Source organism: Daktulosphaira vitifoliae, unplaced genomic scaffold (genome assembly GCF_025091365.1).
Source record: "Daktulosphaira vitifoliae isolate Bord-2020 unplaced genomic scaffold, ASM2509136v1 Scaffold_1, whole genome shotgun sequence".
Classification (NCBI taxonomy): domain Eukaryota; kingdom Metazoa; phylum Arthropoda; class Insecta; order Hemiptera; family Phylloxeridae; genus Daktulosphaira; species Daktulosphaira vitifoliae.
Window position 1 is genome coordinate 11002700 of NW_026099572.1, and position 60797 is coordinate 11063496.

The following is a 60797-nucleotide window of genomic DNA, read 5'->3' on the forward strand; positions in this document are numbered from 1 at the left end:
ATAGTATGTAGTAGGCTGTTTATAAAAGTAGTAGGGATGCTTTGTCGGTTTACCGAACAGCGTATCCTGGAATCGTATAATCTCGATTCAACAAGTCTGAACATGTTAAAACCTGTCTGAACGCATTCAAATCCCTGTTCATCCTGTTTTAACCATGTCTGCTTGTGATTACAACTGTTTGTAACATATCTACCGGTAACAATTAGACTATTAATTGCTATTGGGTTTAAATTAGTTAATAACTTCACCGTGGTGTATGCATGGCGCTAAAATCGTTACAAGATTTTCTATATAAACAGACGTTGCTTTAACGTGTTGGTAATGTGTTAAGTCGATATTTGTATGCTTTAAGAATAACCAGCCATTCTTAAAGCGTTCGATTCTGTTGTCGACACGTTGGCCCTCGGGCATTATGCTATATTACCACCGGAAGACCTATAGTTTTTAAGTTATTATCTTTGTAAGAAAAATATCGTCAAGAATTGAAAATATTTTTTGTAAATATACATGTATATAAGTAGTTTTGAAACATTGTTTTTTAATGTAACATAATGTAGTAAGAAATTGTATTTTTTCTAAAAAAATATATGCATATACGTGTACACATCTGTAAATATATATATTTATATACTACAACGTTTTTTTCTCTTCTGCACAGTACAATAGTTGTATTTGTAAGATGCCATAGTATTTAAACTATAGTTACATAATGAGATGTCACATTTTGATGGTAAGGTATTATCCATCAAAACTCTAAGAATACCCTACGGTATTTTACATGCATATGATATTATACAGCTAGGTTTTTCACTCTGTCTCAGTATATAATAATAACAGCACTATTTTGTCAATTCAAAATACGTTTATTTTAAACAATTTTTTTTATATAAATTATATACATGTTTTAGACACTTGTCGTTTTACGACGGATAGCTATTACTAACAACTACTGTTGGTATTTCTTGGTTGTTTGTATTTGATGGTGTGATTGTTTCCGACTGTATATCATCGGCCAGCGACCCAAAAAATGTCGAGCATACGTTTTCTCCGTTAGAAGACTGAAAAAATGATATATATTCATTAAATACGTTCTAAACAATAAGAAAAAAAAAATGTAATTCACTATTACTTTAGTATATTCTTCCAGCATCGTCCACCGTTGTTCCAACTGCTGGCTTGCAAATCGTTTTATTTGGCTTATGTAGCTCAGATCGATATTGAGTAAACTTTTTCTAATCGTATAATCCGAAACCGTATTGATCAACATACATTTGTTTTCCACATTTACTTCATACTGTGATTTCATATATTAAGCCATCTGGTCCAACTGTTGTAGAACCAATGGTTGAATTACAGTCATTTTTTGATTGATAGTCTCGAAGATACAACATTCCAAAGCGCTGAGTTTGAAAATGTCTGATCGGGTGAGTAACATTCGGCATTTATCTTGTGCTTGTGGTTCAAAGACTAGCGAAGACTCTCCTTGAAACGTAGTCTTTGAGAGTGTGACGTATTCATCCTTGAGTAAAATAATCCTTTGTCTTGATACCGGGTCGAGAATTAGGGACAAAATATTATCCATCAACGTATAAATCCGTTGTAGGAAATCTATCGTTATAAGTATGTGACGGGTAAACGAATAGTTACGTTAAATCGCTAAAGGGTTGGTGAGGGGGTGTGGCGGGGGGTTCTAGAATCCCCTTTTTTACCCTTCTTACGCCGTTGTTTAATATTTTAATTGATAACATAATATTACATCTTCTCAAACTAGCCGCGACCCCGTGTTGTTGTCGGTATATTTTAAGACTATATTGAATATAATTATTTATGAGTTCAGAATTTACTTATTTATATTAAATTAACGTTACAAATTTTAAGGCAAATCTCGACGACCTTTATACAAAGTATCCAAAAAGGTAAGTAATTTCATATTAACTCAATTATTAAGAATTAATAATTTCAGTAAAGAATGGTAAAGCACTAGATTTATTTAAAAACCATTTAATTTAAATATTAATAACTAGTTAGTACTTGGTCATATACTTCGACAGGATGTCAGAGAGAAGGCGTCCGCAACTCCATGAACGCCTCAGTATTCCCACTAAAACACATACCAGTTAATCTCACGCTTTGACTAGGTATCAGATAGGATGCCCACTACAAGAATACCTAAACGTTAAATACCTCTGTAAAAGGAACTTAATTCATTTCTTATTATACATACTTGTCTTTACTGTTCTAAACTCTCGGACTATACAACCACGATATCACCTAGTCGATTTTAACTTTATTTTTATATTAATACAAATGTATAAATAAAACAGCATATTTTATTATTTGTCTGTCAATACTTACTTAAAATAAGAATGAATATTATTATTTTTATTTCACCAATAAATATAAAAACCCAGCACAGGGAGGTCGCGGCACAGTGGTGACGTAGCATAGTTGTATCATGTAAAATGATATCTGACAGTGATTAAAATCAATATCAAAAAAAAGCTTCGATACAAATCTTTAAATAGTGTTTAATTTTAAAAAAATTGTAGATTATTCCAAAATCTACATGATCTGCTATTTTCTTATTAATATCCTGAATGAAAAACAGTTTATAAAAAAATATTATTTCTCATAAAAAAATTGTGTTGATCCATACACTTTTCAATAAGTTATAGCATTTTAAAGTTAAAAATGTAAAAAATAAAATCGAGATTTTTCACATGAAAATAGCATTTGGTAGCCATTTTCACCATGAAGACAAGTCCAGAGGTCAAATTTTTTTTTTTTTTAAATAAAGTATATTACATTATCTTTAATTTAAGATGTATATAAAAGTGTCAGACCTTCCGAAAAATTTTCAAAAGTTAATTTTTTGTAAAAAAGTTGTCATTTTAAATCCTCCCCTGTGGGCAGGTAAAGGCCCAGATAAAAAAAAATTATATTGATATGTTCATTTTTTAAAAAGTTATAACAGTTTATAGTAAAAAAAATTGAAAAAATGTCGAAAACTAGCGATTTTTAAATTTATAATTTTTTTGGAGGTTTCCCACATTTACGGGAAACGAGGGAAATTTTTTCAATTTTTGAGGGTAATTTATGATACAATTTGTGATCTTTTGACGTATCGTTGGAAGAAATCCGTTCGGTGAGAGCTGAGAAAAAGTGGTAACAGACACAAAAAAAAAAAAACACATCATAGTAAAACCAATACCTTCTCAGCTTCGCCTCGAAGCTAAAATTATTATAGATTAAACCAAATATTATTCTTTGAAAATATTTTTTCATTCATATGTTTTATGAAAACAAGAATTTTTAAAATTTTACTTATTTTGAAAATCACAATTTTAGAATTTTATCCCAAAATTTACGTTTGCCTTTTACGCAAACGAGGGATATTTTAAAAATTGTATATATATACAAACACATCCTAGTAAAATCATTATCTTCTCAGCTTCAATTGGAACCTAAAATTATTAATATTATTTATATCTTAAAGATATAAACGGTTCATGCTAATGAATTATCCAATATAATTATTTCACCATGGAAGGGAGTTCCTATTTTTCATTATGAGAATGCATAAGATGAAATTAAAAATTAACTCTAAAACATTATGTTTGTACTTGATATTAGCTACAAAATTCTATAACACTTATTGGGACTATATTAAAATTACAATAGTGAATACTAGATTTATTTTAATACTCTAAAAACCTTATAATGAATAAATTAAGTATTGATCTCTATATAATTTTTATTTTAAACTTCATTATTAAATCAATAGTTTTACAAGTATTTTTAAAATTATTAAATAGAAAAGTACACACACCACAGTCATATATATATTTTACTATAAATATGATCAATACATAGAAAATATATAATTGACTATTATCAATTTTAACTTTTCTGTTAAATGAAATTTTTTTGATTTCAAACAAATTTTGACAATGAAAATTGAATTTTTCATATTAATGTTTTTTATTAAAAGTATATCTTTTGAAGTTGGACTTGTTGATTGTAAAATACATGATGTAGGTCTAAGAAAAGAATATATAACATATTTTAAACAAGTAACCAAACACTTACGAATTCAAATAAAACAATCAACTTTGAATCACATATCAATAAGGATTGAAAATGATAAAATTATGAGCCTACAAGAAATTCTAAAAAATAAATTTCATGGTATTAATTATTCAATAAAAATATATTATATAATAGTTGAATTAATTAACTTTTTATTTGCTGAAGTTCTACAAAAATTTACTGAACACTTAATAATTATTATAAATAATTGTGAACATTTTTTTGAAAAAAATTCATTTCAAAATGCAATTTACTGCATAGTAGTACTTTTAAATGCAGTTAAAAAGTCAAATAAAATGTTTGAATATTTATACAAAGCGATAACATTTATTGATTACTTAGATATGAAGTTACTGAATAGTTCATTAAATCACCCAAAAACGGTAATAGATAACATTTATACTGTTAAACATTATACTTATAGAATGAAAACATCAGAAATGATAAATTATGTAGATAATGACGAAAGTTTTAAAATTGAAAAAGCTAAAGAAGATTACGAAGAAATAAATAATTTCGTCAATAATGTAATTGCCATAACACGTGAATTTTTTAAAAACAATATTAATATTATAAACAATGCAAGGGAATTGAATTTAAGAGAAAAATACTTAGATGATAGCATTACTAAAGATTATAATATTCAGTTTGTCGATTTAATTAATGAAAAGTTAAACAATTACTATTTACAAATAATTCATGATTATTACTTCAAAATTGGATTCTATGAATTACTTCAACCTATTGCAGCTGAGTAAGTGTTATTTTTACTAAATTTTTTTCTCACTGAAAAAAGTGTATTTAAATAAACTGATTTACACAAATATTTTTTATTTAAGGCTCAAACCTCCTCAGAACAATAAATTTCCTCAACATAGAGCAATTGAAGTACTAAATACTTTGTTCCGCGAAGGGAATTGGGAGCAACTAAAACATAACAGAATAATAATTGATGATGAAATAATCACTACTAATCGAATTATTAGAGACCCTGTAAATGATTTTAATTTTAGTCTAAAAAAAAAATACTTTACACAAATGATAAAGTGTCAATATACTGAAGTATTTAAAAATTATAATACATATATGTCCGCAGTAGTACAAACATGCAACAATGAAATGATGAAAAGTAATTTAAATGGCTTTGTTGATTGTATTTTTAATTTTCTTAATGTGGTTCATGGTTCAAAAGAAATTTTTAAAAATATGTTGATAGCTTTAGATATATTAAAAGTTGAATCAATTTTGGATATTAAGGTTTATGCACATTCATCATTAACTTATACATATAATTTATTAAGTGATTTTTTGTCCGGAATTGTACAACTTACGTTAACAAGAGATAGATTTGTAAATCTATCTTTAGATGAAATAGAGATAAATGTTAATAAATTTTTTAGAGATTTTAGTATAACACGGCGTTATTTTAATCAAAGGATATATCAACTAAAAAATTTTATCAATCTACGTTGCTCAATTGAAGTTTTAGAAAAAGATCAATTAATAGAATCATGGAAAACTGAAGTTATGTCAATGAATACTAACATTATAGAAAGTCCAATACTTGTGTATGAATACGCATTGAAACAATTTAGGACATTTTGTGATATTGCTATTTTACGTGAATTCGATTATTTAGGGTTTAATAAAATAATTAGAAATAATTAAAAATTTTATTTTAAATAAAAAAAAATTTTTTATTACAAAATTTATGTAGTAATATTTAAATATAATTTTTAATTATTATCAGGATAACAATTTTAGCAATTTAAATTGTCGATGAATCATAACATATCGTATTGGATTACTTTTATCTAATACAATTTTTAACATTTTTTAGTTACTTATTAAAACTATAAACCTATATGATGAGCTTTATAGTAAATTTCCATATCAATGTACTTATTCTTTATATAATTGTGAAAAGTTGCTTGGTTATAATTTCAATAAAAATATTGCACCTCGTCTTGTGTCTCAAAACATATTTTTCTACATAATAAAAATTAACTATCATTTGTTTTCTTTTAATTTGTATTTAATTTTTTTCAAAAAAAAACTTTGGTGTTTTGCAACTGAAGGGACAGAGAGTAACAAATGTGTTGTTGCTTAACTCTGCACCTATTCACTCAAGTAAAGGAATGAATGGACTGTAATCGGAACTTCTTTGTAGTTACTCACACACAAGACTAAATGTAGGAGGGGATGCCTATACAAAATTGTTGGATGTTAATAAGCAGGCAACAATGATAAACTTAACTACTAAGAGTAGTATATGTAGGCGGGTATAAGCCCTTTAAGGTGCCAACAAATGACGTCATCAATTGTTTTCGGTAAACAATGGGTGCACAGCTACCCCGTTTCTGCATGCGCACTGACTGGTTGGTCGGTTCTCCCGTACAAGGAAAACCTCAGAAACCACTGTTACATCATGTACGACATGCCGTACAACACAGCTATAAGCAAAGTTAAATATATTTTCAATTTCCTGATAACAATAGCAGAAGTTATTGATTAAATACTAGTTTATTACTTTATAGTACCTTTCTTGTCGCTGTCTATGTAGAGTTGTTTAAATCGAAAAAAATTGACTAATGTTATCTTAAAATCTGTTTTGAAAAACAAATCATATCCGATGATGTTATTGTTATATTTCAACTAGTGTTCGCATAGCTCTTTTAGAGTGCGTTATTAATATACGTTTATTTTTTTATTAAATATTCTTCTTATTTTGTGAACATGAGTACAAATAGAAAATGGTTAAAAGTGAAAAACTACAAAATGTTTTAAATCAAATGACGAAGTTAACTAACTTTTTTAACAAAACAGTTTCTTTTACATTTTATACAAGAATTAGTGACGATAAAACTATCGATATTAATGCTTTTAGTGGGCCATGTCGTATACGAGGGTGAATCAAATATTAACGGGACTTGATTTTTAGAAATTTTGTAAGTACAGTAACAAAAATTATGAACATACTTTATTTTTCTATATAATCTCCTTTTCTATTTACACATTTTTCCCATCGAATTGGAAGCTTTTTGATTCCGTCATCAAAGAATGAAACTGGTCGCGTCTGTAACCAATTGCGCACGAACGTTTCTACACCTTCGTCGTCGTCAAAGCGGTGACCTCCCAGTTCTTCTTTAAGTGGTCCAAACATGTGGTAGTCACACGGAGACAGATCAGGACTGTAAGGCGGATGTTCCAATGTTGCCCAATGAATTTCTTCTAATTTTTCTCGGGTTAATGCAGCTGTGTGGGGCCGAGCGTTGTCATGGAGCAAAATTGCACTTCGTATAGGCATGTCTCGCCTTTTTTGTCGATAGGCTAGTTTCACTTTATCGAGCAATTGGCAGTAGTACGCAGCATTAATTGTACGCCGTTCATGGAGAAAATCGATGAGCAGTATGCCTCTGCAATCCCAAAAAATCGTCGCAAGAACTTTACCGGCAGAAAGACGAGTCTTGGCTTTCCGTGGTGCTGCTTCTCCAGGTTTTCGCCACTCCATGCTTGCCTGCTTAGACTCTGGGGTATAATGGTGCACCCACGTCTCATCACAGGTGACAATGTGTCTCAAAAAATCATCCCCCTCAGTTTGATATCGTGCCAGAGTCTCTCACACACTGCAAAACGGTTTAAATACGTTGCTCAACAGACGTGTGAACTTCTTGCTCAGACATGATGCTACTGACGGCCGATCTGTTTGGACGAGTCAAACCAACTTACTCCCCTCCACTTCACATTCCCACTCAACATATATCACGATGTCACGTTGCTCACTTCACCTCAGAAGCGTTAAAAAGAAAAGTCCCGTTAATATTTGATTCACCCTCGTATTTCAAACATCTTTAGAAACACAACTTGTAATTGACGGATTTAATGAATTGAGAAATGTTGTTGACCGTTTTAGTTACCATGAAAATAGTATAGAGCATAGAGAATCTCTATTAGAGATGCTATTATTACTATGAAGAGTGTGGCAGCGAAGAGTCCGGCTAGGCTCTAGGACAAACACTTTAATATTCGCACATGACATATATATTATAACTATTTTACCATTTAAAACATTTTCATTTTTGATAAAAATGTAAAATTAAAAATACAGAACGATTGGCTAATTATATCTCACGTAATATCTTAAAAAATACAAGTGTTATTAACAATTTTTTTTTTAATCATTATAGATCTTTGATGAGAAGTTTCATAAGAAAATTAAAATTTCTAACACCATCCCTTATGCTTAAAACTTGTATCAACTTCATATTTTCAAATAGCAACCATATTTATTTTTATACCATTAGATTAAGTTAAATAAAAAAAAAAAAGTAAGCACAGTGGGGTGGCGGCACAGTGGGGTCGTGGCATAGTTGGATCCAGTATAGATGATATCTGACAGTGATTAAAATCACTATCATAAAAAACGCTTCGATGCAAATCTGTAGATAGTGTTTAATTAAAAAAAAAATTTGTCAAAAAAGTAGGTCAAGTGAGAGCTGAGAAAATAAATGATAGCTACAAAAAAAAACCACATAGTAAAATAATATTAATATGAATTTCTTCTCACGAGAGAAGACTACAGTAATGGAATCCTTTATATTTATTGAAGTTATTGAATCTAAATGAGATAAAAATCAAATGATTTAAATATTTTTTTTTTAACTCAAAAAGAATTTAAAAAAAATTCAGTGCCACAGTCATGAAAGACCCAAGTGTTACCGTCTCAAAAACCGTACGTCTCATTCGTCACTTAATAAAAATGGAAATTTAGCTAATTCAAATTTTTTTTTTTTTNTGATTTTTTTAATTTTTTATTTTCTTAGAATTTTTATTTTATATTTCCAATGACTTAATTATATTATTATTAATTGATATTGGTAGAAAGAAGATCACGGCACCACTTACGTTTTAAACGTCTGGGTGGGTCTCCAGGTATGGACAAGGTTGAGAGGTTTTTTATTAGGGGATTTGAGTGGGAGAGTAATTTACTGTGGAATCTTTTATAGTAGGAAATGGCTTCTTCATGAACTGTTTTTAAGTTGAGATCGTTATGAAGTGTATAATTAGAGATATAAGGAGGTGCATTGATTAGTTTTCTTAAGACAATATTCTGAAAGCATTGAATTTTATTGGTATTGGATTTTTTAGCATTTCCCCATAACTGAAGGCCGTAAGTCCATATGGGTTTTAAAAGGGATTTATAAATTAAAAGTTTAACATTAAAGTTTGAAAATTTATTGTTTGTGATTAATGATTTGAGTAACCGCAGACGGCTATTTAACAACGAGCGTTTATTTTTAATGTGCTGAGCCCACGTGAGCCGACTATCTAGTGTAAGTCCGAGATACTTGACAGAAGAATAGGAGGGGATTTGTACTCCATATAGGGAGACACCAGGACAAGGGAGAAGTCTTAAAGTAAAGGTAGTATGAACTGATTTTGATTGATTAATTTTAAATCGCCATTTAGTGTACCATTCTTCCATTAGGTGTAGGTGATTTTGCAAATTGACGGATGCAATCTGTGGGTCAGAGTTATAGGATAAGATAGCTTTGTCATCAGCATAATCTGCAACAATGGTGTTAGGAGTTGTGGGTTGGTCTGAGGTATAGATATTAAAAAGGATTGGGGATAGGATACCTCCTTGTGGGACTCCCGCATTTATAGAGGCTATGTCAGATACTGAAGAACCAAGACGAATTTGGAAAAAACGATCAGTTAAATAGGATTTAAAAAACAGGTAGTAAGAGGGATGCAAACATTTTTTTAATTTATATAAGAGGCCGTCATGCCATACCCTATCAAAGGCCTGTGAGATGTCAAGAAACGCACTTGTGCAATATAATTTTTTTTCAAGCGAATACGATATAACATCTACTACTCTATGGATTTGATGTATAGTGGAGTGAGAAGCCCTAAAACCAAATTGGGAATTAGGCAGTATATTATTGACAGTGAGACAGCAAAGTATTCTTTTAAGTAATAATTTTTCAAAAATTTTTGCAAAGAACGGTAACAGACTTATTGGTCTAAATGATGTTGGTAGGTCAGGGGGTTTATTAGGTTTAGGAACTAATATGATAGTTGAAAATTTCCATAATAGAGGGAAATAAGAGAGTCTAATGATTGCATTAAATATATGGGTTAAATGTATAATAGCTTTTTTTGGAAGGCATTTTGCAACTTCAGCTGTTATAAGGTCAAAACCAGGGGATTTGTTGGAAGGGTATCTAGCAATAGTGAATTTTACGTCATTTGGAGTAAAACATTTAACTGGAAGATAGAGTGGTAAAGGTGCATCAAGGTATGTCATTACAGAACTAGTCATTTCAGGTGAATGTATATTCGGATGAGGTTTGAAAGTGTCAGCTAGATGTTCTTTGAATAACTCTGCCTTTTCCAAGTCAGAGATAGCTAGACTTCCGTTATTTTTTTTAATTGGGAGATTAGTTGTTTTATATCTAAGAGCTTGTTTGGTAGCTCTCCACAGGCTACCATCCTTAGATGTTAGGCTACATAAGTAATTTTTAATTCAAATTTTAAAATTATTTTTCTCGACTTCAAAGAAACAAAGAAATTTAAATATGATTAATTTTTTATACTGTCATTTAAATTGATATAATATTTATGAAAATCAGTGTAATCCTCTTATAATAAAATCAAATACAAAACCAAGAATTTTAACATAATAATAGCATATTTTTAAATACGGTAGCTATTTTCACCATGTATTCTCCTAATAAGATATTTTAAAATAAAATAAAATACAAAACCTAGAATTTTAATAGAAAAATAGCATATTTTTGAATACGGTAACCATTTTCGCATAGAAGATAGGTCGTCGGGACAAATTTTTTCTTTCATTTTATAGTACATAAAATAAGCTTTAATTTGATATATGTTTAAAGGACGCAGTATTTCCGGAACATTTTCAAAAATTAAGTTGAAAAAGTTAGTTTTTGTAAAAAAGTTGCTATTTTAAATCCCCTTTGTGAGCAGAATAAGTGTTAGATTTTCAAAAAAAATGATATCAAACGAAAAGAAATTACCTAAGGTTTCAATATAAAATAATATTATTTTGATTTGTTAATATTTGAAAAAATTATGGCAGTTTTAAGAAAAAAAGTGAAAAAAATGACAAAATATACCGATTTTTAAATTTGTAATTTTTTTGGATATTTACCCCATTTGCGGGGAACGAGGGAAAATTTATCAATTTTTAAGGGTAATGTCTTCAACTAGATATGATTTGTGATCTTTTGACGTATTGTTGAAAGAAATCGGTCTAGTGAGAGCTGAGAAAAAACAGACATAAAAAAAAAAAAAAAACACATCATGGTAAAATTAATACCTTCTCAGCTTCGCATCGAAGCTAAAATATTTTGTAAAAGAAATATTTTATTTTATTTAATATGAAGTGCTCCACAGCTCTTTATTGTTTAGGATTTATTAAGAAAAAATTTTAACAGACACGAATATTATAGGTCGTAAATTAATAAGCGCTATTGTGACTACGTGCGTTGACGCACTAAACTGGTAGCTCTTATCGCTACTTAAAATAATATTATGATCGTGATGGAAAAACTACTGAATTTTTTCATCAAATATCGTAAATTTTAAAGTAGCGTATCTTATTTAAAATTCATTATTTTTCAATTTACTAAATATTTATTTTTTTATGAGAAACAAAAATATATAAAAATAATATGGGGTTGCCATTTGAAAATCCGAAGTTGATTTCTATGTATAAGAAATGATGATATAAATTTAAATTAACTTGTGAAACAACTCATCAAAGATCCATAATGATTAAAAAAAAATTTTGTTTATAACACTTGTACTTTTAAAGATATTACGTGAGACATAGTGGGCCAATAAAATTAATTCTCTTTTTAATTAATTTTAGTTGATCGTCCCGTCGTCCAAGCCACGAGCCGCCACTGAAAAAAAATGTGTCTTTAACAAATCTTTGAGCTTTTATCATGAATTTACTGAAAATAGTAATTATAATATTTCCTGACTGCGTATTTATATTAACAATACCATTTTATAAATTCTCCTAAAATTTTAAAAGGCAGATAGCTCGGGAATAGACCTGCCGGGAAGAGCAGGTAGCACCGATTTCTTAAATTTAAACACTATCTACAGATTTTCATCGAAGCATTCCTTATGATAGTGATTTTAATCACTATACTATACTTACTAGTAGTTTCTTTCACTAATCTCTTTAAATTATTAAAAAAAAAAAAATAATAAAAAAAATTTTTACGACTTCTGTAATTTATGATTTATTAGTTTAATATTCAGTTTTTAAAATCTATTTCGGCAATTTTTACCAAATTATTTTAGTAAAATAATGATAAAACAACGAAGACTTCTAAACTACTTGCACTCGTAAATGTTGCGAATTTTGTGGGTCAGTTATATATGTAATAAAATCTGAAACAAAAAATTACATAAAAACCATAAGTTATATAAACGTAAGTTATAATACATTATAAATGTACTGGATCATAATGAAAAATATCTTCAAAAATTAATTCTTAAATACCTTACCTAACATCTTGAACACTAATAATTAAACTTAAGATTATGTGTTTTATTCAGATAATATACACATATATAAGTTCTTATAATAATACAACATTTCCAAACATTATTTATAAAAATATGTTAACTATATCAAGTCTATATAGATTATTTCTACCTTTGACTTATTATTTTTTACCTTAGCAAAAACGTTAATAATAAAAATAATAAAGTTTCTATAAGTTTATTCTTAATTTATTTAATGCAAAGATGTGTGTATCGCAGCTAGAGACAGGAGTTATATGCATTTATAAATTTTTGTTTCAGCCATTTTCACAACACTCAAGATTGTGCAAATTTGTTTTTGGAATATACAATATCCTGAAAATATTTCTCATTTTGTCCCCTTAAATAATTATAAATAAGCCCCATAAATCCTCATAATACTATAATCACAGTTAAGTCACATTGCTAGGTTTTTTACAAATTTGTACTGGATGATAATGATTTTAGAGTAACTTAACAAAATAAATCATAAAAATTTGTAACACAGTGGTGACGTGGCATAGTGGGACATGTATAGATGAAATATGACAGTGATAAAAATTATTATCATAAGAAACGCTTTGATGCAAATCTGTAGATAGTATTGAATTTTGAAATTAGTGGATTAGTGAAGAGGCAAAATAATTAAAATAAGGATAAATTTATATTTAATATAAGTTAGATTCATGTAAATTTTATATTTATTGGCGAACTCATTAGTATGGCAAACCCTTTATTGTATTTTAAAATAAACAAAAAAAAAAAATTTGAACACAAAAATAGCATGTTTTTTAACTACGGTAGCCATTTGCATAGAGAAAATAGATCGTCGGGACAATTTTTTTTAAATTTATATTACGTAACTTAAGCTTTAATTTAACATAAGTTTAAAGGACGCAGTATTTCCGGAACATTTTCAAAAGTTAAGTTGAAGACATTGACCTTTGTGAAAAAGTTGCTATTTTGAATCCACCTCTGTGGGTAGTTAAGGGTCAGATTTTCAAATGCATTATATCAAATAAAGGAGAATTCCATAAGGATTCTTTAATAAGAATTATATTGTTTTGTTTATTTTTAGAAATTTTATGGTAGTTATAAGAAAAAAAAAGTTTAAAATAGTCGAAATATACAAATTTAAAAAATTGTAATTTTCTTAGAGTATTACCCCATTTACAGTGAACAAGAGAAATATTTCAATTATTAATAGCAATGTCTTCAACTATGATTTGTGATCTTTATACATATCGTTGAAAGAAATCTATCTGGTGAGAGCTGAGAAAAATTAAGAAAAACAAAAAAAAAAGAACACATTATTGTAAAATTAATACCTTCTCAGCTTCGTATCCAGCTAAAAAATTATTAGGTATTCACTGCAATTAATATAAAAATATATTTTTGTTACTTCTATAATTAAATGAGGTAGTATCTTCCTTGACACCAAATGACATCATTAAAATTCCGAATACTGAATTTTCGATATCTTGATTTTCCCTTACTAAGAGTTCTGCAACAACTTTATCAATTATATTAGAACTGTTTACGTCTTGATTCGCAAACATTTGTTCGAGTATTACTTCTTGATTTTGTTGTAAAAAATCAGCTAAATGTAAGAGATCATCAATTAGAAACTTCGCGTCCACATCTGTAAAAAAAATTGATAATATTTATATTGTCTATTGATATTTTTCTTTGCATAGTTATTTGTTTAATACAAATATTAAACATGTATAATATACATTAAAGTAAAATGAATGGACTTCATCATTTATTAAACAAATAATATTAAAAATTCAAATGTAATTTATTATTAAAATAAAACCTCAAACATTTTAATTAACTCAAAATATGTATTCCTATTTGAAAAAACAAATTTTAAACCCTTACAAGGCAAAAGGAATGAACTTAAAAAGTATTACGTCACTAATAATTCAAAAATAATAATTATTTAAAGTAAAATAAAATGTTTAAATTATTTTATTTTTTGAGTAATTGAGCGAGTTATGATAAAAAAATCACTCTTTTTATTATATTATAGTGTATATTATATATATAATTATAATATAACTTACATTATAAAAAAACATAATATTAATAATACCAAAAAAAATACTTTTATAGAGATGAGTTTAATGTAAATTTAAAATCATAATTTTTCAATTATTTTTGTTTTTATTTGTATAATTTCAGTTTGAAGAAATATATAACCAGCTATGTATATCAAAATTTCAATGTTTTTTTTGTAAATTAACATGTGTAAATTATAATTAACAATATTTAAGTTATGTTACTTATGTTTTTAAAGTAAAGTATATATCTTTTTATTACCAATACTTATGGGATCAAATAGCGCTTGAAATCTATTAATGTTATAACCGTGTCTATGTAATGCTTCTATAAAAATAGTAGGAGAAATAAAACTGTCTTCATCTAAAAATTGCAAAATGTTAACTTCAAACTCTTCCAGTATCCCATCTATGTGCTCATTCTAAAGAATATATAAATAATTTTTTTATGTAAGACATATATATATTGTGACATCACTTTTTAGCAATGAATATTAGGCATGTTCAGAGCAATTAATTTATATATGAATTGATTACCGAATGAATAAAAAATGTTTACAAACCGAAAACGGATAAAGCTCGAGTCCTAAAATGGATGTGGGTACCCGATTATTACTCGAAACACTCCTACAGAACATTTTATTTAAATTTCTCATTATCAAAAAATATCTATATAGTTTAAGTTATTGCATCACTTTAAAGGACTAATAAAAGGACTGCGAATAGACTTTATTAATTTGATTTCCGAGGCTAATATTATTTGTGAGTTTTGATATGATAATAATTGATTAATTAAGAAATATATAGTGATTGTTTAACTATGACTAACATAATATTTTTAAAAATATAGAATTATTTTTTCTTTTCGCGATTTAATAGCTTCTTACGTTTTTTCATTAAAAATTGGCATTTAATTTATCATTAAAAGTTTCAAAAAAATTATGTTGGGTCTGTTTATTTTATTTTCTAGCCATTAATGAATAACAATACTGCTGCCTTGATAAAAAAAGATAATATTTTTTAAATTACTAATTGAAAAGTCATATTCTTTAAAAGATCATTTTCTATATTTTAAGTTTGGTATACATATATGTTTGCATTATAGAAACTAAAGTTGATATAATTGTAATAGGAAAAGAAACAAAAGGTTAGGAAAATTTTTTTTTGAAAATAATAAAATATAGAATACTATTAAATATCGAAAAAAAAAATAATATTATTTTTATATTTTCAAAAATATTGAACCAGTTAAGCCATCACTCCGTATACAGTTTCAAAAAACTACAATTTTATTTAGTTAAATAATGTTCTTTTTTATTCCTATGGGGATACAAAAGTTAAGTGGTCTCTAACTTAATCTAGTAATAATAAAATAATATTTATGTTACAAAATGTACATTTTTAAATTTAAACCAAGTTATATGTTTTGGTGCCTTTTAAATGTCTTAATCATTGGAATTGTCCAATATTTGAATTTCTGCTAGATTTTCATGGTGTTTCAACCTTATTATGTCCCTACGTGCAAACCTAGTACAGTAGAATTCCGATAATCCGGCACGTTCGGGACCAGCTCCGTGCCGGACTATCGAAAATTCCGGTCTATCGGGCGGTGCCGTTTCCTTTTAGTGTAGGCTTTGCTATAAGAACAATTAGGTTAATAGTTAAACTAAAAATACAGTATGCAAATTCAAAAAAGTTTGTTTTACACTTCATATAATTTATGTGCAAGTACTGTAATACATATTTCATTTAGATTTAAAAAAGTCACGAATGTCTTTTTGTTTTCTTGATTTTTGGCGTTTAGTATAAAATTTATATCTAATAATTATGAAGATCAATAATTTCTGAAGCACTGTAGCTAGTACTGAGACACAGTTTACTACAATGTAAAAGGACACAAAACAACAATGCACAAAAAAATAGCGAAGACGCTTCGTGATTGATTAACTGTACTGCACTGCAACTGTATTTGTTGTGATAACTGAGACTAGCCGGCCGTGTAATACAACTTCCTGTTATCAAATTTTAAGCGCGCGTTCAGTGTATTCGGACCGGTCTAATTTTATCATATATACATATATGACAAAATTAGACTGGTCCGAGTACTACTATGTCCACTACTACGTATTGTTGGTGATTAGTTCTCTGCTCTATTGTAAATTCGTCCGGATGATCCCGAACACCCTGAAAATTTCCGAATAGCTTCTGATCGTTTTTATTTGCTTTAAAGGCATTTTTTTGGAGAAACCCATAATGCTTACAATTTTCCGGAGCGATGCCGGACTATCGGGCATTCCGGACTGTTGGATGCCGGATTATCGGATACTACTGTAACTTCGCCTGCTACTGTCAGCAGCATAATATCACGATGACTTACATCATTTCTATCGTGTCGGTAAACCGCGTCGGTAATACTAAGTGCGATATTTTAGCAGCGTTGTATAAACTCTATGTTGGACTTATTAGCACGACCCCACTATTGAATTCCGTAATTCCAGATGGGTATTATGATCTCTACATATAACAGACGTTTGTTTTATAATGATAACTAAGAATGTTTTCCAATTAACCAAAAATGTTTGCGCAGTTTATCTTTTACCTGCAGTCTTTTATAAAAAAAACCCATAAATAGAGGAAATCTCTAAAAAAAAAATACAAATTTAAATCGCTAATTTTCGAAAATATTTCAATTTTTTTTACTCATAACTGCCATAACTTTTTGAAAAAAATCTTAATGACACATAATTTTTTTTTATAGATGCATGGAGTCTTCATTTATCATTTGGTATATTTTGTTTATAAAACTGACCGTTTATCTGCCCACAGCAGGAGATTCAAAATAATAAATTTTTTACAAAAAGTTAACTTTTTCGAGTTAACTTTTGAAAGTGTTCCGGGAAGTCTGACATTTATATATATATATATATATATATATATATGTCTTAAATTAAAGCTTATGTAATATACTTTAACTTTATCTTTTTCTTGGTTTTCCTCTACTTTATTTCTTCATATTTCCTTTCTTTTTTCTGATCTTCACACCTCTAGCCTTTGATTTATTTCCTCCCTATTTTCTCCTATCAACACTATACAGTCATTGAACAACATGCTCCACAGCACTTCTCCTTGTACTTCTCTAGTTATTTCATTCATCACTGTAGAAAATAAGTAAGGTGCACTCCTACTTTTAGCCTAAAACATTTGGTTACTCACACACACTTTTTACCCTAGTACAAGTGCCATCATACTTATCCTCTATTATATTAATGTACATTTCGGGACTCCTTTTCTCAATAATGCCCACATTAAAATCTCTCCCGGTACTCTATCAAATGCTTTCTCCAAATCTATAAATACCATTCACAGCTTTTTCATCTTTTCCCTATACTTTTCTATAAGTTATTTCACATAAAATAATAGCTCCGTCGTTGACTTACCAGACATAAATCCAAACTTTTTTTTAGATACCGATGTCTCATTTCTTATTCTCTTACCAATTACCTTTTCCCAAATCATTATTAGCCGATGTAAAATCTATAAAATTATTACTTGATAAATATACTTGGATAAACTTAATTGAAACTTATATAACACTTGAATATTAACAATATTTTAAATATTTAAACCATGATGAATAATAATTTGTTGCTTTTAAGCTATATCTTCCTCTTAACATTTTTAATCGAAAAAATTACAACTTAACGGCTATAGATAAGATGTCCTAACAGCTGATGAGGCGTGAACACCATCACCTAACCACACCCATACAGCCAAATATTATCAGTATAAATCTCGCGCTTGGTGTGAAGAGCCTCTATCCCAACTATTTGGAATCTGCTCTACCCTATGATTTGAAAGTATTTTTACACAGATTGTTAACCTGACGCAACCTCATTATGGCTGAGGTCGCTAGTTAGAGGGCAAAGTGTCATTACTGTTATAGCTTCTATAAGGTTCCCACCCGGAAATAAATAGCAAAGAGCGCATCTGAACATTAGCGCTAAGTCTGAATAATCCGCTGCGATACACTCATTTTCTGTTATGTTTGAAAACTAAAAAAAAAAAGTGAAGTGGAAATTTTTCGGAGATGTATAATTTAATTTCTAAGAACAGCAAGATATCTTTTTAACTTGAATTATAGGACATATGCTAATTTAACATTAACAAACCTTTTAAAAAATGTTAATATTTTCGTGTGACTAAAAATTAAAAATTATTGCAGTCTATAAGTATTCAAATGTATATAATTTTATTAAAAACTGTTTATTGGCATAATTAAGTAATGTATAATTATTTGTATTTTTATAATATTTTGATAAAAAGTTAGATTAAAATGTAATACACATAGGTCTATTATACTTAATCCCCAGACGAAGAATTAGCCGCTACAATAATTTATAAAATTATACACATTTTATAAAAACAAATTTGCATTGGAGTAATGCATTGCATTACTCTTAGGTACGTGACGTATGCTAACGTACAAGGCCCTGTAAACTCAGTTAACGACCAAAAAAAATATCAGAACCTCGTTTAATTATTTTGCACAAGACCTCTAGCGCCGTCCCTAATAGTGTTGAACGCTGAATATGACCAAAAGTTGCAGAAGAGTGTAGATTTTACGCGTAGGATATGCAATCAAACATAAAGTATCAAAATTACCTATAAAAATTCTAATTTACTTATTTTAATAATCCCTAATTAAAAGGGCCCACTGGGAATCTATTTGGAGGACCATATTATATTCATACAAAACTCAAAATAAAAAATTAGTTGTTTTATTTTTATTTAGTTTCAATTTTTTAATTATAAATTGTCCATACGTAATGACTTCAATTAAAATAATAACATTTTACGAATACTCTATAAGATTTCAATTTTTAAGTTATTTCAGTCTCTTATATTCTTTATAAATTGTATAAAAAAGATAATACTTCGTTTTAAAACAAAAAATTTCTAACTATATTATTTTAAAAATTCAATTTTTTTAATAAATATTATGTACGTATATATCACGCTTTACTTAAAGTAAATACGATGTACAACATACAAATAATTCCATAGTTCAAACGTGTGAATTTATTTAATAATCTTTTTTTTTATTAATATTGATGTCTGTTTTCACCGTGGAGATAAAATAAAGTCCGAAATTTTTTTTTATTCTAGAATCGTTTTTTTTTCAATACATTTTAAAGTTTAGCGATTTTTAATCAATTTTCTATTAATAATTGGGTGTTTGGCACACAGTAATTGTCATATCTACATGTTTCACATAATTTTTTTTATTTACAAAATATTTTGATTATTGTTGCCTCCGGCATTATGATTACCAAAACTAATAAAGAATACTAAGTTTAGTTTTTTCATTTAATTCAATTCATTTCAAGAAATGAGAAAATGTGTGATTTTCATAAATTGATCACCTATAGATATTACTAAAAATAACCAAAAAAAAAATTAACAAAATTAATATGTATTTTTTAATTAATTGAATGATAATATACGATAACGAATCTCCCTGTATAAAAATTAATTGTGAACAATTAAAAACAACTCAACTTACGTTAATATTTGCTAAATTAACCATCCTGAACAAATAAAGTAAAAAATAAAAATACATTATTGATCTATTTAGTATATTGTACACCTAAATTTTATTAAAATTAAATTAGTCTTAAATGAAGTTTTAAGTTAAATAGACTTTGATCGAAAATATAAAAATCTGAGTTTGTTTAATAAAACAAACAAATAATAATAAAGTTGTTCACAAGGTTTTTATGTCTAAAACCTATTGTCACTTCCTAAAATAACTATTATTATTTTTACTGATTTTGACTTTAATGATGATTGTAACTAAATAAACAAAATCATATGGGTGATCGAAATTATTGAACTAAACTTAACGTAACGTTACGCTACAACTTTATTGCTGTTTTTCAGTAACAAGGAAGTCCGTTTAAAAGCACAGAAGATTAACTTTCAAATCAAAAGATTATATTATATTGTACTTTTATTAAATAAAATCAATTAATTTAATATTATACAACTTAAAAGATACAAAAACACAATTATTTTTTATAAGTTAAGAACTAAAAAATAACCAAAAAACAAATTAAGCTACACAACTCAAATAGTAGTAATTAATATAAAGTACGCGCCCACTGCCATCATAATTATCCTATCATTTTTAATCATCTAGTATTCAAATAGTGATATTGCTTGCTAGACTGATATCCATTATTCGTTGCTTCACTGGGTTTTATTTTATTCTTAATCTTTTAAATTTTATATATTAATCTTTCAACGGTAGTAATAACTGTATCCATCTAATGTTATTAACCTTTGTATTATAAACCATAATCACGGTAACTTGCTTTTCTTTTGATTCATTTAGTTTTGCAACAGTGCACGTAAAAAAATGTTATCAACCGTGATTCAAAGAGTTATAGATATTTCTGTACTTAATTTATTTAGTTCCTAAATTTAATTGTAGATATTTTTAAAATAAAACGGAATTAAATGATTATTTGAGAAAAATTGTGTTATGTTTTCAAATTTTTAGTAATTTTAATTAAATAATATAAATGTAAATAAAATACGTAATTAAAACGTTTCAAACTAAAAATAAATATGTAATTTAATCATGTTTTTTTTTATAATTTATTTATTTCGTATTACATACAAGATCTTAAATGTTACACGATCAATGATTAAAACAATTTAAATAGATACATAATTAAATTTATAGATTAGTAAAATACAATAAAATAAACAACTATATAAATGCTATATTATTTGTCAATAACTTTTGGGTTATAATTCAACGTCAAGTTTACTAAAGCAATGTATAGCCGGTTTTGTGCATTGAAGAAGTCTTCCATATCTTCTGGGTGCCGTTGAGCCGGACAGTCTTTAATGACATGGTCCACCACTCCGCAGTCGCAGTTCGTAAGATTTTCAACGCTCTAACAGTCTAGATGGTTTGAAATTCAACTCAAAGCATGTCTTCATTATTAGAATCTATGCTGGCATTTTGGAAACGACCATAAAACTTTCCTACTTGCAGGTAAAGGGATATCATCTGGTTCCATAATGATTAGCGTTAGGTCTGGTTTGTATCCAGAGTTTACCTGACTGACTAGAGTGTATGCGTTGTAAAAAAAACGTATGTTAAGAAACCAAAAAAACTGCCTCGGATAATTACTGGAGCTCCTGGATTATCGAACCATAACGAAAAACGCATACACAAAGAGAACGACTTGGAATGTTTGGAATGAAGAAGTGCAAAAGAATCATACAAAAAGAAAGAATGATCTACTATGTAGCATTAACCAAGATCACTCACAAGAGGAGATAAAACAATTTTTCACAAATATTAAGAAATACAAGACATTTAACCCACATTTGAGAGCCATAAGATATAAAGAAGATAAAACAATCTTGCGAGAGCCTCGTGAGAAGGCTACCAGATGACGTAAGTATTTTGAAGAGTTACTAAATAAAGAATTTCCCGAGTCAACAATAGCAGAATGGATTGGTCAGTCAATTAAACAAAGAGTAGATAACATATCAGTAGAAGAAACCATAAGAGCTATCAATAGCTAAAAATACTGGAAATTCCTAGGATAAAATGGGATTCTAGCAGAACTATTAAAGTATGGAGGCGAAGATGTACATAAAATAATCCATTAAATCTGTAGAAGAATATGGGAAAAAGATGAATTGCCACAAAAGTGGAATACAGCCATAGTGATACCTATTTATAAGAAAGTTGATAAACTCAATTGAAATAATTACAGGGAAATAACTTTACTTAATACTGCATATAAAGTATTTTCAATAATCTTGCTTAGGCGCCTAGAACCAATAACAGATACTTACATAATAGAGTATCAGGGCGATTTCCGTCAGGGGAAATCGACAACTGATCAGCTTTCAATAATTGGACAAATGATAGAAAAAAAATACGAGCTCAAGCAAAATATATGACCAGTCTTTGTCGGCTTTAAGAAAGCATATGATAGCATTCACCCCGATAACCTTTACAATATCATGCTTGAATTTGGTTTCCCAATAAAACTTATTTCGCTTATAAAAATGTTCACGAGTAGTACAAAGTATCAGGTTATAGTTGACCAAACCCTATCTGAAGAATGTGAAGTCGTAATTGATATGAAACAAAGGGATGCGTTATCACCGCTGTTGTTTAATAAAGCACTGGAAAAAGTAATACGTAGTGTCCAAGATAACAATTTAGGGACTAGTATTGGTGCCACACGCATTGATGTACTGGACTTTGCAGATGATCTTAACCTGATAGGAGATAACAAGGAAACAGTAGTATAAAATACAAGCGCACTCATAGAGAAGGTTGAATCGGGCGGCTTAAAAATAAATCAAGAAAAAACAAGTGATGGAATTATTACCAAATGAGGAACAAAATATAGAAATTAGGAATTATATTTTCAAAAAAGTCAAACAGTTTAAGTATCTAGGATCGACTATTACTAACAACAATGTCTGGAGTCTCGAAATTATGAGTCACATTCATAAAGCGAAAAGGATATATTTCGCACTTCATAAATATTTCAAGTCAATGATGTTAGAGGGACTAAGATTATATTATACATGACCATAATAGGGTCCTCGGTAACTTATAAGTGCGAATTATGACCCACAACCATTTAATTAGAAAAGAAGCTACTAGCGTTTGAAAATAAAATACTAAGAAGGATATGTGGCCCAGTTTTTATCAGCGAACTTCATAGTTAGCAAAGAAGGAACAATGCAGAACTAAGGGAAACCACTAAAGTACCATTACTAACAAGCTACATTAAAAGCCAAAGACTCCAGAGGTTTGGACATGCGATGCAAAAAACTGAAAATGCAAATGTAAGAACAGTAATTGAATGGGAACCCAGAAGAAAACTAAGAAAGAGATGGATAGATGGGGTTAAAAAGGATTTAGAAATATTGAATGTGACGGATTGGAAAGATAAAATCTAGAATCGGGAAAATTGGAGAACAGTGACGGCGGTGCCAAAAATTCTGAAAGAATTTTTAAGTCAAAGAAGAAGGAGACAATTTTTAAGTTAACAACCCTGATTGATAGTATTATAAATAAAAAAAAGCATAATTTTTATTGTAAATTGTGTAATATAGGTCATTAAATTGTAAAACATACTGAAAGTATAACATTTTTTTAATGTTTGGTTTAATTGTAATTTCTTGATCTATTGTTACAAATTATAATATAGTCTTTTATAAGTAAAGCATGAAGTAAAATATGTTTGTAATGTTTGAATTAATTGTAATTCCTGAGTTATTGTTACTAGACCAGGAAGTAAATATTTATAAACATTTTTGAAAATAATTGTATTATGAATTTTGTAAAAAAAAAGAAATAGAAAATATTTTAATATATAAGACGAAATGGAATGAATTGAAGAGAGGAGAAGTGTTTGAGAGTACCGTAGGTAATTGCTTTTCGCATGGTACGTTTATGACATTAAGTTTTCATTTTGTGTATTGTTTTATTGTGTTTTAAGTGTATCTTTTGCATTGTTTGATTATATCTTTAATAATTACATTTGCGTTATCATTGAACTTTTATTACTTTAAGTTAAGCCATTAGGGTGGTTTCTTATTAAAGATACAACAATTGTAATGTATGAGATATATTTATACGTGTATGTGTTATCTGTATGTGTACATATTGATAATAAAGTTAGTTCATCAGTAACCGCTAACCTGTATGGTGTTATTTATCCTGCATTTCTAACCGAACAAATGGTGACGAGGGTATGGATAAAATTACGTGTTTGCTAATTTAAGTGGTAGTTATATTTTGTTTAATGTGTACAAGTAAAAATCTATTTAAATGTCTATATCTGATTATTGTGAATACAGAGGGTCCTACCCGGTTTTGATATCTTTAATAACTTTGATTCAACAAATATTTTGTATTACTTTTGTATTAAATAATTTTGATATTTTTTTATCATTTGTCTCTAATAAAAAAATTATAAAAATATATATTTTTTGAAATTGTAAAATAACAATTTTTTACATATTTTCCTACAACGAATTTGATGGGTCTATAATAACTTTAGGATAAATACTTATTGAATTACAATCATTTATATACATAGTATAGCTATGTAACATAGGTGGATCTCGTACTAGTGTATCCATACCCACTCTATACAGAGTGATTTTTTTATCATAACCTACTCAATTAATTGCAGAATAATAATAATTTAAACATTTTTTTTTTCATTATCTTTAGTTACACATTATTCTTGAATTATTAACTATGTAATTCTTTTTAAATTCATCCCTTATGCCTGGTAAGGGTGTTAACTTTATTTTTTTTTTAAATGGGAACACATATTTAGAATTTAATAAAATGTTTGAGTTTTTAATTTAATAGTAAATGACATTTGAATTTTTAATATAACTTTATTTGTTTATTAGATATAAACATTTAAAGTTTCAAATTTTTGAGTTAATGTACAGGTATAATACACAAGGGATTACAAATACAGGTAGGTAATTGGTTTTTTATGACATCGATATTAGCAGATACATAGCATTGTTATTACCAATGGTAGTAAGGTACATTGTTGTGAGTTTATAAATACACTAACTGACAATACAAAAAGTATATCTATTGATAGTCATAATTGATAATAAACAATCCGTGACTGTGACAGCAATGTCATAAAAAACCAATTAGCTACCTATATTTGTAATCCCTTGTGTATTATACCTGTATATTAACTAAAAAATTTGAAACATTAAATGTTTAAATCTAATAAACAAATAAAGTTATATTAAAAATTCAAATGTCATTTACTATTAAATTAAAAACTCAAACATTTTATTAAATTCTAAATATGTGTTCCCATTTAAAAAAAAAATAAAGTTAACACCCTTACCAGGCATAAGGGATGAATTTAAAAAGAATTACATAGTTAATAATTCAAGAATAATGTGTAANATAAAGTTGACACCCTTACCAGGCATAAGGGATGAATTTAAAAAGAATTACATAGTTAATAATTCAAGAATGATGTGTAACTAAAGAAAATCAAAAAAAAAATGTTAAATTTATTATTATTCTGTAAGTAATTGAGTAGGTTATGATAAAAAAAATCATCCTATATATTCAAAACTTAAAGAATTCAATACACGAAAAAAGTTTCGCGAATAATTTTTTACTATAATTACTTTATTTACTGACGTGTGATAAATGCTATCATTAAAAATGGTGTAACTATACATTTTGGAAATGACGTACTTACTAACATTATTAATTGAACACTATTACCAAAGGGGATTTTATGATACTTCATTAAAAATTTAAAAATAATACTAAATAAACCACATAATTAATTTTTTTTCTAAATTCTCTTATAAAAAAAATCAATATTTGTGCCATACGTGTTAAATTTAAGGGGAAAAAAGGTGATTTTTTGAAAAAAAAATTGAGTGACTCCTATTTTAGTATGAGATTTTTGAAAAAAATGTCCCACTGACAACTTAAATAACTTTTGATCCAGTTAATATTTTTAGCTGATTTTTTTTTAAATAATAGTTATACGTTAGGTCTATAGCTATATCTCAATAATTAATTTTTTACATGTTATTAAAATATTAATTATTTTTAAATTTTAAATAAAATGTAAAAATAAATCTAAGATAGCTATTTTGCAGAGTAGAATTTAAGAAAAAACCCAGCACAGTGGGGTCGTGGCATAGTGGGGATGTTGCACAGTTAGGACCAGTAGAGATTTAATCTGACAGTGATTAAAATCACTATCATAAGAAACGTTTCGATGCAAATTTGTAAATAGTGTTTAATTTAAAAAAATTGATAGACAAAAGCAACATCAACTTCTATTTCCTTAATTATACCCAGATTAGTATTTCTTTTAATTATATATTATATAATTTTTAAAATTAATTGTTTTCAAATTATTATTGACATTGATTTTTAATATGTTAAAAGTAATCATTTTGAACCTTCTTTTTTTTGTCCTTTAAAGTGAAAGTTTTAATAGAACAAAAATGAATTTATTACCATAACTTTTAGCTCAACTTGCAAGTTTGAAATTGACATTATTAAATAGAAAAAAATGAAAATGTTAAGATTAATATGCAATCAGGAAATTTTATAATTATATTTACAGTACATTAATCAGAAAAGTTTGATTTTTATCGTAATAGATCACTTAAATAAAAATCATAGTAATCATTTCTAATTAACTTTGGATGTTTAAAAAGAATCTACAATGGAAATATTCAGAACATAATTAATTTTAATGATTTACTTATCTAAAAAAAACAAAAAAAAAAAGTTGTTAAAAAGATTTACTTAATTGACTGTATTATAAAATTTAATTATAATTGTAGAAATCCATCGTTAAATTCAGGTGAAACTAAAAATCATTTTTTTTTTAAACTTATGATTTATATAGCAACTTGTTACAAAATAATTTGGAATATTATAGACTGGTAGTAGCACACACAAATAGAGTTAAAAAATTAATAGTAATGGGATCCTTTATATTTATTGAAGTTATTGAATTTAAATGAGATAAATATCAAATGATTTGAATAGGATCAGGAGGGGTAATTGTGAATAGGGGTAATTGTAAATGAGGCTGGTATTCTAATAAAATTAATAAATTATAACCATCGAACTCGTTATAATTATTATTTAATATTTTTTCTCCCATCAATCATATTTATTACAGTATTTTAGAGGTTATGTCATTTGTATTATCATTTAGAAAAAGTGCACTGAAAAAACATTCATTTACATTTACTCCAATATCAAAGGGGTAATGGTAAATGTCTATGGTAATTGTAAATTACGCTTTTTTAGATTTGAAATTAAAAATTTACTAAAACTACATTAAAACTATATTTATTATGTCCACTAGTACATATGTATAATAATATAATAAATGTTTATGTAAGTAAACAGTCATAAATACAAGTTAAAAATCACTTTGATAGAATCATTTACAATTACCCCACCTGACCTATGCAATCAGGAAATTTTATAATTACTATTTACAGTACATTTATCAGAAAAGTTCGATTTTTTTTACATTTTTATTGTATTAGATCACTTAAATAAAAATCATAGTAATCATTTCTAATTAACTTTTGGTGTTTAAAAAAATTCTACAATGNTAATTTCTAATTAACTTTTGGAGTTAAAAAAAATTCTACAATGGAAATATTCAGAATTTAATTAATTTTAATGATTATATAACTAAAAAAACCAATAAAAAAAAATTTACTCAATTGAGCGTATTATAATATTTGAAAATAATTGTAAAAATCCATCGTTAAATTCAGGTNATAAAAAAAAATTTACTCAATTGAGCGTATTATAATATTTGAAAATAATTGTAAAAATCCATCGTTAAATTTAGGTGAAACTAAAAATCATTTTTTTTTAAATTTATGATTTATATAGCAACATATTACAAAAAAATTTGGAATGTTATAGACTGATAGTAGCACACACAAATAGAGATAAAAAATTAATAAATTACAAAGTAAAATTATTTACTTTTGTAGTTGAAAACTTTTAATAAAATAATAAAAATCTAATTCGACAATAAATACTTTAAGAATATTAGAAATTAATGATTTTAATTGTTTGTATGGAAAAAACTGGTTAAGCTACTTTTTATTTGAATAAGGAATATTTTTTCGATTTTCAAGAGTAATAACTTAAACTAAATACGAATTGTAATCATTTGACGTATCGTTGAAAAAAGTAGGTCTAGTGAGGGTTGGCAAAATAAATCGTAGCCACAAAAAAAACTACATAGTAAAATAATATTAACATGGATATAAATTTCATCTCACGAGGGGAGACTACAGTAATAGAATACTTTATATCAATTGAAGTTATTGAATCTAAATGAGATAAATATCAAATGATTTGAAAATTTTATTCTAACTAAAAAAAAAAAATGCAAAATATTAATTGCCACAGACAGATTTTAACCTCGTACTCTATGCATGAAAGACATATGTGATACCGATTCGGCAACTGTTCGTTGCTTTCGTCGCATGATAAAATTGGCTATTTAAGCTAACTCAAATTTAAAAATACTTTTTCGACTTTAAAAAAGTAAAAAAATTTAATAAGTTTAATTTCTTATGTCTTATGAACTTTATTCTATGTCAATTAAATTATATAATATTCATAAAAGTCAGTGTATACCCCTAATAAGATATTTTAAAATAAAATAAAATACAAAACCCAGGATTTTAACACAAAAATAGCGTTTTTTTAACTACGGCAGCCGTTTACATGCAGAAGATAAAGTGTCGGGACAATTTTTTTTTTTTCATTTTATAGCACATAAAATTAGCTTTAATTTGATATATGTTTAAAGGACGCAGTTTTTCCATAACATTTTCAAAAATTAAGTTGAAAAAGTTAGTTTTTGTTAAAAAGTTGCTATTTTAAATCCTCCCCCATGAGTAGATTAAGTGTTAGATTTTCAAAAAAATTATATCAAATGAAAGGGAAATATCTAAGGTTTTAGTTTAAAAAAAATTATATTGATTTGTTTATTTTTGAAAAAGTTATGGAAGTTTTAAGAAAAAAAAGACAAAATTTACCTATTTTTAAATTTGTAATTTTTTTGGATATTTCCCCCATTTGCGGGGAACGAGGGAAAATTTTAAATTTTTAAGGGTAAAGTCTTCAACTAGATACGATTTGTGATCTCTTGGCGTATTGTTGAAAGAAATCGGTCTAGTGAGAGCTGAGAAAAAACAGACATAAAAAAAAAAAAACACATCATGGTAAAATTAATACCTTCTCAACTTCGCATCGAAGCTAAAAATCAGTTAAAAATTTTAGCTGGATCAAAAGTTATTTAAGTTGTCAGTGAGTGCTGGGCCACCCTGTATACTATCCATAGATTCACTTCCATGTATTAATATAGCTAGATTTAGAAATTACCTGTATGTTTAAAAGATTCAGGATTTCAAGAATTATTTTAAAAGTTAAGTTGAATAAAATCTACTATTTATACGTTAATTTCAAATTTTGAACCCCCTTTATAATAGTCAAATTTTTATAAAAAATATGATTGATGTCAAGGGAATGTATAACGTATTTATAAAAAACTTGCATTGATTCATTCATTTAAAAAAAGTTATACCAATATGTAATTGAAAACATATTTTATAAAATCAAGAATTTTAAGAAAAAAAATGGCTTGTTTTTTAACTACGGTGTCCATTTGCATATAAATGAGGTATTGGTCAATTTTCTTTTTTTTAATGATAGTATATTATATATATTATCTTTAATTCAACAATGTTTAAAGAACACAGCATTTCTGGAGCATTTAAAAAGATAAATTTAAAACGTTAAATTTTCATGCAAAAGTTGCTATTTTTAATTTCGGTAGATAGATAAAAGATTACATTTTCAAAAATCATATACCAAATAAAAGAGAATTACCAAAGTCATTTATAAAAAAAAATTTTTTGATTCATTCTTTTCTCAAAAATATATAGCAGTTAATTAATATGTTTTAAAATATTAATATTAGCCAATTTCAAAAAAACACGTTTTTCCCCATTTACGGAAAATATTTTTTCAAAATTTAAGGGTTATGAATTCAACTAGATACCGCAATCGATTATTAGCACTTACCATTTTATTGTATTTATATTTTAATAATTATAATCTTTTTAATAAACATTCTTACGGGATATTATAGATACAAAACAGCAAGGCCCTCATAAAAAATAACTCAAATCATGAAATATGTTACATATATGTCCCTTTAAGTTTAATTGATTTACCAACAAGAAGCATCTTCTAATTAAATTTTAAGTACCTCCCTCAGAAATAAGTTTATAAAAGAGCGATTTTTGACTCATTCGACATCTTATTTTTCTAAAAATCTATTTATTACCGTCTTTGCATCTGACTGTTTCGCGATTATGCTCTAACTGACTTAGTGACTGTTTCAAACTTAATGTTTTTTTCTAATTTTCTCAGAAATTAAAAAGAAAATAATTATATTTTCTTTTTATTTAATTATTTTATTTATGTTATACATATTCAATAATTATTAAAACAATTTAACATTTTTTTAATAGATTGCATTGTTGTGTATTGTTCCAGTTATGAGTTTCCTTAATTCTTTGACTGGAGTATCTATTTAATTAATGCATTTGGATAATCTAACTAAGCATATTCATAGGTTGAAACTATCGGTAAAACAATAGTTCATGACGCGTCACTAGAGATTGACTCTCGTACGCTGTCGCGTTCTTTTCGGCAGCAGTGTAACCACTTTGTGTCTAACTAATCGAATCTCATATTGAATGCACAATAATTGTAAATTATTATTATTTATAATTAAATTATTTACATATTTTATTTAAACACATTGAAAATATAATGTTAATTAAATATATTTAAATAACAAGTGTAGAAAGAATTCTATGTGAAATAATATTTCAAGTTTAACCATTCTTACAAAAGTATGAAGTAACTAAATAGATTAATGTCAGTTCTTTTATTTTGGCATATATATTTATAAAAACGATTAAGCTAGCTAAAAAACAAGGCAAGAAATTATATTTCTAAGCAATTCATAATAAAATATTAAGGACTGATTTCAAATCAACTAGTATATTCTTTTCGAGATTAATAAAATTACATTGCAACTAGACTAATTCAAAAATATTATCGTTAAAACATTATTTGGTTGTCATCCTCTTTACAATCAAATACGTGCAATGTGAATGTTTCATTTGTGTTTACCAATTGTATAAATATCATTAATTCTGTTAATAAAGCTTGAATCCAACAATCAGACAGTCGCATTTTAAGTAAACCCACATTATTTCTTTCATAAAGTATAGCTGATAAAAAAAATCAATAGCCGTAAAATTTTGAATAGTATAGCTTTAGAAACTTTATTTGCTATGCATGTACACCTTCGCTTTAGTATATTCTCTTTATCATCTGGCCATATTTTATGTTTTGTTTATTTCTTATATTTTTTAAACTCCTGTATTTAAATGTATTATTATCCACTTCAAAGTCTAATTAGATTTATTTTATTTACAGTCCCAGTATTTACATATTTTCAAATCATAACACCTACCCAGCCATACTTCTTTCTATTTTATTACAATATTCACACCTCTTTTAATGTATGATAAAATCTACCATTGCTTCATTTTTTTTATTTTATAACAATACGATTTGTGATTTTTGTATGTATTGTTAAAAATTCTGTACAGTGAGAGCTGAAAAAAAATGGCAACAGACACAATAATTAATAATAATAAACACATAGTAAAATTAATATCCTTTCAGATCTAATATGGTTTAATTAAAAACGGCTCTGAAACCAATAAGTCTTAGACACATTTTATAATTGTATTATGAATTATGATCATTATATTTCACTTGTTTCAACTTGTTTTACATTTCATAAATTAATTAAATTTCTAATTATTTCTTTCAAAGCATCTATGTATTTTTTTTTTCACATTTTAAAATGTCTTTCTAAACTATAGTTGATAAAAAAACACCCGTTACAACTACAAAACGTGACTTGCAAAATTAATAATTATTGTTGTAAAATAACTTTTAGTATTGTAAATTTGTCTAAAAATTCAGATAAAAAATTTTTGTTGCACAAAAAATTTTACATTCGAAAGTCAACTTACTTTATTATTGGAAAACTAAACACCGTTTTGCTAAGACTCCGCCCAAAAAAAAACTCCAAAAACTCCGTCTTTCCGAATATGTCCCGTTAGAAAACACAGCTACGATAAGTGAAAAATATAGAATCAATATAACAAAAAATTATAGTTAAAGTCTAATTATTAATTTGAGTAAATTCAAAAAGAATAAACAATAAAATTCATTAGATATATGGTTTACATTTGTTGACTGAGATCTTTATAATATTTTAATAAAACAGTACATTTTAAGAGACCTTTGGTCAAATCATATATAATACAAGCAGTGAATAAAGAATTTAAATAAAATTAGAAAATTAGAAAAAGAAAATACATCTAATTTCGTACTTTTGATATCTTTAATTTTATTAATATTTTGCAATTTATTGATTACTTGAGTTTCTTCAGTTTTGTGTAGGGTGATTCATTATGAATAAGCCACTCAATTTCTTAAAAACTATTAAAAATATTTAATATCATAAAAAAAAAATTGTTTAATTCAAAAAACTAGAATAATCTGAATTTAAATCATTTGTTTGCACCCATTCAGTTATAAACTTTAATTTTCTTTAACAGGAACTACTATTATTAGTTTTATGAGATGATATGACAAAACATTTTTTTTTATTCATATAATTTTTTTATCCAATTAACAGTATGCGTTTGAAAATCGTTTAAAACTTTGATTTAAAATATAAATTCATCATTAATTTAGTTATCATAATACTGAAGTCAACAATAATCTGTTAAAATTATTATCGGTGTACTTTGTTAACTTATGTGGGAAATACGATAAAAGATATATTTACAAAAACTTGTTTATGTGACATCATAAAGAAATGACGTCACTGTATGATACACAAGAAACTATGAATTAAAAAATTGATTAAAAAATCACTAAACTTTTAAAAGCAATAACAGAAAAGTTCTTTATAGTATAAAAAAAATTATAAGAACAAAATATTGAAAACAATTTTTTTCTATCATATCATTAAACTAAAAATACGGGTTCCCAATAAAGAAAATTGATGTTTATATTTTTTAATCAAGAGAAGAGATGAAAAAAATCATATAATTACATGTTATTGTAAAGATTTTTAAATCAAACAATTTTTTCCTCTATGAGAGTTTAAAAATTTAGATTGTTTGCAAGTAAATAAGTACCATATCCTAAATGGCTTACTTTTTACATAATGCATAATTTCTTCCGCTAACCTAAGATATTTTTACTTTTTGGTATCAAATTATTAGATAAACAATACTCTGTAATAGAATCTCTGAGTTTTTATAAATTGCTGTTTGGCCTCGAGCTTTGTTAAATAATAACTTATAATTTGGAATAATGCATCTAAGAAGTGATTTTGAATGAAAATCATATTTTTTAAATAACCAAGCTAGATTTATTGCGTTGTTTATGCGTTACGCTAAATTTGCAACGACACCTGATGTTTTGCATGCAATCAAAACATATTTTTTTGGTTAAATAGTTCTTTATTATTTTCACATAAATCTAAATTGAAAAATATAAATAAAAACTAACAGTTAAAAGTTTTATAGCATTTCTATAATTATTAAAAAAAAATGATACATTCTCAAAAACTGAAACCAACCATAACATATACAATGAAGTGATTTAAAAAAAATTAATTTATATTAAAGTATAACTTAATTTAAAAAAATATATTGAAAAAAAATAGGGTATTATGTAAAGATTTTTCTTATTTTGGCAATTATAATTTTAAACTAGCTAACCTAGAGACTTCGCACCCTGATTGTAATTATCGAGTTATTGTATTTTATTAAATTTTCAAATCATAGGACGTAAATGAAACATTATTTATGGTGAATATTTAAAGTAATCGAGGAAAAAAATTAAGATTTTCAAAAATTTTTTAAAAAACCTAAAAAAATTTTCTTGGCATATTATTTTCAGAGAAATCAAATGGAAAACGTTAAAAAAACAGTTTATATAGGAACAATATACTCTAATAAAACGTTTAACGTTAAATGTTTCTATATGACGATATATGTGGTTGTATTTTGTCAGACATTTTTTTGCTTAAACGAAAACAATATCGCTTATTTTTACTTGTCACTGTCTGGCCGCTAAAAAAAAGGACTGTGGGAAGTTACATATACTAAGTTAAAATTATGTTTACTTATGTTTTTAAATTAAATTTTAAAAAAATATTATACGTTTTTTTACCAGTCCCCGTCATTAGAAGTAAAATTATTTTAATTCTATCAATGTTATAACCTATTGTATATAATACATTTAACAAAAAAAGGATTAACAAAAATGTTCTCATCGAAAAACTCCGAGAGGAGAAATTATTATTCAGCACAGAAAATATCGAAATATATTTAAAAAATTTTAAAATTATATTACATAAAAATTGTATGAATCTAATTGACAGGATATCTTATAATATAATAAAACATTGAAAATTTGCCTTGCTCGAAAAATTACTTAACGGCGTAAGATTTACATAATTTATTTTTTTAAATGAAAGTACTGAACAACGATATTCTAGGAAAATTATTTGTAAAGATGAAAAACAAATTTTTAACACACCGTGAACGTTTAAAAATTTTATCAAAAAAGCTCATTGCCGCCAGCGTTTTTTTATTTAAATCCACATATTTTATGTTAGTGTATGTACTTTTCATTATTAACGTGGCATTTTAAGATTATTTTTAAGGAAACTTAAGTTTTCTTTTATCTATCTGTTGTTTGGAACAATAATTATTAGATTATTATGAAGTATTATTGTGAATACACCTAAGTATTTTGTAGACATATTGTTTTTTTAATTATTATTTATTTTACAAGTGGTAATCATTTTCTGGTAATCTGCTTTTGAAGTTACTTTTTTTACACAACACATATCGTGTCCGGTGTAACCAGATACTCTTACCGAAATACTGGCCTATTTCTTAGGACAACCTAACGGACCGAATTCGCGTGAGGGCCTGTAGGGTACCATTTCAAGGGTGGATCCCCATCTAGCCTAGTAAACTTAAATTTATTTTAAATTTTTTGTCCTTTTATTTAAGTTGAGAAAAACTGCTTTGAAATTTTTAATTAAATTAAATTGTACTTTTTTCTACCGAAAATGTGTTAAATGTTTGACTCATCAGTTACACTTATGTCTTCGATGCTTAGGATACGAGGATCGAATACCGTCCTTTATAGTAAATTTTTTACTTATTTATTTTAAACTGAATAAATATTCAAAATTTTTTCGATTTTTATCTCATTTAGATTGAATAACTTTTTGAATATTAAGGAAAATATCATTTATTTGTTTAATATTATTATTTTCTATAAGCTTTTATAAAATTGTTCTATTTTGTATTAACAGTATGTAATTAACATGTGCTACCATAGTTTCGAATGTTTTTAATTCAAAACAAATACTTTCATTACTTTTAAGTCTACTTTAAAGTGTATTTATATGATAGATTTGAAACTGAATACCATAAATCTTAAAAAAGATAAAAAATACAAGGAGCTTAAAAAGAAGTAACAGTTATTCTGACATAACTGGTAATGCAACATTACAGTGCTTGGCTAGTGGCAAAAATTATCCTATTGGAGAGACAGAGGTAGATTTTTTCTTTAGGAAATAAACTCAATTTAAGTGTTAAGATGAACTTATGAAAAATAATATCTATATTAACTTTAAGCCATCTTAATTTTGTTTTATATTTTACAATATACTTTATTTTTCTTTAAAATGGTTAAATTGATATATTATAACTCTTCAGTTTGTTACTGGACGTTCTCTTGCCTGTTCATTTGTAATTGAAGAAAAATCTATTTCACGATGACATTGTTTTATAAATAAATCCAATGGCCAATATCTTATTTCTCACAATGTAAGACTTAAAATTTTTATTGCATGTTTATATAAATTTAGCTATCAAAGAAAATAATTAATTCTAAGTTGATCAACAATATCTGTACTGCAGGGAACAGGTAATGAAACTTATGTAAATTGTGTGCAAATTCCTAATAACCAAAATGATTATCAAGTTTTAAATCATGGAGATGTTATTTCCTTTGCAGATGGGAGTGGAAGTTATAAATATCTGTACAGATTTGTTTTACAAACATATACAGATATAAAATTGAAGTAAGATTATTCTTAAGACATTCATATTCAAAAAATTTTTTTCCGCAGCATAAACTCGCTAATAATGAATTAACAAAAAAGAATTTAGATTGCCAAAATACTTTAAAAATACAACAAGGTGATTATATAAGCATATATATTGTTATTAACTTTATTTAATTTTACACCTTTTTAAGCAAAGTCGCATGATTTTCTTAGTATATAACATGAAATATACTGTGTCTTAATCTGGACTTATTTACCTGTATAAAATATATAAGTGAATAAGCTATGAACTCCATTTATTTATTTTTTGGATGAAGTTCACGTAATGGGGTATACATTAATTTTGGGCTTATATATTACTATTGTATTAAATTGAACATTAGAAACATTGGTAACAATATCATGTCCATATGGTCATTGATTATCAAGTAATTATCAAAAGCAGTTACATATAAACATACATTTTTTTATATTATAACAATTACAATTTAAATCTCTAAGAAAAATATAATTTATAATATATTGTCATGTGTGGTCTTAATTGATTTTTATAAATATTTTAGAAACATCTACATCACGTTTTAAAAATAAATAAATCTTATTCCTTTTATTAAATATAATTTTGATAAGAAAAAATATTAATTAAAAAATAAAACACCTATGGATTTAAGACATTTTAGAAAAAATTAATTTATCTTATTTTTCGTAAACTTCCAATTCTATTAAGGCTAATGTTAAATTACATTAAAAAGAGGTATTTATCAAATTATCATATTTGTAATTCTATTTACTAGATAAAATTTTTAAGTTAATTTTTGTTAAGTCATTTAATAGCTTCAACATACTTTAATTATTATCATATTTTTTTTTGAGAAGTTAATTTTTTTGTTTGAATTTTTTTTCTAGATCAAATATCAAAAATTGAAGAAACAATCAAAGAAAAAGTTTATAGTGTTCTAGTAGTGATAGTAAATATCTGAAAACTTTTTGAACTTTCTAGTTCTAGAGTTGTAAATAAAATTTCTGAAAAGTAAAGCTAAAATATTTTAATTAAAAAAATAATTTCTGATGAAAATTTTTTTCTTATTAGTTAAATAATTATTGTCAATATATTATTATTTTATAATTTAGTAATTTTTTTATCCAAAATTTAAATAAATTTTTAAATTTTGTTTTTGATAAATTAGCTTCTAAGAGACTGAAAAAAAATCACATACTTCATAATTATACCAACAAAATTATTTTATTTTAGAACTTGGGTTTGAAGTTTAAATAAAACATATTTTATCTCAAAATGTTAATTCTAGAAAACTTGAATTTTACGCATCCATAAATTAGATTAAAAAAATGATTTTAAATATCTCATTATCATTGGGAAATAAATAAAATTTAGTCGTAAATTGTGAAAATGAATATTTAATATAAAATTTAATATGTAAATTTGTTTTTTTTTTTTAAGCGTGTGTAATTAATTGCAGCCATACATTTTGTGAAATTTGTTTAAATACTTGGTTGAAAAAAAGTGAAGTGTGTCCTCTTTGTCGAACTTTAGTTCAAACCAAAACTCTTTGTCTATCTGTGGATAACTTTATTACTAATATTTGTAATCTTCTTGGGAATGCAATAAAAGAACATCGGGAAAAAGTACAACAAGAAAATAAGTATATTTGAACATTTATTAACTTATATTTATTGTTAAAACTATTTTTAGAATTGACAGTTAATGCCCCACGAGTAGAGTATGGACCACAAACTGCTAGAAGAGGTTGTAGATGAGGTATAACTCAACGTCAAAATACACAACCTGCACATGTTCAATAAGAAATAGTGCAAAAAATTCATGAAGTTATGTTTTGATAAATACCTGAATTTTTGACTAATGTAATACATTTTAAACTTTCCAAAAGAAAAATTACTTTTTACTCTTTCATATTTTTAGAAAAATGAACAAAATATAATTAAATAATTATAATTATTCATGTGAATTTTGTAAATAATCTCACCTATTGTGTTTTAAATTTTAATTAAAAGATATTTGATACTGTTGTGTACGAGGCAGCTAGACCGTAGGAAGGTTAGTTGTGCACCGCACTAGAATGCCGTTTTACCTTAAGCCTGTTTAAATAACGTTATTATTGATGCGGGAGTGGGTCACTTAGGAGATGACGGCTAACTATACATCCAATAAGTAAACGAGAGTAGACAATAATTAAATAACAAATAATCACATACATTAGAAATTCCTCAGAGAGTATCTTAAATTTTAAGGGGTAACGGGAGGGCTTTAAATACTAGTGGCCGGCGAAGCGGCATAAAAGAAATAGTTAATCTCAATTAAAACAAACAATAAATAACATTAAAAATAATATAAAACTCAGCTGTATAGATGACGTTGTTGATGGTGATGAGTGGACTGTATGAGATCTTGTGGTAATGGTGTCGAACATCTGAGTATGACGAGTCAAAGTGTAAATCCAGGCACGTAATAGCAAATGAGAACAGACTACGGCAATGATAATGTTTAGTGATGGTCAGGGCCCAATCACTAGTGGTGTGGAAGGGCACGTAAACTTTGAGCACAAGGGTGCAATAAACAAATAAAAGAATAATGGCGAACAATTTACTATTCAAGCGAAGGCGCTTGCAACAGAAAAAGAGTGACACAAAAAACAATTGACTGACTAACTTACGACAATGAACTGTACACGGATGACAACCGACACGGAGGTCATCGATTTGCCGTGATGGGTGGGCAAGGGGGTGAGTAAAGTAAGATGCTAGTGATCAGCTGTCCCACGAAATAATATAATCAATGATCTTTGTAACAACTGGTCAACTAGATCCTTCTAAAGGCGTTCTGTACCATACAGATACCAAGCAAAATGATAGGTACTTTTTTAACAACTATGAGCACAATAACATATTATTTAATGTTTTTAATACAAATATCAATAAGCATAAGTATTTTAATTATATTTTACATGAACTCTATTAAATAATAAAATAAAACCTTGAGAGCTAGAGCTATTGGTTGGTACGTAAGGATTTTGTTCACCACCGGGTTCCTACTAAAACGGTTAGCCCATATGACTAATAATAACAATAACAATAAATTTCAATGATAGATTTCTAACCATAAAAAAAAGAAAGATTACCATTCATATAATTAATATGTTTTTTTTTTTTTGTATGATATGATATTTAAATTCAATCGGACGTTCGCAAAATACAAATGTAATGACATTGAACAATAAAATAATTTTACATACAATGAAAAGATATACTCCAAGCAAGTCAATCCACGGATTCAACGATTCGACGCACATTGGGACAATGAGCTTCAAAAGTTGGCATTAAATCATGAAGCAAAAAAATATATTCCTAAAATTAATATTATTTTTATTTTTGTCCATCAGATATAGAAAGAGTCATTTACATAATATTAACATAGGTATTTATTTATTTTAAAGACATTTTAACAGAAATAGCTATTCAATTTATTAATAAAAGAAAAATGTATTATTCTAAGTTTTAAGTTTAAAATTAGTCATGGTATTCGTCATCATTATCGTCATCACAATCATTGTTATCATCATCGTCATCGTTATCATCATCATCATCACTATCTTTGACATATTGAAGTATTGCATTAGTAATGTAAGTGCTCCAATTGGCATTAATTGTGTTTTTTTTCTTTTACTTAAAATTCCTAGATCTGAACTTAATAAAAACAAATTTAATATATCTAAATTAGTTTTTTCACGACAACATTTCCTTGAGTTATGCTCCCTAATGATGAAGCAGGATTATTAATGGTAATAAATCAAACGCTCACTTAAATTAATTTTGTTTGATTAATGTAATAAATATTATATTTAACAAAAATTAAATAAAATTTACAACATATTTGCTCCTTAATTTTATTTATAACTTAAATGACAATATTTAAATACAAGTATAACTGAGAGCGCGTCGCTGATGGTTCAGCGGTGGAACGTAGACTGAATAGATTTATAATACAAGATACATTGCTGACCAACTAAACAAAGATAAAATTACAATATTATAGTGTGACTCGCGCTAACACTAGAATTGCTTTGCATTTCTAGCAAAGGATAGTGGGGTCGGAAGCAAGTTAATACGGAAAAAGTGCAACCCCATCGAACACAGTAAACCCAACAAATTCAAACTCACGTGAAACCCAGAAAAGAAATTCCAAAAGCAAAATGGAATCGGGAGCAAGTGATTACGAAAAAAAGTGCAACCCCACCCAACAACAAATTCAAACCCGTCCGCTATTCTAGCAGAGGCTGCAAAAGCGAAGTTGGATCGAGATGATTTCGGAAAGGAAGTCCAAACGTTTCGAACGTACGCCTCGCTACGGAAACCAAGGATTTTCTCCGCGATCTAGAGAAGGGGCGGCAAAAGCCGGTTATCAAGTAGGTCACAGATTACGGAAAGGGGTATCCGGCTGTACCGGATACGTTGCGTTGAACAATAACAGGAGAAATCGGTAGCACGCCCAACGCGTCAGTTAAAAAGTAAGGTTTACGGGGATAAATACACACGGTAATGATAACGGTCAACCGCATTCTTGAAAAAGGCATTGGCGGCAGTATGTCATTTGCACGACGGGCATGTGACAAGGTCACTTGTATCGAATAGGTAATAGAAGATAACGAAGGGGAATTTAGGATTACGGCGCGCCAATCGGGTTGTTCGTGGAGGGAAATATACAGAATTAGAACACTCACTAAAATCCATTAATATATTATATTGAAGTACAGTATTCGAAATTAAAGTACGTTGAATGTATTTAATAGAGTAGGCAAAAACGAATATACAAGTATTCACTAAATAAATAAATATATTTAAACTTGTAAATTTGAAAATAATACAATAGTGAATTGTTTGTCATTCGAACAAAACGAATACGAATCGAAAATTCAATGTATAATAATTTACTAAGAGAGTCGCCGTGTACGATAAATAATATTGTAAACATAGGATATTAGTTTCTTTTAAAAATAAAAAAATAAACATTTCTTTATTAATTAATGTTTCTTTATTGTCTCGATCACACACATAAAAAAATTTCGTTAATATAGAAGTATTCCAAGTACTACATTACTTGGAATACAAATTGATATAATTATCATTAGAAAAATACGGTTTAATGAGAGACTCAAACGTAAACCGATACAATAATATTGGTAAAGGAATTACGTTGTAAATTAAATAAGAAATAAATGTTTTCGATGAACTCCGAGAGCGGACTGCACGTAGTAATCGTGATGATCCTCCGTTGTCGAATGACAATATCTTATGGAATCGAGGTTTGACACGCTATCTGAAAAGTAAACAATATAAATGAAAATAAAATCCAAGATAACAACTAACGTAAGCTTACAGTACCATTTTGGAGGAACGGCGAACAGTAAGGGAGGGCAAGCATAGGCTAAAAGAAAACCAGCAGCACAGAACTATCAACACATCGTGAGTACAAAAGAAGTGAAAATATTGTAGATTTACCAAAGGCCGTGCACTATCTAAAATTTACAAATCACATTAATGAATACAGTCGCTATTATAATAGAGGAGAAAAAAAGAAGATTTAAACATTTCATTTGTCATACGATTATCAATTACACATTTTAATAAATAATTACGTCGTTGCCATTATACTTTCATCAGTAAAGATATTCATATAAACTACAATTGCTGCTTATGTAATAAGATGAACTCCATTAAACACAATTCGATAAATAATCGCATAACTGAATATAAATAAATATACACGTACAAAAAAATCAAAAACATTTGGATCTTATCAGCCGATGCAGTACATATTTCATTGTAACCAACAATAAATAAAATACCGACCGACCTAATAATTAAAGCAGGCAAAATAATTAAATTTATTTCAAATAAAATAAGTCAAAATCAGTTAGCTGTGTAATACAATTATTATGAATTAGAGCCAGCACTCTTCGGGTCGGTTGGCCGCTAATCAATCACAGTCAACCGGGCAAAACAGATGCACAGACTGAAAATTAAGTCAAATCAATTAATACTGCCATTACCATAATAATAATAAAATATCTACAATATAAAGTATATAAGTGTAAAAATATATTTATATATATGTGTGTATATACAGGGTGATTTTTTTATCATAACCCACTCAATTACTTACAGAATAATAATAATTTAAACATTTTTTTTTATTATTATCTTTAGTTACACATTATTCTTGAATTTTTAACTATGTAATACTTTTTAAGTTCATCCCTTATGCCTTGGAGGGGGGTCAACTTTGTTTTTTTAAATGGTAACACATATTTTTAATTTAATAAAATGTTTGAGTTTTTAATTTAATAGTAAATGGCATTTGAATTTTTAATATAACTTTATTAGCTTATTAGATATAAACATTTAAAGTTTCAAAATTTTGAGTTAATATACATGTATAATACACATGGGATTGTAAATACAGGTAGCTAATTGGATTTTTATGACATTGCTGTCTCAGTCACGGATTGTTTATTATCAATTATGATTATCAATAGATATACTTTCTGTATTGTCAGTTAGTGTATTTATATACTCATAACAATGTGCCTTACTACAATTGATAATAACAATGCTGTGTACCTGCTAATATCGATGTTATAAAAAACCAATTAGCTACCTATATTTGTAATCCCTTGTGTATTATACCTGTATATTAATTCAAAAATTTGAAACTTTAAATGATTATATCTAATAAACGAATTAAGTTATATTAAAAATTCAAATGCCATTTACTATTAAATTAAAAACTCAAACATTTTATTAAATTAAAAATATGTGTTACCATTTAAAAAAACAAAGTTGACCCCCTTCCAAGGCATAAGGGATGAACTTAAAAAGTATTACATAGTTAAAAATTCAAGAATAATGTGTAACTAAAAATAATGAAAAAAAAAAAATGTTTAAATTATTATTATTCTGTAAGTAATTGAGTGGGTTATGATAAAAAAATCACCCTGTATATTAGGGTGGTCCTTATTTTTCCACTTAGGAAATTCCTTGGTCTCACCCCCCAAATTTGTTTATATACATGTAAAAACGAACCAAAAAAAATTTCACTTTAATCAGACAAGTTTAACCCATGCCTACTCGGGTTGAAAATTGGACAATAGGGGTAGTTTTCTAGTATTTTGTACAGAAGTGAGGAATCATAGAAAAAAAAATTGTAAAATATAAATTGTTGACAATTTTATGGACTATAAGTTTAATTCTTATACATTTTTTTTAAACTTATTAGTTTTCGAGCAAAATTTAAAATTATACCATATTTTATCGATTTGCCCAAATTGGAATATTTACGAATACTACATTATATTTGACAAACATTTAGAGATATGAATACATCTTTTATACAAAAATCGTTTATTATTTAATTATTAACAAATTTAGCACAAAACCATGGTGTGGGCTAAGCACCCCCCCCAAAAAAAATTATATATACACAGTTGAAAAAAAATTGCTGATGTTACAATTTTATAAATTATGCTAATTGTTTTTCTCAGTTTCAAAATTCTTTACATCATAATAAAGTTGATTTTTTGCTGTCGGGATACTTATTTTTATAATCCTTGACAATTTGTAATAAATACTGTTTTTGATTTTCATCATTGATTAAAATTCTGTTGTACTCTTTTATAAGTTATACAGTGTAAAAAAAAATATTGATTAATTCGATATATCAAACAGTTATAACAACATTTATGTATACTGGGGTGACTGATTATAATATATACAAAAATAAATCACAAAAAGAGTATAAAATAAATTGTAATATACTGTATTACACATGGACTGAAAAGTCTCAAAGAAAAAATGTAATTTATTTTTTTTATGACTAATATTACGTGAGAATGTATCAAAATAAAGGTGATTTAATAAAATGTAGTCGACACACAAGGCGTAGGTTCGATAAGTGATGGCACACTAATCACAGGAAACTAAAAGAATTGATTTGACAAAATAGTAATCGATGAGTGTGATCGTCGATGATGTCGACCGTTGAGATGAGTTTAAAAAGGTTCGAACGGAACGCCGCGTTTTGTGAGATGTCACGAACATGACTTGTATTTGCGGTGGTCGTCACTTTTCATATTAAAAATATGAAAAATGATTCTATGACAAATTTTGTTGACAGTAAATTTTATAATGATTAATTTTGAATTTATTTGAAAATTATATTATAAAAAATGATAATCAAAAACAATATTTTGTAAAACGATAATAGTCACACTAAAATAGATAAATAAATATATTTAATAAAATTTGTAATTTATTTTATAAATGTTGAACTAATTGGATTCAATCAAATTTAATTTAATTACGATTAACATTCATACAGGTTTAAAATTTGTTTTTGTGTTTCTCCTATGCGTCTATTTTATAATTATTGTGCTGTTAATAAGAATCATTGCTTCTATACACGTGTGTTAAGCACAAAATGATATTAACAAGATTTGTTTATAGTGTACAACAACAATATTATGTTTTCGTACATGTAATGAATATTGTGTTACAATTTTTAATCACATTTTAGTAATTAATTTAATTGCACGCCTAAACTTTTTAAGGTTATTATGATAATTACATGCCCTGAGTGTTTGGTTAAGTTCTTTTAGTATTTTATGCAAGAACTATTGTCACCCTACCTTAATTTTATGTATAATTTTTTTATTGCTAAAGCGTATCCTGACAGAGTTGATGATAAAATTATTACTATTAACAAACAATACGCATTAAGTGCATACTTATTATTAGACATTTATTTAATGTTTACTGAAATAGCAGTAAAAATTCTCAAAAAAATAAGCGTTTACACAGTTGATGTTACAATAAAATAGTATTGCGTATAAATTAATTTTAAATACAGTAAATGACTTAGCTCTGGACGATCAGATCCAAAGACAATCATTAAATTTGCATGTGACGTGATGTCTGTTTAGTTGCCTACACACAACTCCGTGATATCATTAAATATATTTCAATACTTGTTTTTATCGATTCCCACGGAGAAAACAAAACAAATTACTCGAATTGCGTTAAACAAAATCACTTATTATTTTACAAGTTATTTTTCGTATTTATCATTTACTTGAATTAGTATAATTATTAATACATTTTTCTAACAATTATATATACAAGGAATACATAAGATATTATTAATAAAGGTGTGATTAGATGGGAAACCAGATGAAATAACATATGAGACTTAAATTTCAGTTTAGTTATCAAATATTGGGAATTTCAATTTTTTTTTTAAGATAAGGCATTACAATTTAAAATGATTTAAATGATAAGTATTCATGTAGCATAATACTTACAATTAAAATAAAATACTGTATTCAACATTTAGAAAAAAAAATAAAAAATTAGTTGTTTCGAATCAAAACTTAAAACGAGTCCGATGTGTATTAACTATCATTAAGTTGTTTTCAAATAGATAAGTACTGTGGCGGCTGATCGCGGGAGTTAGTAGGTAATTACCCCTGTAATGCTCTGAATATCCTAATCCAATTTGTAAAATTGATTTTATCTTTTGGTACGAGCAGTTTTTTGCAAAAAACTAGTTCTGATAACATTTAGTTTAAAACAGTTCCTATATCACTTCACCTGCTAGTCCTATCAATAATGAGACAAATTTTAGTAAAAGATTCTCGAAGTTCATATTACAGAAATTATGTCAAATTATATTTTTATGACAAGATTTAAGTAAAAGAAAAAACTATAAATGACACAATTTGATTTTGTACCTGAATATGATATGTGGTGTAGTTTTTAATATAGACCGAATAATTTAGCGTGTAGTTTTACTTACCACTCATTCAGTGGGAATTCGTAGATGTACCGATTCCGTTTGCCAGCTTCCCTCTGTTGTCTTCCGCCCTACTTTACGTGACAATCCTCAGGTAGATCATAGACCGGTATGTGTACAATGTTATGCTATAACTGACCAAAATCGAAACGTAAGTACAAAACCGCTAACATAATCACAGTGGGGTACAGTATAAAATCTGAGCGCTGGAAGTGAGTGAAAGTGAAATCTCTTTCGCGTCTCGCAGTGATCGCACCTCATCAACGTTATCGCTCCGTATCATAAACAGGTAATATACTAGACACTTTATTAATTCAAAAATAAATATTACATTTTTGACATATATAAATAAAAATGTCCGATTATTCATCACAGGTATACTGTCAAATAGTCTTTTTCAAACAATCTTATATTTTTTTAACCAAAAACAAGAAAAACGAAAAATTTTCAAGAATATTTCTAACGTTTTTTAATGGCCATGCTATAGAACTGCAGAGTATTGTCGTAGCTCGAACAGATTTTTGAAAGATTAACTGAAATATTTCCTCCTTAAAATACTTCTTTTTTTTATAGGTGCTAAAACTATTTTAAACTTTCTAAATGTTTTTATTTATACCTAAACAATAGTGCTTATTAAAACTTATTAGTCAAATAAAAGTTATCAAAATAAATTTTTGTTTATTTTTAATTTAAAAAATTATTACCCCTTTAAATACTATAATTTTTTACAGTGTCGTACTTAGGAGGGGACAATGTTTTCATATTATCAGATCCTTAAAAATACCTACATTTGGGTAGAATGTGGAGAGAAATTAAAAAGTTTTTTTTTGTGTAAAATTTGCCCAAGAATAAATAAGATACGCCACTGTTTTTTAATATTGTTTATTTATAAAACAAAATTTTTACAATTTTTTTCCTATAAAAATTGTTGGAATTTATAAATAAACGATGTGTTTTTATTGTTATTTGATCTCTTGAAGAAAACTTTGCACGTGAAAATATTTGTTTTGTGTAACAAACAGGCAGAGAAGATGATATAACATGTTACACAATATAATGTCCGAGCAAGCTAAGGTACACTTAAGATCGAGGCAGAACGAAAGAGAATGACCGGTTTGATTGCTTCCGATAGGCGAAAGCAGTTGAAAGTCCCACACACTTCTACATACTATTGCATCATAGCCCAAATTATACACGATCATAATGGTATATTCCATACGTAATTGTAAAACAACGATTAAAATAGTTGTATAATATTCTGTAAGGTTATCGTAGTGTTTTTTTTTTTTTAACGGTTCTCTACTTTTTAATTCACGGTCAAACATTCACTTGTAATATGTTATAATTTTGTTCTGCCTTAATTAAAAACGTAATAGTCACAGATGTTTACAAAATTCCTTGAAAATGCGGAAACAAGAATTATATTTAGAAAACCTAATTAGTTATAAGATAAAGATTTTTCTTAAATAGTAAACATTCAACATTATTATGATATTTGGGTTATTTTATGCACTCCGGTAAATATCCTTGAATTGTTTATGTATTAAATCAATATTTTATTTACAGAATGTGGATCCTCGCTCTTGTGCTTTTTAGCGTTATTGTTGCGCTACTCTCCTACATGGATATGAGAAAGCCGAAAAACTACCCACCTGGTAAAATCTTCTTCTCTAACCATCATTATTATTTATGTTTTATATTTAACATATCAACTTTGTATGTCAATAGGACCAAAATGGCTACCAGTACTAGGAAGTGCACTTACTGTAGCTTCTCTCCGCAAGCAAACCGGATACCTCTATAGGGCTACTATTTGTTTAGCTGAGAACTATGGACCTATCGTAGGTTTAAAAGTAGGCAAAGACCGACAGGTTGTATGCTGTGGCTATAACGCTATCAAAGAAATGTTGACTAAAGATGAATTTGACGGTCGTCCACAAGGACCATTTTATGAAACAAGAACTTGGGGTACTCGAAGAGGTAATAGAATAAAAAATAGACGACTAATGTTGAAATTCTTACAAATTATTTATTTAAAAAAATGTAATTTAAATATGTTACAGGTCTTTTGTTAACTGACGAAGATTTTTGGGTTGAACAACGTCGGTTTGTGTTGCGTCATTTGCGTGAATTTGGTTTTGGGAAGAGAACCATGGCCGAGTTAGTTCAAGAAGAAGCTTCAGAACTTGTAGAAACTTTTAGAGCAAAAATCGCTCAATCCAAAGACGGAAAAGGTGAAATATTCGCCATGAGAGATGCATTCAGTGTTGGTGTACTTAACACACTATGGTCTATGATGGCTAGCAAAAGATATGACGCTGAAGACATTGAACTCAAAAACATGCAAAATTTACTCACTGACTTGTTCGCTAATATCGATATGGTTGGTGCATTGTTCAGCCAATTCCCATTCCTAAGGTATGTAGCCCCGGAAGCTTCCGGGTATACATCGTTTGTTGATATCCACCAACGTGTCTGGAAGTTCCTCCGAAAAGAGTTAGACGAACACAAAGAAACGTTTGTTTTAAACCAACCACGTGATCTTATGGACGTTTATCTACAAATGTTGCATTCTGAGGACAAAAAGGACAGCTATTCGGGTAAATTATATATTATGTTACCTTATTAATAATAGACTATTCTTATTATTAATTTTATTTAATTTTTTTTAGAGTCTCAGCTCTTAGCCATCTGCATGGACATGTTTATGGCCGGTTCGGAAACGACCAGCAAGTCCCTTGGATTCGGGTTCCTTTACTTACTTCTAAATCCAGAAGTACAGAAAAAAGCCCAAGAAGAAATTGATAGGGTAGTAGGACGCGATCGATTGCCTACTCTCAACGATCGACCAAAGTAAAACTGATCATTGACCTTTAAAGTCGATTTGATTTTTTAATTGTTTAATTTTATTTCAGCATGCCTTATTTGGAATCTCTAGTATTGGAATCTGTCCGCGTATTCATGGGCCGTACTTTTAGTATTCCACATAGAGCACTCAAAGATACCACGTTACAAGGCTATCACATTCCTAAAGTAAGTTATTCTACAAGAATGGCCAAAAATGAGTGTGGTGGGAGATTGAAGAGCTAAAAACTTAGAAGAATTATACAGGGTGTTCAGTAAGTCAGGAAACGGGTTTCTATTGTTCTCATTGTTTGTAACAATGAGAACAATAGAAACCCGTTTCCTGACTTACTGAACACCCTGTATAAAATGTAATGAAAAATACTTAAGGGGAAGGAAAAGTGTAATTTAACTCTCTTCTCAAAAAAGATAGCCTACCCTTCTACATATATTAATCTATAATCTATATAAAATTCATCGTAACACTATTATTAATAATTAAAGGACACTATGGTAATTGCCAATTTTGCTGCATTGCTCAACGATGATGCTGTGTGGGACAAACCAGAAAAATTTGAACCTGAAAGATTTATTGGTGTCGATGGTAAAGTTGTTATACCTGATGAATACTTGCCTTTTGGATACGGTAGGTCACCCTATTATAAATCATCAGTATTTAGCTCATTAATAATAATTTTTTCAGGTAAACATCGTTGCATGGGTCAAACTCTTGCCAGATCGAACATATTTTTGTTTTCCGCATGTCTTTTGCAAAACTTTGATTTTTGTGTACCACCCGATCAAAGTCCACCTAGTACACTTGGAGTAGATGGAGTGACACCTTCCCCTGGAGAATATGATGCTTATGTTAAATTACGTTCGAGATAACAAAAATCAAAATGTTATCATCCATTATAATTTAACATAATGACTATTTTATCATTTAGCTAAAAATATTGTACATTTTTGGATGTTTACCTAAAATGTACAGTATAGTTAATGACTATATAAAGATTTTTGTACGTGTAATATTAATTTGATAATAATACGTCGTTGTTTTATGTCATAATCATGAATATTAGGTTAATAATAATAATTATTAAACATAAATTAGTCTGATAAAGTTTCCTGGAATATTGAACAAGTTAAATTTGTGATTTTGACATAAAAATGACTGTGAAAATGACTGATGGATTTTGTTGCCAAATTGATCAAATCCAAAAATTATAATTAAATATTTTTATTTAATAAAAATAATTTTTAATTAATATATTTTTTTTTATTTATTACTCCAACTAATAACTCACACTTCCTAATATTACGAAACTAATCTGCTTATTACAAGTTTATTACAAGTTTATTGCAATTTTGCAAATGTATTATATAAGAGTAACTGATTATAATATTCATGTTATGAGACAAGTATTTAATAGAGAAAAAATACAGTATTAAAATAGTGCAAATAATAAATAATTTTAATACTAATGGTTTAAATAAAGATAACCTAACATCAATAGTAATAAATTTAAATCTAAGTCATTTTAGTCTTAAAAAAATATAAAATAATATATATAATAGTAATAAAAATATAACATTTTTATAAATAATATTAATAATAGCATAGTAAAGAGCGGAGCAAGTTGACGCTCGAGGCAAAATGATCTCTTTAGATTTAAAAGAATGTATTTAATAACATTTGTGATTTTTTTATGGAAATATTTAAAAATATATTAACTTAACAAATTTTTACGTTTGTTTTTAATAACACTTTCTCGTGAAAGCGATATAATATTGTTGATTTATGACGTAAGATTTTCACATGAGCATAAATAAATAAAAGAATTTTTTTTTTAAATCATTACGAATAAAAAGTATTTTAAAATTTAAGTTTTATTCAAACTAAGGGAACACTAGGAAAGTTTCAAATAAAAATGAAATGGGAAAAGTTGGATTTTTTACAAACAATAAATATGTTTGTTTTAAATCGCACTTGCACCTTTTTTGCGAGAACGATATAATATAATTGTTTTACGGTGTATGATTTTAACTGGAACGTGAATAATTTTTTTATTATTATCGAAATGTATTAATAAAAAACATTTAAGAATAGATTCAAAAACGGTTCTGACGAAGAAAATAAAGTTCCAAGAACCTATCCATAACCACAAATTATTTATTTTAAAAAACTTTTTAAAGAACCATAAAACCGGTTCTTTTAAAAGTTCATAAAATCAGTTGTTAACTATGTCAATATACAAGTCTATATGACTCATGCGTTATCGTACTAAAATATTATGTTATTATCACGATAATATTAAGCGGTAAAAATCATAATAGTATCATTAAAGCACACGATTAATCAGCTATTTCATGAGGTAACCATATTTATATAAAAAATTAATAAGTAATCAAATATTATATAATGATAATATTATATTTGGGTGTTATTTAATGATAATTTCGAAAAAATGATGTCGGTAACAGGAATATTTTTGAAAATACTCTTCTGTAGATTAATATGGAGAAATATAAAATTGAAAAAATCTAATAAATTCTTTAAGAATATTTAAACATACGAAAATTTGTTTAAAAGTATTTTATAATTACACATTTTACTTGGTTTATAGTCGAATGATTATAAAAATATAAAAAGTTTTCTAAAAACCATTAAGTTAAAAAATGATTCTATTACTACATACATTTTTTTTTAATTCTATGTAAATATATAATATTCTATGGCTTCTAAATATTTTTAAATTTTTATGACTTCTCTTTTTAATTGAATTTTTATGGTTTCTGAATTTTGTTATCTTTCTATGCCTTCTAAATTTTATCGTATTTCTATGGCTTCTTTATTTTTTTTAATTTCTATTGCTTCTTAATGTGTGTTGTATTTCTAAGGATTCTTAAAATTTTTGAAAAAATTTGTAAAGTTATCATTGAATAGTTTGGATTAAATTGAATAAATTTGATTACTTCTAAAAATGAAGTGTTTTTGAATTAGACAACATAAGATATTTAAAAAAGATTAAACCTATAATAGAACCAGAATTAATTAAATAATATATTATTAAAATCAACTGATTTTAGCTTCAATGGTAGGCTGAGAAGGTATTAATTTTACTATGACGTGTTTCTTTTCTTTTTTTTTGTTTTTTTTTTTTATTTCTGTTACCACTTTTTTCAGTTATCATCGAACCGATTTCTTTCAACGATACGTCAAAAGACCACAAATCGTATTTAATCAAAGATCTTTATCTTCAAAAATTGAAAAAATTTCTCTCGTTCCCCGTAAATGGGAGAGATCTCCAAAAAAATTACAAATTTTAAATCGCTAATTTTCGACATTTTCGACATTTTTTTTACTTAAAACTACTTTAACTTTTTCAAAAATGACCAAATCAATATAATTTTATTTATAAATCATTAAACTTGTAATCAGGATATAAATAAGGAAATAGGAGATTATGTAGCTTTTGGAATAATCGATTAATTTCATAAAATTAAACACTATCTACAGATTTACATCGAAGCATTTTTTATGATAGTGATGTTAATCATTGTCAGATATTATCTATACTGAATCACACTATGTCACGTCCCCATTGTGCCGCGATCCTACTGTGCTTTTTTTTTTTATTTTAAGAACCTCACTAAAACCAGTTTCTAAAAATCTCAAAAGCTCTAACCCCTAATTGTAATAGCATGAATACCATATAAACGTCATGAATAAAGAATATTTTAAATTTTAAATCTTATTCATCAATTAGGAGAATACTAGCGGTAATTTTTAAATAAAAATTAAATGGAAAAAATTTATTTGTTTTCGTTATTTATGCCTATATGCAATATCTATATACATATATAAAATAATTTGCTTATAATTAATTGAACAATCTCAGTTACTGAAGAAAAAACTAAAAACTAATCAGTAGCACACATTAAAAGGTTATCAAGTCGATTTCGTCTTAAAATATATTTTTTTTTTTTCAAATTACTCGGTGAATCAATTAATAATTGTTTAATACATTTGAAATTTCTTATGGGCTATCGTTTGTGACTCTTTCTTAATTTGAGAAATTCATTACATGTAATGAATTACACATTGTATGATTATTTTTTTAAATTATTATCTAAATTAATCTAAGGTTTGTTAACTTGCTCCATTAAAAAATCATCTATAACTTGAGGCAAGATAACGATTTTGACTTATTAAAGTTAATAAATAATTCTTTAAATAATGAATATTAACTAATTATAATATAATTAAATATTAACTAATTGGTCTCAATATATTAAAAAATATTTTATCAAGATTCAATTTTTTTTTTAAAATGCTATTTTTAATGAATCTAATTAAAACCTACGTTTGTCATTTTGCCTCACCCACCCCAAATAATGATAAAATTATTATCATTACCATTAAGAATATATTCTTATTATTTTGTGTATAATAGATAAAAAATCAATCAACTACCTATTGAAGTATTATATCAATAAATAAAAAACCTTATACGACTTATAATTGTTCAATGAAGAATGGTTTTTTATTTCATTTTTAAATGATTTTCTAGTTTCAATAATTTTTTTAAATAGATTATTAACTCTAAACTTTTATTAAAATCAAAGGTAATTATAGCAAATATACTCAGGTAAAAAAGAAAAATACAAACTGTATTTTAAAATTATCAAAGTTCAGATGCAATCTCTAAAATAAAATAATATCTAGCGTTAATCTTATGTTTTTATTATTTTTTTATTTTAACAATGTATTTTAAAATTAAAAAAAAAGCTATTTTTCATCTACTTGAGATATGAACAATTATTATTCATTAAAAAAGTTATAAAATAATTTAAAAACAAAAATTATTTATAACTGCTTGACTAAATTCTATAAAATTATATATTTTTTGTTTTACTTTAGTTTTACATATTATCAATAAATAATATTAATAAAACTATTTATAATAATCATTAAGATTATTTTATAAAAAAATTATATTTTTATACTCTATTAACTTTTGTTTAAATATGACCAATTGAGTTACTCATCATATTTGATAAATTTATAAAAAATATTTTTTAAATGATATTAGGTAAAACATTTTTGAAAACCAAACTCGTTTAATAAACCAAAAACTATTTAATTTTATATAATTATTTTCGAAATTTTTACTGAATTTTTATGTATAGATTAATTTTATCCACAATTTATTGAAAAATCAAATTCAAAAGTACATAAATTAAAAGTGACGACAAGGTGGTTTATTAATACATGAACTGACACTATTACTAAAGCAATAATATGATATTTTAATGTATATCATTACTGTTATAGCTGTAATATTAAAAAAATCTTGTTATGGTATTATAGCTATAGCAGTAATATTATTAATACTAAAAATGATTGAGAAAATTCGATATTTTTATTTCGAAAAATACAAATAATAATAAATTTTTTACTGAATACATATTTTTCTCAATTTATAAATTATAACAAAAAATGTAATGTTTATCCTTCATACCTTATAAGAGTGTTAACTTTAATTTTTTAAATAAAACACATATTTAACTAGCTTTTTTAATTGATAATCATCTAATAAAGAAATGAATTAGTTGATAACAACTTTAAGACTGGTATATGTAGAGTAGGGAAAATATCAGGGAGCTATCTAGTCATAAAAATAGTAGCACCCACTCTTTACTTTCAATCATAATTTTAAATTGTTAATAACTTCCAAAATACTGATCTAAAAGTTGTTATATATGTTGTCATTTGAAATATTAAAATTGACACTCTCATAGGGTATAAGGAAAGAACAATAAACATTTTTTATGATTCATATATTGAGAAAAACATTGAACTACAATATATCAATAAAACATTATCATTAATCCATTAATTAAGTAATTCATAATAAATGAATCACCTTATGATTGTCTGTTATTGTATTAATAATATAATTATTTAAATCATTTTAGATATCTATTTTAGTAATAAAGTCTTATACAATCTACATTTTTTTAACTTTAAGTAAAAATATTGTTCAGTATGAGTCTACCTATCATAAAAATAATTTTTAAATTTAACCCATGAGTATTTGTAAGCTACCAAGAAAAAATAACTTGTAGATATAGTATGATATATGTATCATGATATATGTAGATATATGAATAGTATGATAATAGAAATTTTAAATTACCAAATCCTAAATTAAATTATTAATATTTATAATAACAAAAATCAATGTAATTATTGTAAATATTGTTTAATTTGGCCAATAACCTTAACATTCAAGGTCTTTTGCTACAATAAAAATATATAAATCTAGTTATTTATAATTGTGCAAACTTAATAATATAAATTAATCAGTTTAGTACAATAATATAACTAAATACATATCTACAAAAAAAAAAAAACAATTTAAAGAACAATTCTTGTAATTATTTATCTAGGTACAGCATAGGGTTGTTCTTCCACTGTCTCGTGATACTTTATATAACTTTCCTTGTGGGTAAAATCTTTTTTATCTTCTTGCCAACCTCTTTCAAGAGCTTTATCATAATCAAATCTTTCTTTAGTTTTTCCATAAAGTTCATCTATTTCATTCAGTAAATCTCTAAAATATAAAAAGTTTATATAATTACTATGATATAGTTTTTATAAATGTTTAAATTAGAGAAAACGAGTTAATTCTCACATTAACATTTCTCTGCTTTGACAAATGTCAACAGGTAGCACAAAATGCATAATGAGAATATACACATGAATTCATTTATTTAAAAATTTTTAATTTAATACACCACAGTATAAAGGGTAAATAATTTACATGTTATGGATCCAAATTATAATAAAATTTCAATTTATTACAATAAAAATATTAATCTTGATAAACTATCAGTTATAAACATACATAATATAAAATATATTTTTAATGTCTTGTAACCCCAAATTATAATATAAAATTTTATAAAGTATGTAAATAATGCAGCTAAAAAATATATATGTGTGCGTGTGTAAAATAAACATGCAAACTAAGGATTCTCATTTTAGACTACACTAGTTCATTTGAGATTATTTTGTTCATCTAAATAACTTATCTTATTAAACTGATATTTTAAATCTATTAATAAAAAAAAATTTTAAAATATGCTTAACATTAAAAAATGTTCACTTATATCTTGTTAGCTCTTTATTTTATATTTTAAAGGATTTACTATTATCTAAAATTTATTATCTATCAGATTAATTTTTCATGAAAAATTTAATGGCACAAGACCCACAAATATCACATGAGTTTTATTTTACTGTTATAATTATTTTATAAAAGATTTTAAATAAAATTACATTATGTTGTAAATCCAAAATTAATTTGATAGAAATTCAAACCTTAACTAAAAAGCAATGAAACTAACCTGTAGGTAACCTGTCCATATCGAGTAGCAGTTACTTTTTTATTTGTAATAGGATCAGTTATATCACCTAACGGATACACAACTCTGAGTACTTTGTGAGTTATTAAAGTAGTAAGTTTTTCAGCAAGCTCTTGTATAAGAACTACATCACCTGTTTTACAAACCTTTTCTGGATCATGAGCATAAAATACTTCATCTTTATTAAAATACTAAAAATAAATATATACTATTATAATGTGTTATCATAGTTTTTTAATAATTTAATTACCATTAACAGATTTTGGTCTAGTTCAAGCTTTTTTACAACAATTTTGGAAGTATTTTCTTTGACACATGGAGCACATCTACCCAACAGGATGATTCCTCGAGCGACCCCTGCCAAACTCATTGCTAATAAAATATTTGAATAGCAACTTCAATTATTACTATAAATATGATAAATATATATTTTTTTTTAAATTGCAAATTAACAAATAAATTGCATTAAGTACCTAGTTATAAATTTATTTGATAATAATATGATAAACAAAGGTCCTTATTATTCCACTAGATCGCGCAAGTAAACTATATTTTCCATAGTAAACTGTGTGAAAAGTGTGATTTTAAAATGATTTAATTAAGAGAATGATTGGTCGATAACAACTTTTGGGCTAGTATTTTAGAAGTTATTGACATTTCTATAGATTGGCGGGAGGAGTGAGACCAAAAATGTCTAGTGATGAAAATAACAGCATCTACTCCTCACCACCAGCCATTACTTTACATTGCTAATAACTTTTGAAATATTAGTCCAAAAATTATTATCGATCAGTAATTTTCTTAATTAGATCATTTACTATACTATAAGCTAGTTAAACATGTATGAATCCATTTTAAAAATAAAATTGATACCCCTGTAAGACATAAGAGATGAACATGAAAAATTTTTAGACCAGATAATTGTAGATATACATGTACCTAAAAAAACAGAAAAAAGTTATTATTTTAATAAAAATTGAGCGACTAGTGTAAAAAAAATCGCCTTGTATTTAATACGATATAATTTTACAAGAAGAAAGAAGGTAGATGATCATTAGTGGTTTCATTTGAATTAATGTCAACCGTTTTGAGAAAAATGTTAAATTAATGTCATGTATTTATTATTATCAATATGCCCTCTTAATGATATGTCTTTTTTCATTAAAAAAAATAAATATTGATAGTCATAAACAAATATTTTTAAAGAGAGGAATCAGTTAGATCACCAAAACATATTTTTTTTTTGTAAATCTTTAACTTATTCACAGAAAAAGATTAAAATGGCAACTTTTCCATAAAAAATTAAGTTTTTGAACTAAACTTTTAAACATTTTTCAGAAATACTTACATTCTTATATCTTAAAATATAAAATATGTATCTTAAATTGTCCCTGAAAAAAAATTGTCCCTACGATTTATCTTCATGATGAAAACAGACATCAAAGTTATGAAAAAAGTACGATTTTTGTGTAATAATTCTCAATTGTATTTTTTATATTATTAACTTTATAGTGCCCTAACTTTTAAAAAAATGTATTGATTTTTTTCAACTTAACTTTTGAAAATATTCCGGAAATACCAGATATCAAATATACGTGTCCCAACTCTGCCACGACTCTAACTGTGCTACCGTTTTAAATATATGATACTTTGTACATATACCCATACTCTTACACTTTTATGAATATTCTTTATTATAACAATTAAATAATAAGTTATATCTATGTTATAATTTATTACATATTAGTTCACTGTGTTGTATGTAATGCTTTACAACTATTCCCCCAGGATGGTAAAAAGATATATACGAAATACACATACAAAAAATATAGGGAATCCCTATTTCTATTGAATTATTCCCTATTCTATAAAACGTTTTATATTAAAAAAAATAGATAAAAATACAATATTTTATTAATTTTGTTATCTAGCAACAATGTAACTAGATACTGTTAAATAACATATCAAATTTATTTTAGTCAAAAAGTCCTGAACATTGCTATGTGTTGTGTTTTAATATTGAACTAAATTGTTAAATCAATATAACATTGTAAAGTGCTTAAAGAAGATTTTTAATAAGGTTTTCACAACTAACAATAAAATTGATACGATAAACGTCATTGTATGTAATCAAGTAACCAATAAATGTAATAGAAATTTCAAGAGCTACAGCGACTTCGAAACAGCTGAAAAGAAAACAAGTGTTTTGATAGAGATGTTGTCTAAGTGCAAGGTTATTTGAATGAGATAGAAAATCTAAAGGCATCATTAAATATTAATGGAAATTTTACGAATGAAGCATTTGAATGTTTGATATGTGATAATAATTATCAAAATATCAAGGTTTGTTGAATGATGGTAAACTTTTGAAATTTAATTGGGAATCTACTTTTTTAAGAGATACTATTCCTAAAATAAAGAAGAAGGGCCTACCTCATTTGGCTAGATTTGCTTGTCGCATAGAAGAGTTTAAAAAGAAAAAAATTGAAGCGAAACAAAATAAGAGAAATAATTATAATTATTGAACTGAAAATTTAAGTAACTTGAAAAATGTTTATTTATTTATAAATATTGTAGTATAAAATAATGTTTTTTTTTTCTTTAATAGTTATTAGTTCCGTATTTTCATTAATAGTTAAGTAATGCTTTGTTGTAATGAACAATAATATATAATATATATGATATTCTTTTATTACATTAAAATTTTTTTAAATAATTGTTCTAAGTGAATAAAATGAATAGGCCCTTCAGAAATACTTATCAATTAATTAATTTCTTTATTTAGCATAAATTGAGTAGAATAAACCTAAATAATTAACATAGTCTACTAAGTATCATACTACATTAAAGCTCTTATGAAACTTACATAATCCAATTGTTAACGCTAAAAGTTATTTATACATATAGTGAATGCATATGAACTGTCATTTTTTCAAAAGGACCTTGAGACGTATATTATACCAAACAATTTTTTTATTATATTATTAACTTTTTAATACAAATAAATCATTTTTTTTAATATTTTTTATATGTAAATATTATTTTTTACCAATTAGTAAAAATACCAGAAATTAGAGGTGATAGAAAAACTCTATTTGTAAATTTGAAATCAGTGTGAAAATTGATTTAGAAAAATTATATTTTTGTCTCTGATGAAAATTATTTGTAGATCACTTTAAGCCAAATTATTTTTATTTATTTTCTTGAATTTTTATACATGTTTGCAACAGAAATAACGAAATAAAATTAAGAAAATAGGAGTTGACGTTTCCACTGTACCAGTATGCTACCGTTTTTTAAGTCTATTAAATATGTATTTTGACATTATAAGGGATGAACGAAAAATGTAATTAAAAAATAATGAATCAAGAAATATTTAAAACTAAATAACACCAAAAAAAGAATTGTCTAGACACGATTATTTTTTTAAGAAAAATTGAGTAATAGTGTTAAAATAGCCACTTTATATTAATTATGTTTAACAAGTTAATGCGAATTTGTGCAAAAAAGTTAAGATAAAAATGCCTGGACAAAAATGTTTAAGAAAAAAAAATGATTTAATATCTAAAGTAGAGTATTATAAGCAATTTGAAAGTTTTCGAAGCAATAATCGACTATATCCATTTTATGAAATTGTTTAGGAGATACAAAAATACTAAATAACTTAAGTACTGAACAATGTGTATTAGTTTTTCTTCTATTATTTATTAGCTTATCTAGCGAATGTATAAGACTAGTGATCACACCAAACTGTTAAAAAATGTATTTATCAGAAAATATAAAGAAGTCAATTTCGAAAAAAAAAACAGAGAAAACCGGCGTATGCACTAGACCTTTCCATTACAGTTTTCTCGAAATAATAAATAACTTTGATTTAGCGGTTATTGACAGTAAAATGATTTTTGAAAACTATCTAAATTTCTTCAAAAAAGCAATTTTCTATTTAATGTTTGAAAAATTATTAATTAAATCTATTAAATTTCTTGTTCACCTAGTGTGACAATTTATCTTTTATAATTACACAAATAA

The 60797-nt window shown here is 26.4% G+C and overlaps 4 protein-coding genes and 2 long non-coding RNA genes across 7 annotated transcripts; 2 read left to right on the forward strand and 4 right to left on the reverse strand.

The window, feature by feature from the left end:
• Positions 1 to 3899: 3899 nt before the first annotated feature.
• Positions 3900 to 6053, forward strand: LOC126896925 (uncharacterized). Its single transcript, XM_050670118.1, has 2 exons — positions 3900 to 4843; positions 4929 to 6053. Exons 1-2 carry the CDS (start codon positions 3951 to 3953, stop codon positions 5755 to 5757), a joined length of 1722 nt encoding a protein of 573 aa, XP_050526075.1. The 5' UTR covers positions 3900 to 3950; the 3' UTR covers positions 5758 to 6053.
• A 6308-nt stretch (positions 6054 to 12361) lies between these two features.
• On the reverse strand, positions 12362 to 20419 carry LOC126896947 (uncharacterized). The gene is made up of 4 exons (XM_050670192.1): positions 20290 to 20419; positions 14989 to 15148; positions 14066 to 14305; positions 12362 to 12528 (listed from the first exon to the last, which is right to left on the reverse strand). Exons 1-4 carry the CDS (start codon positions 20344 to 20346, stop codon positions 12467 to 12469), a joined length of 519 nt encoding a protein of 172 aa, XP_050526149.1. The 5' UTR covers positions 20347 to 20419; the 3' UTR covers positions 12362 to 12466.
• Positions 20420 to 31246: 10827 nt separating this feature from the next.
• LOC126896951 (uncharacterized) lies at positions 31247 to 33862 on the reverse strand. Of its 2 annotated transcripts, XR_007701993.1 has the most exons (4): positions 33670 to 33862; positions 32835 to 32943; positions 32472 to 32570; positions 31247 to 32045 (listed from the first exon to the last, which is right to left on the reverse strand). It is a non-coding gene; the product is annotated as an uncharacterized LOC126896951 (long non-coding RNA). The 2 variants fall into 2 exon arrangements; XR_007701991.1 differs by lacking the exon at positions 33670 to 33862 and having other exon boundaries at positions 31249 to 32045; positions 32835 to 33091.
• Positions 33863 to 41680: 7818 nt separating this feature from the next.
• LOC126896952 (uncharacterized) lies at positions 41681 to 46612 on the reverse strand. Its single transcript, XR_007701994.1, has 3 exons — positions 46494 to 46612; positions 42026 to 42159; positions 41681 to 41960 (listed from the first exon to the last, which is right to left on the reverse strand). It is a non-coding gene; the product is annotated as an uncharacterized LOC126896952 (long non-coding RNA).
• A 33-nt stretch (positions 46613 to 46645) lies between these two features.
• Positions 46646 to 50602, forward strand: LOC126896929 (probable cytochrome P450 303a1). Its single transcript, XM_050670125.1, has 8 exons — positions 46646 to 46779; positions 48057 to 48145; positions 48219 to 48470; positions 48554 to 49090; positions 49163 to 49343; positions 49406 to 49523; positions 49839 to 49980; positions 50038 to 50602. The coding sequence occupies exons 2-8, from the start codon at positions 48058 to 48060 to the stop codon at positions 50220 to 50222; spliced, it is 1503 nt and encodes a 500-aa protein (XP_050526082.1). The 5' UTR covers positions 46646 to 46779; position 48057; the 3' UTR covers positions 50223 to 50602.
• A 4982-nt stretch (positions 50603 to 55584) lies between these two features.
• On the reverse strand, positions 55585 to 57246 carry LOC126894636 (28S ribosomal protein S17, mitochondrial). Its single transcript, XM_050665786.1, has 3 exons — positions 57019 to 57246; positions 56751 to 56959; positions 55585 to 55954 (listed from the first exon to the last, which is right to left on the reverse strand). The coding sequence occupies exons 1-3, from the start codon at positions 57136 to 57138 to the stop codon at positions 55783 to 55785; spliced, it is 501 nt and encodes a 166-aa protein (XP_050521743.1). The 5' UTR covers positions 57139 to 57246; the 3' UTR covers positions 55585 to 55782.
• Positions 57247 to 60797: the final 3551 nt, after the last annotated feature.

Coding starts and splice junctions, on each gene's coding strand:
- LOC126896925 (XM_050670118.1), top strand. CDS start 3,951: ATGAAAATTGAATTTTTCATATTAATGTTTTTTATTAAAAGTATATCT. Junction 4,844..4,928: donor CTTCAACCTATTGCAGCTGA/GTAAGTGTTATT, acceptor TTTTTATTTAAG/GCTCAAACCTCCTCAGAACA.
- LOC126896947 (XM_050670192.1), bottom strand. CDS start 20,346: ATGTATTTTTATTTTTTACTTTATTTGTTCAGGATGGTTAATTTAGCA. Junction 14,306..14,988: donor ATTTGATCCCATAAGTATTG/GTAATAAAAAGA, acceptor TTTTTTTTACAG/ATGTGGACGCGAAGTTTCTA. Junction 12,529..14,065: donor TACCTCATTTAATTATAGAA/GTAACAAAAATA, acceptor TTTTTGTTTCAG/ATTTTATTACATATATAACT.
- LOC126896929 (XM_050670125.1), top strand. CDS start 48,058: ATGTGGATCCTCGCTCTTGTGCTTTTTAGCGTTATTGTTGCGCTACTC. Junction 48,471..48,553: donor AACTTGGGGTACTCGAAGAG/GTAATAGAATAA, acceptor AATATGTTACAG/GTCTTTTGTTAACTGACGAA. Junction 49,091..49,162: donor CAAAAAGGACAGCTATTCGG/GTAAATTATATA, acceptor AATTTTTTTTAG/AGTCTCAGCTCTTAGCCATC.
- LOC126894636 (XM_050665786.1), bottom strand. CDS start 57,138: ATGAGTTTGGCAGGGGTCGCTCGAGGAATCATCCTGTTGGGTAGATGT. Junction 56,960..57,018: donor TAGACCAAAATCTGTTAATG/GTAATTAAATTA, acceptor ATTTATTTTTAG/TATTTTAATAAAGATGAAGT. Junction 55,955..56,750: donor TATGGACAGGTTACCTACAG/GTTAGTTTCATT, acceptor TTTATATTTTAG/AGATTTACTGAATGAAATAG.